The sequence below is a fragment of the Oncorhynchus mykiss genome, chromosome 21, assembly GCF_057628025.1.
Source record: "Oncorhynchus mykiss isolate SJ-2025 chromosome 21, ASM5762802v1, whole genome shotgun sequence".
Lineage (NCBI taxonomy): Eukaryota > Metazoa > Chordata > Actinopteri > Salmoniformes > Salmonidae > Oncorhynchus > Oncorhynchus mykiss.
In genome coordinates, this window is record NC_143042.1 from 29,234,687 (window position 1) to 29,306,775 (window position 72,089).

At 41.8% G+C, this 72,089-nt stretch overlaps 1 protein-coding gene across 3 annotated transcripts; it reads left to right on the top strand.

Moving 5' to 3' along the window:
• The first annotated feature begins 7,552 nt into the window (after window positions 1-7,552).
• On the top strand, window positions 7,553-52,964 carry LOC110500325 (protein phosphatase 2, regulatory subunit B', beta). 3 transcript variants are annotated; one of them, XM_021577634.3, is made up of 13 exons: window positions 7,553-9,037; window positions 30,341-30,537; window positions 30,952-31,053; window positions 31,276-31,368; window positions 31,506-31,636; window positions 31,797-31,856; window positions 38,709-38,817; window positions 46,739-46,792; window positions 47,076-47,126; window positions 47,349-47,468; window positions 48,412-48,539; window positions 48,784-48,891; window positions 50,426-52,964. In XM_021577634.3, exons 1-12 carry the CDS (start codon window positions 8,845-8,847, stop codon window positions 48,887-48,889), a joined length of 1,344 nt encoding a protein of 447 aa, XP_021433309.1. In that variant the 5' UTR covers window positions 7,553-8,844; the 3' UTR covers window positions 48,890-48,891; window positions 50,426-52,964. The 3 variants fall into 3 exon arrangements, with proteins under 3 accessions (XP_021433309.1, XP_021433308.3, XP_090070482.1); XM_021577633.3 differs by having other exon boundaries at window positions 48,784-48,885; XM_090214356.1 differs by lacking the exons at window positions 48,412-48,539; window positions 48,784-48,891; window positions 50,426-52,964 and adding an exon at window positions 47,992-48,239.
• Window positions 52,965-72,089: the final 19,125 nt, after the last annotated feature.

Below are 72,089 nucleotides of genomic sequence, written 5' to 3' on the forward strand. Positions count from 1 at the left end.
AACAAATGAGAGCACCTGGGGAGTAGGAGTGGAGCTAGGCACTGCAGGGCCTGGGTTAACCTCTACATCACCAGATGAACAGAGGAGTAGTAGGATAAGGGTAAGGCTAAAGGGGTCTGAGTGTTGTAGCCCAGGAGTGGCTGATAGGCCTCTTCAGCTATCCGGGAGAATGGGCCTAGCATGAGCTAGCTCCAGGCTAATTGGTGCTTGCTTCAGGACAGACGTTAGCCAGGAGTAGTCACTCGGATTGCAGCTAGCTAGCTGCGATGATCCAGGTGAAAAGGTTCAGAGCTTGCAGTTGGAATCCGGGGATATGGAGAGAAAATAGGTCCGGTATGCTCTGGTTTGAGTCGCATTGTGCAAACTGGCAAGAGCTTTCCGAGCTAAAGGTTAGCTGATCACCGCTAGCAGTGGTTAGCTGACTACTAGCTAGTAGCTAGTGAGCTGGCTAGCTTCTGTTGGGGGATTCCGGTTCCAAGGTAAATAAAAATATTTTAGAAGATCCACACCACATTGGGTGAGGCGGGTTACAGGAGAGTATTTTGAGGCAGCTCTGCAGAGTGTTCACCAGCTGGCACAGCCACAAAGTCAAAAAATCTGATTTTAATTTTGACTTTGCAGCTGGCCTATCTAATGGCAAATTGCCCAGTTATGCCTCCAGGACAAGACTCATGACAATAAACGTCAACCTGCTTTCTGGGAAAGACCTACTCTGAAGAGAAACTCTCCTCCTCCTACCCCTCTCCTCTGTCTCTCCCTCCCTTCAAATCTCCTCCCTCTTCCTCTCCTCCTTTCCTCTCTCCCTTCCCCTCTCTCCCTCCCCATAGGTAAAATTCCAAAGAGCTTGGACAGGAATCTCTCAGTTTGAAACAACCGTTTCTCTTGGGCTGCTTCCCAAATGGCACTTTATTCACCAAAGGGCTCTGGTCAAAAGTATTACACAACATAGGGAACCAACTTTAGTTATGACACACACATTTATAGGACCCGTTAGTTCATGCACTCACCAACTTTCACTTTCTCTCTCTTCAAACCACTTTCTCTTTGTCTTCTTTCTTTTTACAATTACTTTTGAAAATGAGTTTCTCAACCAGTGCAATTGGTGTGTGTGTGAGAGAGAAAGTATTAGTATTGATAATAATAGCAATGATTTCTCTAATTTCTCTCTCTCCCACCCACACTCTATATTTTTCTTTCTCGCTCTCTCTAGGTGCTACAGACCCTGGAGCATTCAGCACTACACAGCTACCTTCGAGCAACACCAACTTCTTTGCCCCCTCCGGCCGTGCTCTATACCCCTTACCACCCCCTTCTGCCTGCTCCTGCCCGTCTCCACGTCATCTATTTCCCCCATGACTACCCCTGGACCCTCTGTGTCCAGGCTCTCCCCCTCTGCACTCTCACCACTGTTGCTTCAGCTTCCCACGTGACCAACCCCTACCCAATGCTTCCATTCAGCCACAAGAGCATAAGTGAGGCCAGGCATTGATGTTGGGCGATTAGACCTGGCTCGCAGTCAGGGTTCCAATTAATCTCAAAGGTGTTCGATGGGGTTGAGGTCAGGGCTCTGTGCAGGCCAGTCAAGTTCTTCCACACAGATCTCGAAAAAATCATTTCTGTATGGACCTTGCTTTGTGTCATGCAGTGTCATGCTTAAAACTTCTTAGGGCTGAGATCCCGCTAACGGGATCGATATGACAACAGCCAGTGAAAGTACAGGACGGCAATTTCAAAACAACAGAAATCCCATAATTAAAATTCCTCAAACATAGAAGTATTTCACACCATTTTAAAGATACACTTCTTGTTAATCCCACCACAGTGTCCGATTTCAAAAAGGCTTTACTGCGATTATGTTACGTCAGAGCCAAGTCACAGAAAAACACAGCCATTTTTCCAGCCAAAGAGAGGAGTCAGAAAAATCAGAAATAGAGATAGAAGGAATCACTAACCTTTGATGATCTTCATCAGATGACACTCATAGGACTTCATGTTACACAATACATGTATGTTTTGTTTGATAAAGTTCATATTTATATAAGAAAATCTCAGTTATACATTGGCGCATTATGTTCAGTAGTTCCAAAAACATCTGGTGATTTTGCAGAGAGCCACATCAATTTATAGAAATTCTCATAATAAATGTTGATGAAAATACAAGTGTTATGCATGGAACTTCAGATACACTTCTCTTTAATGCAACCGCTGTATCAGATTTCAAAAAAGCTTTACGGAAAAAGCAAACCATGCAATAATCTGAGTACGGCGCTCAGAGACCAAACCAGCCAAAGAAATATCCGCCATGTTGTGTAGTCAACAGAAGTCAGAAATAACATTATAAATATTCACTTACCTTTGATGATCTTCATCAGAATGCACTCCCAGGAATCCCAGTTCCACAATAAATGTCTGTTTTGTTTGATATTGTCCATCATTTATGTCCAAATATCTACTTTTGTTAGCGCGTTTTGTAAACAAATCCAACCTCACGAAGCGCGTTCACTAGGAGCAGACGAAATGTCAAAAAGTTCCGATACAGTCCGTAGAAACATATCAAACGATGTATAGAATCAATCTTTAGGATGTGAAATCTGTAGTGTTAAGATTTTTCCTTTCACTGGATCTAAGGGCGCAGCCCAAACCATGAAAAACAGCCCCAGACCATTATTCCTCCTCCACCAAACTTTACAGAAGGCACTATGCAATCGGGCAGTGCAGCTGCTCGTCCATGGAAACCCATTTCATGTAGCTCCCGACGAACGAACAGTTCTTGAGTTGATGTTGCTTCCAGAGGCAGTTTGGAACTCGGTAGTGAGTGTTGCAACCGAGGACAGACGATTTTTACGAGCTGCTCGCTTCAGCACTCGGCAGTCCCGTTCTGTGAGCTTGTGTGGCCTACCACTTCGCGGCTTAGCCGTTGTTGTTCTTAGACTTTTCCACTTCACAATAACAGCACTTACAGTTGACCAAAGCAGCTTTAGCAGGGCAGCAATTTGACGAACTGGAAAAGTGGCATCCTATGATGGTGCCAAGTTCAAAGTCACTGAGCTCTACAGTAAGATCATTCTACTGCCAATGTTTGTCTATGGAGGCTGTGTGCTCAATTTCATAAACTTGTCAGCAACGGGTGTGGCTAATTTGAAGAGGCATCCACATACTTTTGTATATATTGCAGTGGCGGTCAGTGCCGTTTAAGATGAGGGATGACAATTTTTTTTTCTCATGAACATGGCCTTATTTCGATTACAGCATATCAGATGTCATTCATATTCCATTCAGCCAGTTCATTGTAACAGCAATGGATTTTGGCTATTACATGATACTCTAATTTCCCTATACCTATCATGAGGTTGTTACAACCTAGCCTATGAATGAAAGTTTACAGCGTAGGTGCGCGCAGGTCGAGGGAAAATTGAGGTGACAGACAGTGACACATTCAATACTGCCTTGCATACACTTACTTGCATCTAACTGATATAGGGTGTAATCATCAGTCCAGGTATGTTTATCCCCGTTTTGTTCCGTTTAAATGTTTTTCAATCATGCGTAAACACAGTTCACTTTCATAACAGCCACGTTGTATTCCTTCTTGCATCTATGTGCTCTCCTCCTCTCATCTTTCCCTTAGTTGTTTGTAGACGTCAATGTACAACACATCAGTTGTATGTGACCAGGCGAAAAAATCTTTCCAAGCCAAACCACATCATAACTGCTACACACAGCACACATCGTTGTCACCATATTAGCACAAACTAACGCATTAGTAAACCTGCTACAATCATGCAGTAACGTTACAGCGAACAGTCAGTAAGCAGTTTAGCACTTACTCCAGCGGGCCCCGGTGGCAAAGAAATTGTAAAACCAAAGCTTACCTTGACTTGGGTTGTGTTGTTCCAGTGTTGTGTTAGATAGTCATAGCGAGCTAGCTAACATAGCATTCCACTGTTTGAGCAGGGTTTTTGAGTAGGCTAAACTATCTAGCTGCATTTGCTAGCTAAGTAAGTGAAACTGTTAAAAAATGATGAAATCTCTCTCTCTCTCTTGCTTCTCCTTCATTTTGGAAGAAATGAATTTGTTCAAAACTGTTCAACTATTGTCTTTCTCTCTCTGAGTCAACTACTCACCACATTTTATGCACTGCAGTGCTAGCTAGCTGTACCTTATCAGAGCTCTTGCAGCAATCCACCCAATCAAAGGATCAGAGAATGAATCTAGTACTGAAAGCATAAGTTGGAGGACGTCCTCCGGAAATTGTCATAATTAAGGAGAGCTTGCACCATCCCGGAGCCTGTGTTGGCATGCTTCTCTGGCTCCAGTCAAGCCCTGCTCACTCCTCTCTATCCATCCTTCTCTCAGCCACTTTCTCTCTCAATCTCTTTATCGTTTCTCTCTCAAAGACAGGCAGGCAAGCAGTTCTTGTTAGTTTTTTTTGCAAACATTTCTCCCTGTTCAACTGTTTTCCTATTTTTCATTGATCTGTTTAGATTTGTTTTCTTTTCTTACATAATCCTGTATTTTCAAGAATGACCTATTCTGATGTCTTGGTTTGTGTATGGTGAAGTACATTATTGGCCAGTATTTGTCAATGTTCTTATCACTGTGTCTCTGTTTCTCTCTCTCTTTCTCACCCCTACATTCTGGAGTTGTAATGTCGCTCTTTTCAAATGTTGTTCTTTGTGGTTAAAGTGCAATTCATGTTATGAATTTGAATACATATATTTGTACACATATTGTTTTTCTTGCAATATTACATTTCAGGGAGCTGTGTTCTAAAGACAACCTGCAAGGCTGCTTAGTACTGTAAAATAATTGTCTATTACTGTAGGTATTTCCCTGTAAATTTACAGCATTATACTGGCACCACAGTTGCCTTTGTGCATTTGGAAAGTATTCAGACCCCTTGACTTTTTCCACATTTTGTTTTGTTACAGCCTTATCCTAAAATGCATTAAAATAAATATCCATCAATATGCACACAATACCCCATAATGACAACACAAAACAGGTTTTTAAAAATTATTGCTAATTTACTAAAAATAAAATACTTTAACACATTAACATAAGTATTCAGACCCTTTACTTAGTACTTTGTTGGAGCACCTTTAGCAGGGATTACAGCCTCGAAGTCTTCTTGGGTATGGCACTGCAAGCTTGGCACACCTGTATTTGGGAGTTTCTCCCATTCCTCTCTGAAGATCCTCTCAAGCTCGGTCAGTTTGGATGGGGAGCGTTGCTGCACAGTTATTTTCTGGTCTCTCCAGAGATGTTTGATTGGGTTCAAGTCCTGGCTCTGGTTGGGCCACTCAAGGACATTCAGAGACTTGTCCCGAAGCCACTCCTGCGTTGTCTTGGCTGTGTGCTTAGGGTCGTTGTCCTGTTTGAATGTGATTCCTTCGCCCCCAGTAAAAACTTCCACACATGATGCTGCCACAACCATGCTTCTCCGTAGGGATGGTGCCAGGTGTCCTCCAGACCTGACGCTTGGCATTCAGGCCAAAGAGTTCAATCTTGGTTTCATCAGACCAGGGAATCTTGTTTCTCATGGTCTGAGAGTCCTAGGTGCCTCTTGGAAAAATCCAAGCTGGCTGTCATCTGGCTTTTACTGAGGAGTGGCTTTGTCTGGCCACTGCCATAAAGGCCTGTTTGGTGGAGTGCTGCAGAGATGGTTGACCTTCTGGAAGGTTCTCCCATCTCCACAGAGGAACTCTGGAGCTCTGTCAGAGTGACCATCGGGTTTTTGGTCACCTCCTTGACGAAGGCCCTTCTCCCCCGATTACTCAGTTTGGCCGGGTGGCCAGCTCTAGGAAGAGTCTTGGTTGTTCCAAACTTCTTCCATTTAAGAATGATGGAGGCCACTGTGTTCTTGGTGACTTTCAATACTGCAGACATTTTTTGGTACCCTTCCCCAGATCTGTGCCTCGACACAATCCTGTCTCAGAGTTCTATGGACAATTCCTTCGACCTCATGGCTTCATTTTTGCTCTGACATGCACTGTCAACTGTGGAACCTTATATAGACAGGCCTTTTCAAATCATGTCCAATCAATTGAATTTACCACAGGTGGACTCCAAGTTGTAGAAACATCTCAAGGATGATCAATGGAAACAGGATGCACCTGAGCTCAATTTCGAGTCTCATAGCAATGGGTCTGATTACTTATGTAAATAAGATATTTCTGTTTATTTTTAATACATTTGCAAAAATGTCTCAACCCTGTTTTCAGTCTGCCAATATGGGGTATTGTGTGTAGATTGCTGAGGATTTTGATTTATTTAATCCATTTTAGAATGAGGCTGTAACGTAACAAAATGTGGAAAAAGTCAAGTTGTGAATACTTTCCGAAGGCATTGATTACAATCCCGTGAACATACCCATCTCGTGACCACTGTGCTCGACATCAGCACCATCTCCTGTTTACCAAACTGCTACCTGCTCACGTGTGCAAGGAGAGGTGACAACAAGAGAGAGGAGGCGAGGAAAGGAGAAGGAGGGGCCAGTGAAAGAGAGAGAGAGAGCAACCTGGTCTCAGAGCATTTCGTATTATTCTGTACCTCAATCCGAGAGACTCCATTTTGCATGTTATGTTTGGTATTGTTACATGAGATAAATGGTCAATTAATAAGGCAAAAACTCAAATGTTGCGAGTTTGAATCTCGTCATCGACAACTTTAGCATTGTAGCTAATTAGCAACTTTTCAACTACTTACTTATTTTTAGCTAATTTTCAACTAATTAGCATGTTAGCTAACCCTTCCCCTAACCTTAACCCTTTTAACTAACCCTTAGCCTAACCCTAACCTTAACCCTTTAACCTAACTCCTAAACTTAACCCTAACCTTAACCCTTACCCTCAACCCCTAACCAAGCTAACGTTAGCCACCTACTTTTTCAAATTGTTATTATATTGTACATTTTGCAATTCGTTATGTATTGTATGTTTAGAAAATGCATAACATATAAGAATTCGTAACTGTAATTCGTAACATTTAATACGAAATGGGTGATGGCAATCGACAAATGATGAATACATAGGCCTACAATACCAAATTTAACATAAATGGAGTGAGACACTGTATGCAAACCCAGAATAATATGAAATGCTCTGAGACCAGGTTGGAGAGAGAGACAGCATTACGACACCACTGGAGAGACGTGGAACAGTGATAATAAACCATAACGGCTAGGCTTACTAACTGGGTTAATACAGATGATTACATCATAAACATTGCGCGTGCAGACACCAGGCACTAGAACGCATGCAGTGACCGGTTGCGCAATTGAGAGTGAGAAACTGGGTTAGAATAAACGGAGGAGCTGAAGAAGGAAGGGATGAACAATGGTTTACCTCGTCTGTAGACACTATCAGCCTCAAACTAATGTAGACACGCACAGAGGGGAGGAAAGAAAGGGGTGAAGGAGGAAGACAGAGGGAGGAGAGAATGGCACAGTCACATAGAGACAGTGGTGAACAATCGGTGGACGAAGCCTAGCTAAAGAAACAGAAGGATAGGACAGGAGGTCGGATAAAAGGGATAAACTATGTTCTTTTTTATTTAAAGATGGGGAGTGAAAGAGGGAGTGTTCGCCCTCGGCGTCATAACGCATCCATAGATTAGCCCAAACCAAACGCTCCACCGCCCGTCCATGGCGTAAAGACTGGGGTACATAAATATATCTGAAATAATTAAATAATTCGCTGTGGCGAGAAGAGCGTCAGCCGCAGTGTGTCTCTCCTTGCACCACGTAAGCGCAGCCGAAACAGAGACGAGGACAGGGAGGACGGAGAGAGAGAACAAGCCATCCCTTTCCTAGCCGAACCAAGGAGAGAGGAAACGCGACAGGCAGACAACAATGGGAACATAGGTCTATATATACCTAAACCATCTGTGAGCAACCAGCACAGCGGAGGTTTTTGTGGTGTTTTTAGCGGTTAGCTATAAAGGAGACCGGGGATTCGGTGTTGCAGCGGCCGCGCTGAAGAACCGCACATGTCAACACGTTCAAGCTCCACATCTCCATCCCCGCCCTGCGCGGATCGCAGATCCGTCTAACGGCAACGCCAGGCAGGTTACCGAATAACGGAACCGTTAACGGAACCGGAGAACAGTGATGAGAAGGACTCGGATCAATGGTTTTATGATATGAGCCTTTATAAACGAATCAATTAATGAATTACTTATCATCGATGAGAAAGGACCAATCAAACAACTGATTTTATGGATTCATGTTGACATTTTCGGAATGATCCCTATAACCTGCTTTATCGGTGTGATGTGCTTTATCTAAGGATCTATAGGCTATGGGCTCTATTCATGACATAAATATATACATAAATACCACATTTAGGCTGATGACTTAGTAGTAGTCTTAACAACCCATGCGTTTCTTCCTATCTCTATCGATAGATACATGGACAATTAGGCCTACCCGTTAGATCTATGCGTTTGTCTTTGCATAAAAATATGTTTCGGTTAATTTAAAAACGAGTGAAGCAACCGTTTTTTCCTCCCTCTGCTGTATTGAGACGTTAGGCAGCAGGCAGGCAGGCAGTCACAAGCAACACACACACCATCCGTCCCTCTGTGGACTGCACCTCTCCATCTATATCCCTTCCTCCCCCCTCTATCCCCCCTCCTCTAATCCTCCCCATCCCTCTGTTCCATTCCCAGATTATCATTTTTTAGTAATTTGTTAACGTATTAGCTCTTTTAAGGATTAAAAACTGTTCACCCTATCTCAATCCTATACGCCTCTCCTTCACTAGCATCTCATCGGCGCATCCAGACACAGACACACAAACGTGACATACACACCGGACAGCTCGCCAATACAACACAGCAGCGATGGAGACAACTAAACTGCCCCCGACCAGCCCGTCCTCCCCGACCACCGGGTTCTCGGTACCGTCAGCGGAGAAGGTGGATGGGTTTCCCCGGCGCTCGATGCGTAGAGCCCGGCAGAGGCGCTCCCACTCCTCGTCCCAGTTCCGCTATCAGAGCTCCCAGGTCGAGCTAACGCCACTGCCGCTGCTCAAAGGTGGGTCCTCTGCTTTCTCCTCAATATCTATTCTATGTAGTAGACTTATTGTAGTACGCTACTACTTTATGTCCTATCAATGTGTATTATATGTTTATAGTAGGCCTGCCTTTGCTCAAAGATGTGTCCAGTACCTGCTTATCAAGGTCTATTCTATGTAGTATGGCCTGTAATATGATTTAGGTTGCAGCCTATTTCCTCAATAGTGTACTTTTGACCAGGGCCCAAAGGCTGTCCTACATCTCCATCAATTCGATTCTATCTTTTTTTTCAGGAATAGGCCTACAGCCTAGGCTGTATTCTATGTAATAGGACTATTGATGAAATGTAGTGCACTACATAGGGAATATGATGTCAAAGTAGTGCAATACATATGGAATAAGCAGTGCACTACAGTACATCAACAACATTTATTGATTTGATTTAGTCATTTAAAATCATAAGCCTATCAACGTGCATGGTATAGTCCATTAGGACGTACTATATGTAGGCTAATAGACCGTATATACAATTACACTACATGGCCAAAAGTATGTGGACACCCCTTCAAATTAGTGGATTTGGCTATATCAGCTACACTCGTTGCTGACAGGTGTATAAAATCGAGTTAACAGCCATGCAATCTCCACAGTCAAACATTGGTAGTAGAATGGCCCGTACTGAAGAGCTCAGTGACTTTCAACATGGCACTGTCATAGGATGCCACCTTTCCTACAAGTCAGTTTGTCAAATTTATGCCCTGCTAGAGCTGCCCTGGTCAACTGTAATTGCTGTTATTGTGAAGTGGAAACGTCTAGGCGCAACAACGGCCCAGCCGTGAAGTGGTAGGCCACACAAGCTCACAAAACGGGACCGCTGAAGTGCGTAGTGCTTAAAATTTGTCTGTCCTCGGTTGCAACATTCACTACTGAGTTCCAAATTGTCTCTGGAAGCAACATCAGCACAATAAATGTTAGTCGGGAGCTTCTTGCACACAATCCTAAGGTCACCATGCACAATACCAAGCGTCGTCTGGAGTAGTGTAAGCTCGCCGCCATTGGACTCTAGAACAGTAGAAATGCGTTCTTTGGAATGATGAATCACACTTCAACATCGGGCAGTCCGATGGACAAATCTGTGTTTGGCGTATGCATAGTGCCAACTGTAAAGTTTGGTGGAGGAGGAATAATAATCTGGGGCTGTTTTTCATGGTTCAGGTCAGGCCCCTTAGTTCCAATGAAGGAAAATCTTAATACTACAGCATACAATGCCATTCTAGACGACACTATGCTTCCAACTTTGTGGCAACAGTTTGGGGAAGGCCCTTTCCTGTTTCAGCATGACAATGCCCCCGTGTACAAAGCGAGGTCTATACAGAAATGGTTTGTTGAGATCAGTGTGGAAGAACTTGACTTGCCTGCATAGAGCCCTGACCTCAACCCCATCGAACACATTTGGGATGAATTGGAATGCTGACTGCGAGCCAGGCCTAATCGCCCAACATCAGTGCCAGAGCTCACTAATGCTCGTGACTGTATGGAAGCAAGTCCCTGCAGAAATGTTCCAACATCTAGTGGAAAGCCTTCCCAGAAAAGCACAGGCTGTTGTAGCAGCAAAGGGTGGGACCAACTCCATATTAATTCCCATATTTTTGGAAAGAGATGTTCGACGAGCAGGTGTCCACATACTTTGGGCCATGTAGTGTATGTTTGATGTAGGCTAATCAAGTAATTTCTAATCATTATCAAAGTGGATGAATCTAGAACAGAGCATCCCATAATGCAGGAGTTCCCAAACCTTTTTGGCCCATGACTCAATTTTGTTATCAACATTTATTTGTAACCCCACCATGTAAAAGGAAGTAATTTAATAAACAGCCAATGTTTACTTTTTTAATTGGGGATATGACAGTCTATTACAGATCAGTCTGACAATACTTTTGACAGTATTTCAATCTGAAGGAAGGATGATTTGTAGTGATTGAAATCAGAATCAGAAAGGTATTAAGTTAAGAAGATCATCAGGCAATAATTTTGTATCGTCTTCTGTGTGGAAAAGAACATCATCATTGTATTCATAAAGTATCTCAGAGTAGGAGTGCACAGTTTTGTCTTTTAGATCATAATGAATAAGATTACAGGGGACCTGATTCTACATAACCACCTCTGCTCCAAGAAGCTTTGTGAGTACACATGCAACAATAAAGTAAAATAAATAAGTATTTGTCCTCCAGACCTCCACATCTCCCTCAAACAGGCTGTTAGCTTGGCACTCATCCCCAGCTTTGATGTCCTCCCTTCAGGCTACAGCATCAGCTTGCCTCCCTGGTCATGGGTCTCCACGCTTTAGCTAACACGCTAACGATGCTAAGGTCACATTTTCACCCACAGGGTAGACTTCCCCCTCTCCTCTCCTCTCCTCTCCTCTCCTCTCCTCTCCTCTCCTCTCCTCTCCTCTCCTCTCCTCTCCTCTCCTCTCCTCTCCTCTCCTCTCCTCTCCTCTCCTCTCCTCTCCTCTTCACTCCTTTTCTCCCCTTTTTAGTTTTATTATGTATTATTTTACCTTTATTTGACTAGGAAGTTGAGGCAGAGAATCTGTTTATCAAGAGTCAATTCGACCCAAGAGTTATTGTGACCCAAATGGCAATATATTCCCTTTGTAGTGCATTACTTTTGACCAGAGCCCTATGGTCCATCGTAGTGCACTACATAGAAAATACTGTGCCATTTGAAACGCAGCCAGTGAACCTATAACAGAGGCCTGGTCGTGTTTCTAGAACATTATAACATTACTCATACAGATTCTTTACTGAATCCAATTCAATTCTGAATCAATTACAATCAAATTAAATACATCAGTGTTTTTTAGTCCTGGTCCTGGGAACCCAAAAGGGTTCACATTTTAGTTTTTGCCCTACTGTAGCGCTACACACCTGTTCCAACTAATCAACTCATCATCAAACCTTTGATAAGTGGAATCAGGTGTGTTAGTGCTTGGGCAAAACAAAAAAATGGACACCCCTTCGGGTCCCCAAAACCAGGATTAGGAAACACTGGAATACAACTATCAATTAAAATACAGTTGGATAAGTGATAGAAAATGCAGACGATGAAGGACACACAGTTAGAATCCAGAGGCATAAGGGGGTTCTGTCTGTGTGTCAGTGTTTTTGTGTGTGTGAGCTCTGAGCGCTGAAGCCGTTGGCAGAGCATTGCCTTGCTCCCTAAGATAAATCAAATCAAATCAAATCAAATGTTATTTGTCACATACACATGGTTAGCAGATGTTAATGCGAGTGTAGCGAAATGCTTGTGCTTCTAGTTCCGACAATGCAGTAATAACAAGTAATCTAACTAACAATTCCAAAACTACTGTCTTGTACACAGTGTAAGGGGATAAAGAATATGTACATAAGGATATATGAATGAGTGATGGTACAGAGCAGCATAGGCAAGATACAGTAGATGGTATCGAGTACAGTATGTACAAATGAGTATGTAAACAAAGTGGCATAGTTTAAAGTGGCTAGTGATACATGTATTACATAAGGATACAGTCGATGATATAGAGTACAGTATATACGTATGCATATGAGATGAATAATGTAGGGTAAGTAACATTATATAAGGTAGCATTGTTTAAAGTGGCTAGTGATATATTTACATCATTTCCCATCAATTCCCATTATTAAAGTGGCTGGAGTTGAGTCAATGTCAGTGTGTTGGCAGCAGCCACTCAGTGTTAGTGGTGGCTGTTTAACAGTCTGATGGCCTTGAGATAGAAGCTGTTTTTCAGTCTCTCGGTCCCAGCTTTGATGCACCTGTACTGACCTCGCCTTCTGGATGATAGCGGGGTGAACAGGCAGTGGCTCGGGTGGTTGATGTCCTTGATGATCTTTATGGCCTTCCTGTGACATTGGGTGGTGTAGGTGTCCTGGAGGGCAGGTAGTTTGCCCCCGGTGATGCGTTGTGCAGACCTCACTACCCTCTGGAGAGCCTTACGGTTGAGGGCGGTGCAGTTGCCATACCAGGCGGTGATACAGCCCGCCAGGATGCTCTCGATTGTGCATCTGTAGAAGTTTGTGAGTGCTTTTGGTGACAAGCCGAATTTCTTCAGCCTCCTGAGGTTGAAGAGGCGCTGTTGCGCCTTCTTCACGATGCTGTCTGTGTGAGTGGACCAATTCAGTTTGTCTGTGATGTGTATGCCGAGGAACTTAAAACTTGCTACCCTCTCCACTACTGTTCCATCGATGTGGATAGGGGGGTGTTCCCTCTGCTGTTTCCTGAAGTCCACAATCATCTCCTTAGTTTTGTTGACGTTGAGTGTGAGGTTATTTTCCTGACACCACACTCCGAGGGCCCTCACCTCCTCCCTGTAGGCCGTCTCGTCGTTGTTGGTAATCAAGCCTACCACTGTTGTGTCGTCCGCAAACTTGATGATTGAGTTGGAGGCGTGCGTGGCCACGCAGTCGTGGGTGAACAGGGAGTACAGGAGAGGGCTCAGAACGCACCCTTGTGGGGCCCCAGTGTTGAGGATCAGCGGGGAGGAGATGTTGTTGCCTACCCTCACCACCTGGGGGCGGCCCGTCAGGAAGTCCAGTACCCAGTTGCACAGGGCGGGGTCGAGACCCAGGGTCTCGAGCTTGATGACGAGCTTGGAGGGTACTATGGTGTTGAATGCCGAGCTGTAGTCGATGAACAGCATTCTCACATAGGTATTCCTCTTGTCCAGATGGGTTAGGGCAGTGTGCAGTGTGGTTGAGATTGCATCGTCTGTGGACCTATTTGGGCGGTAAGCAAATTGGAGTGGGTCTAGGGTGTCAGGTAGGGTGGAGGTGATATGGTCCTTGACTAGTCTCTCAAAGCACTTCATGATGACGGAAGTGAGTGCTACGGGGCGGTAGTCGTTTAGCTCAGTTACCTTAGCTTTCTTGGGAACAGGAACAATGGTGGCCCTCTTGAAGCATGTGGGAACAGCAGACTGGTATAGGGATTGATTGAATATGTCCGTAAACACACCGGCCAGCTGGTCTGCGCATGCTCTGAGGGCGCGGCTGGGGATGCCGTCTGGGCCTGCAGCCTTGCGAGGGTTAACACGTTTAAATGTCTTACTCACCTCGGCTGCAGTGAAGGAGAGACCGCATGTTTTCGTTGCAGGCCGTGTCAGTGGCACTGTATTGTCCTCAAAGCGGGCAAAAAAGTTATTTAGTCTGCCTGGGAGCAAGACATCCTGGTCCGTGACTGGGCTGGATTTCTTCCTGTAGTCCGTGATTGACTGTAGACCCTGCCACATGCCTCTTGTGTCTGAGCCGTTGAATTGAGATTCACCAGATAGTTTCTCGTGACCAGACACACACACACACACACACACACACACACACACACACACACACACACACACACACACACACACACACACACACACACACACACACACACACACACACACACACACACACACACACACACACACACACACACACACACACACACACACACACACACACACACACACACACACACACACACACACACAATTATACCCTTGCCAATCGTACTTTAAACGAGCCAATTGTGTACTTTTAGGGGACAAAATAGTATATTTCTTACATATAGTCTACAGGTACAAAAGTGTAACTTTAGAAAAGGTGTGCCTTTTCAGGGTATCACCATAGTGACAAAACCGTTTTTTCCTTTTACGTGACAAAAACATACCTGTTCTCTATACCAAGTCCTCAAATGTACACACCACTCTGTCATTCAACTTCTGACACCAGTGTAGCAAGTTCAAGGGTATCCCTGACTGGGACTTGAACCTGGATCCAGCAACTATAAGGTCAAAACCTTAACCATTATGCCACAAAGTCCATACCTCATGGCAGTGTTGTGTTAAGGTCACTATGTTATCCATTACAGCCCTTTAGTGTGAAATGCTCTTATGTAAGCCTGTATGAAGACTTCAGAAGTGGCAGCAGACATACTCAAACTTTAACTAACTTAACTATAGACTTTTTAAACTGGCACAACACTTCCACTCATGGGTGGCGAAAAATAACTAACTGAAAGCCACACACCCACTAAGCCACGCCTTCAATATAAGCCTGGCACAGGTGTATTCATCATTGTGCCTTATGTTGGGTACAAATATGTACCTTTCTTCAATACATTGTCAATTTGTAGCTTTTCTGCTAAGCAAAGGTACAGATTAGTGCCAACAATAATTGTTTTTAATATGTATTTTTGCATGTACTGTACATTGAGTAATTTATTGTTTGATAAATACAAGAAATGCTAACTAATCCAATAATTTTTTTGCACCTGTTACTGAAATGGTTGTTCCAGTTTAAAATACTTAGGTGGTCTCCTCACACTGTTTCTAATGCTGGCAGCCATTATACATGCAAGTTGCGGGTGAATACACATTTCAACTGTTGGATGGACTAACACTGGCTGGATTCCTTTAGGAATTACTAAACACTTTGCAAGCCAGCATAATGTGACTTGCAGGAAGTGTTGCAAAATGCTGGTAAATGTCCCTTGTTTTCAAGAAATCCCAGTGTGAAGATTCCTGGAAATCCTTCAAACAGGTTTTAAATTTAGGATTTTTGGAGACTTGCCAGAATTTTGCAAACTTACTTGCAGGCCCGATGTGGCCTGTAAACCATGAGTTTCAGGCCACTGTATTAGGATAAAGCTAGGTCTCAAAATAAGGCCTTATGAGATATGTAATGTATTGTGATAAAGACTTTAATTATAATAATAACATTCACCTAAGAACTCATTTGATGATTGCCACAGGACTGAAAATGAATTAATTCAACAACCACGTCTCTTTCACTAAAGGTCATGAACAGTCAAAATCATGTTTCTCATGAAATTGGATGATATATGAAACCAGCACAAAGTATGATGACCAAAGTATGAACAACTATTGTTGCTTCTGCATAAATAAAGTTTGATCATAAAGTTACTGGTCCCCTCCCCCATGTCAAACTCTTGGATTCAGGACGCGGGATTATTAAAGGGAATGGCTGATATCACCCTAATTCACTTTTTAATACACCAATGGTAACATGATATTCTCTTACCTAATAAAAAAAACAGTGCCTTGTAACCAACATCGGAGAAGGCATGTTTGCAGAGTTGCGTGGTTTATAGCCAGATAGCTACTCTACTGGTGCCAATATTTGACTGTAGGGTGTCAGGAAATATAATTAAAAGTGTACACTATTCATCTATGGCAAAGATATTTATATGATTCCTTTTCATCTGTGTCTGGTGTTAGCTGGTTACTTCAGCCAGCATGGAACAAAAGGGGGGGAAGGGTTGTTCAAAACTATGACGCAGTTGTCACATCCGTCTGTGCTACTGTGAACCACATCACAAGAGACATGCCAATTCGGAGATATGTAAAATAGAGTTGAAGTCGGAAGTTTACATATACCTCAGCCAAATACATTTAAACTCAGTTTTTCACAATTCCTGACATTTAATCCTAGTAAAAATTCCCTGTCTTAGGTCAGTTAGGATCACCACTTTATTTTAAGAATGTGAAATGTCAGAATAATAGTAGAGAAAATGATTTATTTCAGCTTTCATCACATGCCCAGTGGTTCAGAAGTTTGCATACACTCAATTAGTATTTGGTAGCATTGCCTTTAAATTGTTTAACTTGGGTCAAACGTTACATGTAGCCTTTCACAAGCTTCCCACAATCAGTTGGGTGAATTTTGGCCCATTCCTCCTGACAGAGCTGGTGTAACTGAGTCAGGTTTGTAGGCCTCCTTGCTCGCGTACACTTTTTCTATGGGATTGAGATCAGGGCTTTGTGATGGCCACTCCAATACCTTGACTTTGTTGTCCTTAAGCCATTTTGCCACAACTTTGGAAGTATACTTGGGGTCATTGTCCATTTGCGACCAAGCTTTAACTGATGTCTTGAGATGTTGCTTCAATATATCCACAGAATTTTCCTGACATCTATTTTGTGAAGTGCACCAGTCCCTCCTGCAGCAAAGCACCCCCACAAGATGATGCTGCCTCCCCCGTGCTTCACGGTTGGGATGGTGTTCTTTGACCCCCGCCATAAAAAAGCCTCCCCTTTTTCCTCCAAACATAATGATGGTCATTATGGCCAAACAGTTCTATTTTTCTTTCATCAGACCAGAGGACATTTCTCCAAAAAGTATGATCTTTGTCCCCATGTGCAGTTGCAAACCGTAGTCTTTTTTATGGTGGTTTTGGAGCAGTGGCTTCTTCCTTGCTGAGCGGCCTTTAAGGTTATGTCCATATAGGACTCGTTTTACTGTGGATATAGATACTTTTGTACCTGTTTCCTCCAGCATCTTCACAAAGGTCCTTTGCTGTTGTTCTGGGGTTGATTTGCACTTTTCACACCAAAGTACATTCATCTCTTGGAGACAGAATGCGTCTCCTTCCTGAGCTGTATGACGGCTGCGTGGTCCCATGGTGTTTATACTTGCGTACTATTGTTTGTACAGATGAACGTGGTACCTGCAGGCATTTGGAAATTGCTCCCAAGGATGAACCTGACTTGTGGAGGTCTACAATTTTGGCTCATTTCTTTTGATTGTCCCATGATGTCAAGCAAAGAGGCACTGAGTTTGAAGGTAGGCCTTGAAATACACCTCCAATTGACTCAAATTATGTCAATTAGCCTACCAGGAGCTTCTAAAGCCATGACATAATTTTCTGGAATTTTCCAAGCTGTTTAAAGGCACAGTCATTGATGAAATGTCAATGTAATTTGAGCTTTGTGTGTCAGCAAATTTGCTTGAGATGATTTTACTCTAACTCGTTGTGTGAAGTACTTAAGTAAAACTACTATAAAGTACTAATTGAGTAATTTTTTGGGGTATATTTTTGACAACCTTTACTGTAGTGACATTCCTAAAGAAAATAATGTGCTTTTTACTCCATACATTTTCTCTGACACCCAAACATACTCGTTAAATTTTGAATACTTAGCAGGGCAGGAATTTCTTCAATTCCCTCACAAGAGAACATCCCTGGTCATCCCTACTGCCTTTAATCTGGTGGACTCACTAAACAAATCTAATTTATTTATATAGCTGAGACAGGAGGGGTCAGGAGACACTGTGGCCCCATCCGATGATACTCCCGGACAGGGCCAAACAGGAAGGATATAACCTCACCCACTTTACCAAAGCACAGCCCCCACACCACTAGAGGGATATCTTCAACCACCAACTTACCATCCTGAGACAAGGCTGAGTATAGCCCACAAAGATCTCCGCCAAGGCACAACCCAGACAGGAAGATCACATCAGTGACTCAACCCACTCAAGTGACGCACCCCTCCTAGGGACGGCATGAAAGAGCACCAGTAAGCCAATGACTCAGCCCCTGTAATAGGGTTAGAGACAGAGAATCACAGTGGAAAGAGGGGAACCGGCCAGGCAGAGACAGCAAGGGCGGTTTGTTGCTCCAGAGCCTTTCCGTTCACCTTCACACTCCTGGGCCAGACTATACTCAATCATTTGACTGACTGAAGAGATGAGTCTTCAGTAAAGACTTAAAGGTTGAGACCGAGTTTGCGTCTCTCACATGGGTAGGCAGACCATTCCATAAAAATGGAGCTCTATAGGAGAAAGCTCTGCCTCCAGCTTTTTGCTTAGAAATTCTAGGGACAATTAGGAGGCCTGCGTCTTGTGACCGTAGCGTACGTGTAGGTATGTACGGCAGGACCAAATTAGAGAGATAGGTAGGAGCAAGCCCATGTAATGCTTTGTAGGTTAGCAGTAAAACCTTGCCTTGACAGGAAGCCAGTGTAGCGAGGCTAGCACTGGAGTAATATGATCACATTTTTTGGTTCTAGTCAGGATTCTAGCAGCCGTATTTAACATTAACTGAAGTTTCTTTAGTGCTTTATCCGGGTAGCCGGAAAGTAGAGCATTGCAGTAGTCTAACCTAGAAGTAACAAAAGCATGGATACATTTTTCTGCATCATTTTTGGACAGAACATTTCTGATTTTTGCAATGTTACGTAGATGGAAAAAACCTGTCCTTGAAACAGTCTTGATATGTTCGTCAAAAGTGAGATCAGGGTCCAGAGTAACGCCGCGGTCCTTCACAGTTTTATTTGAGAAGACTGTACAACCATTAAGATTAGTTGTCAGATTCAACAGAAGATCTCTTTGTATCTTGAGACCTAGAACAAGCATCTCTGTTTTGTCTGAGTTTAAAAGTAGAACGTTTGCAGCCATCCACTTCCTTATGTCTGAAACACAGGCTTCTAGCGAGGGCAATTTTGGGGCTTCACCATGTTTCATTGAAATGTACAGCTGTGTGTCATCCGCATAGCAGTGAAAGTTAACATTATGTTTTCGAATGACATCCCCAAGAGGTAAAATATATAGTGAAAACAATAGTGGTCCTAAAACAGAACCTTGAGGAACACCGAAATATACAGTTGATTTATCAGAGGACAAACCATTCACAGAGACAAACTGATATCTTTCCGACAGATAAGATCTAAACCAGGCCAGAACTTGTCCATGTAGACCAATTTGGGTTTCCAATCTCTCCAAAAGAATGTGGTGATCGATGGTATCAAAAGCAGCACTAAGGTCTAGGAGCAAGAGGACAGATGCAGGGCCTCGGTCTGATGCCATTAAAAGGTAATTTACCACCTTCACAAGTGCAGTCCCAGTGCTATGATGGGGTCTAAAACCAGACTGAAGCATTTCGCATACATTGTTTTTCTTCAGGAAGGCAGTGAGTTGCTGCGCAACAGCCTTTTCTAAAATTTTTGAGAGGAATGGAAGATTCGATATAGGCCGATATATTTTCTGGGTCAAGGTTTGGCTTTTTCAAGAGAGGCTTTATTACTGCCACTTTTAGTGAGTTTGGTACACATCCGGTGGATAGAGAGCCGTTTATTATGTTCAACATAGGAGGGCCAAGCACAGGAAGCAGTTTAGTTTAGTTGGAATAGGGTCCAGTATGCAGCTTGAAGGTTTAGAGCCCATGATTATTTTCATCAAAACACAAATGCTTTGTTTGCAAATTATGTCTTGAGTGTTGCAGTGTGCCCCTGGCTATCTGTAAATAAAATTGTTTTTTCCACCTCATCAATCTACACACAGTACCCCATAATGACAAAGCAAATACAGGGTTTTAGAAATGCAAGTGTATTAGAAATAAACATTTGATATCACATTTACATAAGTATTCAGACCCTTAACATCTATGGCAGGGGTGGGCAACACCAGTCCTCGAGGGCCATCACTAGCAAACACCAGCTGATTAATCAAATTGCATTCTAAACTGAAGATCATGAGTAGGTGATTATTGGATTCATTTGTGTTAGCTGGGCCTGGGGAATAACTGTGACACCAATCAGGCCCTCGAGGACTGGAATTGCCCACCCCTGCTATATGGGATCGGTGTCCCTATACCGGGAAGGTTGATAGTAATGTACGCTAACGTGCGCTAATGTGACAAGAATAACTTTGTAAGTAACAGCAAACCTTCCAGGACATAGACATGTCTTATATGGGCAGAAAGCTTATATTCTTGTTAATCTAACTGCACTGTCCAATTTACAGTAGCTATTACAATGAAAAAATGCCATGCTATTGTTTGAGGAGAGTGCACAACAACAAAAAACGTTTATCACGTCAACTGGTTTGATACCTTCAGTTCAAGGTAAATAATGTACTTACATTCAGTAATATTGCTCTGATTTGACATCCTGGGGGTCCCAGAGATACAATGTAGCATAGTTTTGTTTGATAAAATACATGTTATATTAAAATGTAGGAACTGGGTTCTACAGTTTGAACTGGGTTCTACAGTTTGAACCCCTGCTGTCTCTGGCTCCACGTCCACCCTGCCTGGCCATCTTGATGTGTGAAAGTTAGTGTATAAGCTAATGATCCATCATCTATGACATTCCTGGGAGTGTGTAAACTTAAATTTTGCATTACCATAACATTTTTCTAGGTTTTCTGTAGTTAGGTACTTGAAAATGTATCAATTGACCAATTCAGCACATTTGGGGAGACTTGATACAAAGTACTGTGCAGTATTTCAATGCTTCACTGGATCAATCTGGAACTTTGCACACACACTGCTGCTATCTTGTGGCCAAAATCAAACTAGCGCCTAAACTGCAATATTATATTATGGCCTTTCTCTTTCATTTCAAAGACGATGATGAAAAAAATTAAATAACGCATCTTTTTTTTTTTTTGTATTATCTTTTACCAGATCTAATGTGTTATATTCTCCTACATTAATTTCACATTTCCACAAACCTCTCAGTATTTCCTTTCAATTGTATGAAGAATATACATATCCTTGCTTCAGGTCCTGAGCTACAGGCAGTTTGATTTGGGTATGTCATTTTAGGCGAAAATTGAAAAAAAAGGTCCTTAAATGAACTCAGTACTTTGTTGAAGCACCTTTGGCAGTGATTACAACCTTGAGTCTTCTCGGGTATGACGCAACACACATGTATTTGGGGAGTTTCTCCCATTCTTCTCTGCAGATCCTTTCAAGCTCTGTCAGGTTGGACAGGGAGCGTCGCTGCACAGCTATTTTCAGGTCTCTCCAGAGATGTATGATCAGGTTCAAGTCCGAGCTCTGGTTGGGCCACTCAAGGATATTCAGAGACTTGTCCCGAAGCCACTCCTGCCTTTCCTTGACTGTGTGCTTATGGTCGTTGTCCTGTTGGAAGATGACATTTCGCAACAGGCGGAGGTCCTGAGCGCTCTGGAGTAGGTTTTCATCAAGGATCTCTCAGTACTTTTCTCCGTTCATCTTTCCTTAGATCCTAACTAGTCTTGCAGTCCCTGCCGCTGAAAAACATCCCAATAGCATGATGCTGTCACCACCCTGCTTCACCGTAGGGATGGTGCTACGTTTCCTCCAGATGTGACGCCTGGCATTCAGCCCAAAGAGTTCAATCTTGGTTTTCATCAGACCAGAGAATCTTGTCCTTTAGGTGCCTTTTGGCAAACTCCAAGTGGGCTGTCATGTGACTTTTACTGAGGAGTGGCTTCCGTCTGGCCGCTTTATAATAAAGACCTGATTGGTGGAGTGCTGCAGAGGTGGTTGTCATTCTGGAACATGCAACCTTTCAAACCAGAGGCAGATGATGGCACCCATCTGCCATTCCCGTCCACAACACACTAGCAAAACCAAAACCTACTTGAAGGTAACAGTGCTCACTGTTGCCCCTAGTGGCCGGTTTCCACACCATCTTCCTTCATCTTCAGACATGGATGGATGTTGAATACTGACTTGTATCACGGGTGACCTGCCTGAATATTGATATAATAACCATCATATAGAAGTAAACTTGTAGTCACATAATGATATGGTGTGTGATTCTCCCACTACGACTCGGGAAATCATGCAGTTAATGTCAGTGTTAAATAACGTATGATGAACTTCACAGGGTGGTGAAAGTGCACGGTGATCTTTTAATGCTCATTTCCAATAAATATTGAGTGTCTGATTCTGGTGACGTGATGGTAGATGCTTGACTGCTTGGATGCCATAATAATGTCAACATGTAGACTAGCCTACCAGCACAGCCTACCCGCACTGTATCTGCGAGCTGTTGGCAGGAGCGCACGTGCCATGACCAGAGTAGACACATTTGCTATTTAACGCAAAGTCTTTGTGACAAAACTATCAGTAGAGCTGAAAATGTGATGTAAACACACCGAACTTCAGATTTTTATTCGGTACATGAAAACTTAAGAGAAAAATTACATTTTGTGTGCTCTATGTTATCACATGGTGTTTTTTAGTCTGTTTGGTGGAAACACCATTGGTGGGAAAATACGCATATTTTCTTTATGTGGATTTTTAAATATTCACATGAAAATCTTTTGCCAATTGAATGGAAGCCTAACTTATGTCAATCTCGATAAACAGAAAATACTTATTCAGTATCGAAGGCTTTGTTTGACAATCTCAGAATGTCATTAAACCTTTCGGTGTTGTGTAACAGATGTTTCTTTCCATTTATCAGATGGCTGCTGTACAGTTTTTAATGCTATAATTATTTTTTGGAAGAACGTGCGTAGATAGCCTACAGGAGACTTTTGAAGTAGCCTAATCAGATTAAAACATTGTGACTGGTTGTGTTTATGCCACATATAAAAGGTAATACATTGTAAAATATAAATTACAAATCTTTGTGTTAAATAACTCCTACATTAAACACAAATCTCAAAGGCTATATTAAATAGTTAGGTTCTAGGTGCGCGAGGAGTAGTCGTACGGATTGGAGAGGAGGCAGAGCACCATTAAGCTTTCCTTAATAACTGGGCCTGCTGGGAGGATATGTCTTTGTTTACACAGGCAGCCCAATTATGGTATTCTTCTCCCTAATTGGTCTTTTGACCATTCAGATCAGCTCTGAAAAACATCTGATGTGAACATTTATGATGTGATTGGTCAAAAGACCAATTAGTGGAAAAAATATCAGAATTGGGCTGCCTGTGTAAACGCAGCTTATGTGGTCACATAGGACGACTTGGGAGAATGATGATCCGCAACAGACAGCATATCTCAGTATGAGAATTGAAAATACAGCCAGACTGGCCTGTTACTGTCCCTTTCCAGACCTTGTACATTATCGAGTGTAGAACTGATTCAAATTGAATGAAACATTCAAATCACAGGGCTTTTGCACCATTATTCAAATTACATTTTCACTGCAGCCTAGAGTAGAATGTTGAAAATTGGTGCAGCTTTGAATGATTTTTTGTGTTGTATGAATGCTAGTCAGTCTATTGCAGATCTGGACATATACGATCCACCTACTACCATTGTCACTATGAATGGTGGGTGAGGGCAGGATATACAGTTAGACTGGTAGACCATATTGACCTGGTGGTATAGTAATAGTTAGCGCACGGAAAAGCGTAGTGCATAATAAGGGAAGTACCAAAACACCTTGACATACAGTGGGAAGAAAAAGTATGTGAACCCTTCAGAATTACCTGGATTTCTGCATAAATTGGTCATAAATTGGTTCTGATCTTCATCTAAGTCACAACAATAGACAAACACAGTCTGCTTAAACTAATAACAGACAAACAATTATAAATGTTCATGTCTTTATTGAACACATCGTGTAAACATTCACAATGCAGGTTGGAAAAAGTATGTGGATTTAAAAACAGGTTGACCCTGCTTTGGCAGCAATAACATCAACCAAACATTTTCTGTAGTTATGGATCAGACCTGCACGATGGTCAGGAGGAATTTTGGACCATTCCTCTTTACAAAACTGTTTCAGTTCCACAATATTCTTGGGCTGTCTGGTGTGAACCGCTCTGTTGAGGTCATGCCATAGCATTTCAATCGGGTTGAGGTCAGGACTGACTGGGCCACTCCAGAAGGTGTATTTCTTCTGTTCAAGCCATTCTATTATTGATTTACTTCTGTCTTTTTGGTTGTTGTCCTGTTGCTTCACTTAACTTCTGTTGAGCTTCAATTGGCGGACAGATACATTCTTCTACAAAATGTCTTGATAAACTTGAGAATTCATTTTTCCATCGATGATAGCAAGCTGTCCTGCCTTGAGGTAGCAAAGCAGTCCCAAACCATGATGCCCCATAAGAAGAGACTTGCTTTGGCCAAGAAACACAAGCAATGGACATTAGAATGGTGAAATCTGTCATTTGGTCTGATGAGTGCAAATTTGAGATTTTTGGTTCCAACCACCATTTCTTTGTGAGATGCAGAGTAGGTGAATGAATGATCTCTGCATGATTTATTCAGAATTTAAGGCACATTTAACCAGCATGGCTACCACAGAATTATGCTCTGCAGCGATGCGCCATCCCATCTGGTTTGCGCTTAGTGGGACTATCATTTGTTTTTCAACAGGACAATGACCCAACACATCTCCAGGCTGTGTAAGGGCTATTTGACCAAGAAGGAGATTGATGGAGTGCTGCATCAGGTGACCTGGCCTCCACAATCACCCAACCTCAACCCAATTGAGATGGTTTGGGATGAGTTGGATCGCAGAGTGAAGGAAAAGCAGCCAACAAGTGTTCAGCATATCTGGGAACTCCTTCAAGACTGATGGAAAATCATTCCAGGTGAAGCTTGTAAAGAGAATGCCAAGAGTGTGCAAATCTGTCATCAAGGCAAAGGCTGGCTACTTTGAAAAATCAAAAATATTTGGTTACTACATGATTCCATATATGTTATTTCATAGCTTTCATGTCTTCACTATTATTCTACAATGTAGAACATTTGAGAAATAAAGAAAACCCCTTGAATGAGTAGGTGTGTCAAAACTTGGTACTGTAGGTGAGGTGCATGCAAGCAGGTGAGGAAATTTGACTAGGATGGAATAAATTATGCAGCAAAACCTGCAAAAGGGTAATGTTGACCCTCTTCTGTGCCCAATAAAAAAACACACAACCCTCCCCAAAGCAAAAAACAAGTTAGACAACCCTGCCTTATTCTGTACCCACCCCAGCCCAGTACATTTTGGATTGTCCCTTATGTGGTGATGCTGTGTTGTGTTTTCTGATATGTAAGACACACTTCCTGAAAGGGACATAATAAAGAAATAGTTATTCTATGTCCTCTCTCTCTCTCTCTCTCTCACTCTCTCACTCTCTCACTCACTCTCACTCTGTCTCTGTCTGTCTTTTTTTCTTTCTTTCTTTCTTTCTCTCTCTCTCTCTCTCTCTCTCTCCCCCTGTCTCTCTCCCTTTCTCTTTCTCTCTCTCTCTCACTGCGTCACAATGTGGGTGAGGTTAGACAATGAGAGAGAGACGGAGGAGGGCTGCTGCTATAATAGTGGCTCTTCGTCTCACACACACACGCACGCATGCACACACACACACAGCCAAAACAGAAAAAGTGTTTTTTAAAGACGAGAGTAGTAGTTGCTCATCTCATTTAGAAAGCCACAGAGCCAAGGAGGGAGGGAGGGAGGAGAGGTACCCAGGGATATGGAGGGAGGAAGGGGAAGAGAGTAAGACAGAAGAGCAACATAGATGATGTCATCCTTTAATCCTTTCTCTCTCCCTCTCTCTCTCTCTCTCTCTCTCTTTCGACCTTTCCCCATCTCTCTCCTCTCCTTCTCCCTCTCTCTCTTTCTCTTTCCGTTTCCCTGTATCTCTCCCTCTGTCTCTCCATTTCCCCCATCTCTGTCCTGTCTCTCTCTCTCTTCTCCCTCTCTCTGTGGTAGTACTATATTTAGCTCTGGCTGTGTGTGTGTGTTGCCGGGTGTCTGAATCAGTGATGCTTCTTCATGTCTGCCCCTTAAAGATGTCTGCACACCTTTAAACTCCCTGTTTATTTCACATTCTTTCTCTCTCCTACCCTTTCGCTCTCTAGCTCTCTCTTTCTCTCTTTTCCTCTCTCTCCATCCCTGTTTCCACAAACTCACTGTCTCCAATTTAATTTGTATTTTTCTGCCACTGTGCTCCGGAAGCTACAATATGTACACTTAGAAAAAAGGGTACCGAAAGGGTTCTTCAACTGTCCCAGTAGGATAACCCTTTTTGGTTCCATGTAAAATTATTTTTAGTTCCAGGTAGAACTCTTTTCGGTTCTACCTGTGTAAAGGGTTTTACAATGAACTTAAAAGGGTTCTACCTGGAACCAAAAAGGGTTCTTCAATGGGTTCTCCTATGGGGACAGCCGACGAACCCTTTTAGGTTCTAGATAGCTACAATCTTAAAAAAAAGGTGCTATCTCTCTCTCTCTCTCTCTCTCTGTCTCTCTTATTCAAGTTCGCTCCCCCTCTCTCCATTTCTTTCCCTACCACCCCCTCCTCCTGTATCGCTAATCTTCCCTACCAAGCATAAAGGTATCTTTAAATGATACCCTATTCCCTATATAGTTTACTACTTTTGAACAGAGCCCCATGGGTCTATTGGGGACACACACTCTATTCCCAGCACAATTCCTTTCCTTGATACTGTAGCCCAGGGATGGTCAACTTTGATGGGGATTGGGGCCACAAAAAATTGGAACTCATCATGAGACGACGCAGTGGCTTGCGGGTCTGCGTACCCACATCCATACCCACACATGCAGTCTAGTGATTTATACAATCAATATATTTGTGCAGTTAAACTACTTAAATATCTTAACTAAACCCCCTGTATATAGCCTCACTATGTTATTTTAATTATTTTAAACTTCTATTTTTTATTTAAAACTGTATTGTTGGTTAAGGGCTTGTAAGTAAGCATTTCAGTGTAAGGTCTACTACACCTGTTGTAAACGGCATGTGTGACAAATAACATTTGATTTGATTGAAATGCAGGACCGGCCTTAACCTTTTTAACATTTACCGCGTCATGATGGCACAGAGAAATATTTCATACAATTCTACAAATTTTGCCATGACTTATGCCATGTTAATATGATATCTGATTGCGAGTGACTTACAAAATCAATGGGGCCCCATTGGAGGTCAGGGCCCCTGGGCATGTGCCTTGTGTGCCCTGTCGATATTTGGCCATGATTACTCGTTGGCCATGATAACTAGTTTAGATAACTGGCTAGACTAAATTACCAAGCACCCGAGTGGCGCAGCAGTCTAGGGCACTGCATCTCAGTAATAGAGGTGCCACTACAGACACCCTGGTTCAAATCCAGGTTGTATCACAACCAGCTGTGATTGGGAGTCCCATAGGGCAGTGCACAATTGGCCCAGAGTTGTCTGGGTTTGGCCAGTGTAGTCTGTCATTTAAAATAAGAATTTGTTCTTAATTGACTTGCCTGGTTAAATGAAAAAAACATTTACTGACATGGCTATTTGAGTAACTGTCAGTGACTTACATACTGTAACAAAACCACATTTTTAAATTGCATCTTGTGTATTCTACTATTCTAATTCTCAACAGTACGTTGAGACCCCAAAAATGTAAACCTTTTGCGGGAGGGCCGGCCCCCCGTTTTTGGAAATCGATCCGCGGCCCTCCCCCCCGTTTTTGGAAATCGATCCGCGGGCCTCCGTGAGCCGTCTGTTGCCCATCCCTACTATAGGAATACTCCTTTGCTCTCTCTTTCTCTCTATTTTCCCTCCCTTTCTCGATCTGATCTTTCTGGTTCCTAGTTCGGCTCTTCTTCATACAATTACTCTCTATTAAAAACTGATTCGATTTCTCCTTCATAGTTGGACTATGGAGGGAGAGAGAGAAAGAGGAATGAATGGAGGGAGGAGAAAAGAATGGAGGGGTGAGACAGAGCTCTACAGTTCGACCATTTTACTCGCATATGCACCTAAATGTTTTGCTGTGCTACCTGGAAGTTTTATTTAGGAGCACCAGTGAGCCTAACATTTTTGGGGATTATATATATATATATACAGTGCCTTGCGAAAGTATTCGGCCCCCTTGAACTTTGCGACCTTTTGCCACATTTCAGGCTTCAAACATAAAGATATAAAACTGTATTTTTTTGTGAAGAATCAACAACAAGTGGGACACAATCATGAAGTGGAACGACATTTATTGGATATTTCAAACTTTTTTAACAAATCAAAAACTGAAAAATTGGGCGTGCAAAATTATTCAGCCCCTTTACTTTCAGTGCAGCAAACTCTCTCCAGAAGTTCAGTGAGGATCTCTGAATGATCCAATGTTGACCTAAATGACTAATGATGATAAATACAATCCACCTGTGTGTAATCAAGTCTCCGTATAAATGCACCTGCACTGTGATAGTCTCAGAGGTCCGTTAAAAGCGCAGAGAGCATCATGAAGAACAAGGAACACACCAGGCAGGTCCGAGATACTGTTGTGAAGAAGTTTAAAGCCGGATTTGGATACAAAAAGATTTCCCAAGCTTTAAACATCCCAAGGAGCACTGTGCAAGCGATAATATTGAAATGGAAGGAGTATCAGACCACTGCAAATCTACCATGACCTGGCCGTCCCTCTAAACTTTCAGCTCATACAAGGAGAAGACTGATCAGAGATGCAGCCAAGAGGCCCATGATCACTCTGGATGAACTGCAGAGATCTACAGCTGAGGTGGGAGACTCTGTCCATAGGACAACAATCAGTCGCACAAATCTGGCCTTTATGGAAGAGTGGCAAGAAGAAAGCCATTTCTTAAAGATATCCATAAAAAGTGTTGTTTAAAGTTTGCCACAAGCCACCTGGGAGACACACCAAACATGTGGAAGAAGGTGCTCTGGTCAGATGAAACCAAAATTGAACTTTTTAGCAACAATGCAAAACGTTATGTTTGGCGTAAAAGCAACACAGCTCATCACCCTGAACACACCATCCCCACTGTCAAACATTGTGGTGGCAGCATCATGGTTTGGGCCTGCTTTTCTTCAGCAGGGACAGGGAAGATGGTTAAAATTGATGGGAAGATGGATGGAGCCAAATACAGGACCATTCTGGAAGAAAACCTGATGGAGTCTGCAAAAGACCTGAGACTGGGATGGAGATTTGTCTTCCAACAAGACAATGATCCAAAACATAAAGCAAAATCTACAATGGAATGGTTCAAAAATAAACATATCCAGGTGTTAGAATGGCCAAGTCAAAGTCCAGACCTGAATCCAATCGAGAATCTGTGGAAAGAACTGAAAACTGCTGTTCACAAATGCTCTCCATCCAACCTCACTGAGCTCAAGCTGTTTTGCAAGGAGGAATGGGAAAAAATTTCAGTCTCTCGATGTGCAAAACTGATAGAGACATACCCCAAGCGACTTACAGCTGTAATCGCAGCAAAAGGTGGCGCTACAAAGTATTAACTTAAGGGGGCTGAATAATTTTGCACGCCCAATTTTTTAGTTTTTGATTTGTTAAAAAAGTTTGAAATATCCAATAAATGTTGTTCCACTTCATGATTGTGTCCCACTTGTTGTTGATTCTTCACAAAAAAATACAGTTTTATATCTTTATGTTTGAAGCCTAAAATGTGGCAAAAGGTCGCAAAGTTCAAGGGGGCCGAATACTTTCGCAAGGCACTGTATATAAAATATTTTTCATTGTGTTACAATTTTTTTGTGTGTGCGCCTACATTTTTCAACTTAAGTGCACATGTGCTCCTTATAAAATAGGTCAGCGTAGAGCCCTGTGAGAGGGAAGGAGGGATGGGGGAAAAGGTTGGAGTGGTGAGAAGAGGGGAGGGATGGATGTACATTTTTAACAGAGACTTTGAACATTTAGTTCTCACAAATTTACTGTTTGGTGTTACCTTGATGTGATCAAAAAGTGCAGTCTGTTGGTTTAACGGTTTTGACTGTTTGTGGGAGTGTTGTGTTTAACTTCTCCGTCTCTCCATCCCTCTCACTCTCCCTCTCTCCATACCTCCCCAGATGCCCCTGTGGCAGAGCTCCATGACCTGTTCTGTAAGAAGCTGCAGCAGTGCTGCGTCCTCTTTGACTTCCTGGACTGTGTGGCTGACCTGAAGGGGAAAGAGATCAAACGAGCTGCGCTCAACGAACTGGTGGAGTCTGTTGCTACAAGCAGAGGAGTTCTGATAGAGCCACTCTACCCAGAGGCTATTAAGATGGTGAGAGAGGAGGAGTGAGGGAGGGAGGAGGAGGCAGGAGGAAGAAGAAAACGTGAGAGGAGAGAGGGAGGGAGAGGGGGGAAAGTAGTAGCAGAAAGGGGGTGGAGAGTGGATCGAGAAGAGTAGAAGAGTGGAGAAAGGGAGAGACGAGAGAAGGTGGAAAGATGTAAAGAACTCTTCAACCGGAGTGTAGAAGAAAATAAAGGATTGGTTGAAGGAGAGAGAAAGAGGGAGGAGAGGAAGAGAAGGACAAGACGAAGGAAAGAGATAGATAGCATTGGAGAAAAGAGAAAGGGTTATGAAGTTCAGAGAAGCCTAGGTTCATTTATTTTCTATTCTCTTATTTTCATCCTTTTCCTTTCCTCCTGCCTCCACCTCTCCTCTCCTCTCCTCCAACCCTCCAACCTCTTTTAGATCTCAGTGAATATCTTCAGGACATTACCTCCCAGTGAGAACCCAGAGTTTGACCCGGAGGAGGATGAACCCACTCTAGAGGCCTCCTGGCCACACCTGCAGGTGTATACACACACACACACACACACACACACACACACACACACACACACACACACACACACACACACACACATACATACATATATGGGCAGTCACACGATTAGAAACAGATTTGAAATCTATGTTTGTGAAGATGATTCCATCTATCACCTTCTGTCTTTTTTATTTTTATTTAACTCTGTCTCAACTGTGTGTGTGTACTCTGTGTGTATGTTTTCTCAGCTGGTGTATGAATTCTTTCTGCGTTTCCTGGAGAGCCCAGACTTCCAGCCCTCCATGGCCAAACGCTACGTTGACCAGAAGTTTGTTCTTCAGGTAGAAATCCATTTCTTACATGTCTGCCTCTTACAATATGTATTTCAATATGTCTGTCTCTGTTTGTGTATTACTCAGACTCTCTGGGTTCTGCATTTTGATCATTTATCTCTCTTTCTCTGTGTGCGTGCGTGTAGCTGTTGGAATTGTTTGACAGTGAGGATCCGAGGGAGAGAGAGTACCTAAAGACCATCCTGCATCGTGTCTACGGCAAATTGCTCGGCCTGCGGGCATACATACGCAAACAGATCAACAATATCTTCCTCAGGTACCACGCACACACACACGCTCAGGTATACACACATGCATGTACATGTACACACTCACATACTCACTCACTAACATGCAAACACACACAGACACACATTAACATTGCAAATTATGCGTTTGTGTGACAGTGTCTGTGTGACCTGTCGCTGTTCTTCCAGGTTTATCTATGAGACCGAGCACTTCAACGGTGTGGCAGAGCTACTGGAGATCCTGGGCAGGTGTGTATCTTCTTTGTATCACACACTCTTTACCCTCTATGGGGTGCAGGTGCTCAAGTTCTGTTAGATCAATACATGTCACTGAAAGGTCCATTTTCCATTTTATGAAAACCAGCCAACATTGCTGTCCTTGAGGACTGAAGCTGTGTATCTCCTCTACACTCTACACCAAGAATGTGCAACTTTGATGGGGTTGGGGGCCACAAAAAATCTGAACTTGTGGGTCTGTGCACCCACATCCATACTCACACATGCAGACAAATGATTTATGCAATCAATCAATTTGTGCAATTAAACTATACTACTCTGTTAACTAAATGCATTATACCCTCCTAGCCTTTTGGGGGACCTAGGCAAGATTTGGCCCCCCTACCCCCTACTAATTCTTTTTACTGGCCAATGTCTTGAATTATGGAGAGAAAATGTTTAGTTTTAAAGGGATAGTTCGCCCAAATTACAAAATTGGTTTCCTTACCTTGTCAAAGTTTTAGCATTTGATGCCATTCGTCATGGCACAAATGCCATTCGTCATGGGACAGATAATAGCATTTTTCAAACATCATGTTCAAAACCTCTATAAGTGACCTTTATGAGCTTCCCAATCAATTGTAAATACTTTCGGATGATTTGTAATTTGGGTGAACTATCCCTTTCAAGCCAAAGTGCAGTCAAAAAGGTGATTTCCCTGTGTTTTATATATATTTACACATGAGGTTGGAACAATACTGTGACATTTTTTACATGATGATGCCCTTTTAATGTTTAGCTGTTTGAAAAGACTGCCCGAAATTTCAGCCTGCTTGGGTGGTTTGGAGTTTTGGACTGCATGGTGTAATTAGCTAATAGACAAATAACAGCTAGTTTTCAGTTTTCCCTTCACACTCAGACCACTCCCAGACAGTCCTAGCAAAATTCTTACTTGAGAAATTACTTTTTGCTACAAAGCTATTTTTGTTTATTTTTTACCATTTTATTTTAAAACAATCACTGTAAATTGTAACCCAGAAAGGATTTGATATTGAGATAAAAGCAGCCGCATTGGACTTTTAAAGTTCATTTTCTGCAATTCTACACATTTTGCCATGGCGTGGAGAGAACATTTTGCAATTTTATAACAAACTTCATGCAATTCTCCTAATTTTGCCATAGGGCAGAGAGAAGAAAATAGCACATTTCCTGCAATTCTATCCGTTTTGACGTGGGGTGGAGATACATTCTTGCAGTTTTAAAATTAATTTCCTACAATTCTACACATTTTGCCATGACTTAGCCATGTTAATATGATATCTGGGTGAGAGTGACTAATAAAATCATTGGGGGCCTACTGGAGGTCAGGGCCCTGGTCGGTATTTGGCCAGGATTACTACAAGTTTAGATAGCTGGCTACACTAACTTACCAATCTAAAAATGTTTAGCTGACATTACTAATTGAGTGACTGTCAGTGACTGACATAACCAAATTTCGATGCACAGCCAAATTTCGAAATTGCACCTTGTGTATTCTACTATTGCAATTCTCAACTGTAAGTTGAGACCCCGACTGAGTAGAAAAAAACATAGGTCTGATTGTTTTTGGAAATTGTTCCGCAGGCTGCCAGTTGCCCCTCCCTGCTCTACACAGTTTCTCTTTCTCCCTTACTACAAGTGACACACACTGTTTATCTTTCTCCCAAGTCAACAAAACATACCTTTGATTTTAGGTTTCTTCATGCTGGGACTGAGAAGATTGAGAGATAGAGAAATGGAGGGAGGGAGGGAGGGTGAGGGAGTGAGTCAATGTTTTGGGGGAAGGAGGGGGTGTGGGCTTCAGGTTGATGCTGACTGAGTATTTATAGACCCACCCACAAACTCACTGATAGATAGAAGAAAGGGAGAGAGAGAGTGGAGAGAAAGAGACGGGAGGGGAGGGAGAATGAAATAGAGGGGTATATAGGGGTGCCGTAGACAGAAGAGAGAGGATGAGAAACGGAGGATTAGAGAGGGATGCGATAGAGAGAGAGGCAATAGAGAGAGGCAGATATAGAAAAGGAATGGAAGAGAAAAACATTTGTTCTATTTTATCCTCCATAGCTATTTCTCTCTCTTTCATTCCTCAAATAGGAAGAGAGAAAACAAGGGAAGAAAAAGGTTGATTAAAGGATAAAAAAGATGATGATAAACAGAAGACAGACACAAATAACAACTATGAGAGAGAGAGAGAGAGAGAGAGAGAGAACTATACATACCTCTGCCTAAACATCAGTGCCACAGGCAGGGGTGCAACTTTGGTTTTAGAAGTGTGGGGAGATGACATAATAGTATATATTTTTTAATCAGATAAACTCTCCAAACAGCCTACCCAGCCGCTCGGAGGCGTCCGCAAGGATCTGGCAAAAAATACTTGAATCAGTAGAGAACCCATTGCTCTTTATGGTTGTGAGGCTTTGGTCACCAACCAATAATTCACAAAATGGGACAAACACCAAATTGAGACTCTGCAGAGCAAAATTAGGCTAATTATCAAAATCCAGAAAAGACCCGTCAAATTCTACAACCACCTAAAAGGAGGCGATTCCCAAACCTTCCATAACAAAGCCATCACCTACAGAGAGATGAACTTGGAGAAGAGTCCCCTAAGCAAGCTGGTCCTGGGGCTCTGTTCACAAACACAAACAGACCCCACAGAGCCCCAGGAGAGCAACACAATTAAACCCAAACAAATCATGAGAAAACAAAAAGATAAGTACTTGACACATTGGAAAGAATTAACAAAAAAACAGAGCAAACTAGAATGCTATTTGGCCCTAAACAGAAAGTACACAGTGGCAGAATACCTGACCACTGTGACTGACTCAAAGTGAAGGAAAACTTTGGCTATGTACAGACTCAGTGAGCATAGCCTTGCTATTGAGAAAGACCGCCGTAAGCAGACCTGGCTCTCAAGAGAAGACAGGCTATGTGCACACTGCCCACAAAATGAGGTGGAAACTAAGCTGCACTTCCTAACCTCCTGCCAAATGTATGACCATATTAGAGACACATATTCTCCTCAGAACTCCCTCACACCCCAGACCTCACAACCATAAAGGACAATGGGTATTTTTAGTCAGATTCTAATTGTATGTCGAATTTTATGTTCCTTTTGATGGCGTAGAACGCCCTTCTTGCCTTGTCTCTCAGATCATTCACAGCTTTGTGGAAGTTACCTGTGGCACTGATGTTTAGGCCGAGATATGTATAGCTTTTTGTGTGCTCTAGGGCAACGGTGTCTAGATGGAATTTATATTTGTGGTCCTAGCAAACTGGACCTTTTTTGGAACACCATTATTTTGTCTTACTGAGATTTACTGTCAGGGCCAGGTCAGACAGAATCAGTGCAGAAGATCTGGGTGCTGCTGTAGGCCCTCATTGGAAAGAAGCACCAGATCATCAGCAAACAGTAGACATTTGACTTCAGATTCTAGTAGGGCGAGGTCGGGTGCTGCAGACTGTTCTAGTGCCCTCGCCAATTCGTTAATATAGATGTTGAAGAGGGTGGGGCTCAAACTGCATCGCTGTCTCACTGCAGGTCCCTGTGGAAAGAGATGTGTGTGTTGTTAGCCAATTTTAAACTCACACTTGTGTACATGGATTTTATAATGTTGTATGTTTTTCCCTCAACACTGCTTCCATCAATATAGCAGACCCTCATGCCAAATTGAGTCAACATATTTTTTTGAAATCAACAAAGCATGAGAAGACTTTGCCTTTGTTTTGGTTTGTTTGGGTGTGCAGGATGAGTTTGTGGTCTGACATATGGGAATTTGGTGAAAAGCTAATTCGATATTTGCTCACTACATCGTTTTCACTGAGGAAATGTAGGAATCTGCTGTTAATGATAATGCAGAGGATTTCCCCAAGGTTGCTGTTGACGCATATCCCATGGTAGTTATCGGGGTCCAATTTGTCTCCACTTTTTGGTTCCACATTTTGGGGAAGATGCCAGAGCTGAAGGTGATGTTAAAGAGTTTAAGTATAGCCAATTGGAATTGGTGGTCTGTGTATTTTATCATTTCAATTAGGATACCGACAACACCACAGGCCTTTTTGGGTTGGAGGGTTTGTATTTTGTCCTGTAGTTCATTCAATGTAACTGGAGAATCCAGTGGGTTCTGGTAGTCTTTAATAGTTGATTCTAAGATTTGTATTTGATCATGTAGAGCGCATTCGTAAAGTATTCTGACCCCTTCACTTTTCCACATTTTGTTACATTACAGCCTTATTCTAAAATGTATCAAATAAAAAAAAGTCCTCATCAATCTACACACAATACCCCATAATGACAAAATAAAAACAGGTTTTGTAGTCATTTGAACATTAAAAAAATTAAATACCTTATTTACTTAAGTATTCAGAACCTTTGCTATGAGTCTCGAAATTGAGCTCAGGTGTTTCCTTTGATCATCCTTGAGATGTTTCCACAACTTGATTGGAGTCCACCTGTGGTCAATTCAATTGATTGGACACGATTTAGAAAGGCACAATCCTATCTATATAAGGTCCAGCAGTTGACAGTACATGTCAGAGCAAAAAACCTTCCAGATGGACAACCATCTCTACAGCACTCCACCAATCAGGCCTTTATGGTAGAGTGGCCAGACGGAAGCCACTCCTCAGTAAAAGGCACATGAGAGCCTGCATGGAGTTTGTCCAAAAAGCACCTAAAGAACTCTTAGACCATGAGAAACAAGATTCTCTGGTCTGATGAAACCAAGATTGAACACTTTGGCCTATGCCAAGCGTCACGTCAGGAGGAAACCTGGCACCATCCCTACGGTGAAGCATGGTGGTTTGGCAGCATCATGCTGTGGGGATGTTTTTCAGTGGCAAGGACTGGGAGACTAGTCAGGATCGAGGGAAAAATGAATGGATTAAAGTACATAAAGATCCTTGATTAAAACCTGCTCCAGAGCTCTCAGACTGGGGCAAAGGTTCACTTTCCACTCAAACAATTATTTACCTATATTTAACCAGGCAAGTCAGTTAAGAACAAATTCTTTTTTTCAATGACAGCCTAGGATCAGTGGGTTTAACTGCCTGCTTAGGGGCAGAATGACAGATTTGTACCTTGTCAGCTCGGGGATTTGAACTTGCAACCTTTCAGTTACTAGTCCAATGCTCTAACCACTAGGCTACCCTGCCACCCCAATGACCTTAAGCACACAGCCGAAACAATGCTGGACTGGCTTCGGGACAAGTCTGAATATCCTTGAGTGGCCCAGCCAGAGCCTGGACTTGAAACCATTTGAATATCTCTGGAGAGACCTGAAAATAGCTTTGCAACAATGTACCCCATCACAGAGCTTGAAAGGATCTGCAGAGAAGAATGGGAGAAACTCCCCAAATACAGCCGTGCCAAGCTTGTAGCATCATACCCAAGAAGACTCAAGGCTATAATCGCTGCCAAAGTTGCTTCAATAAAGTACTGAGTAACGGGTCTGAATACTTATGTAAATGTGATATTATATATTTTTAAAACTTCTTAGATTGCCCCCTTTATTTAAATTGTCTCCTAAATGACATACCCAAATCTAACTGCCTGTAGCTCAGTCCCTGAAGCAAGTATATGCATATTCTTGGTACCATTTGAAAGGAAACACTTTGAAGTTTGTGGAAATGTGAATTGATTGTAGGGGAATATAACTCAATAGATCTGGTAAAAGAAAATACATAGAAAAAAACAACCGTTTTTTTCCCACCACCATCTTTGAAATGCAACAGAATGGTCCCAGTTCTATCCATCACTCTGGTTGTAATTCCGATGGCAGTAGTGTATGTGCAAAGTTTCAGATGGATAACTTGAAGTATGAGCAAACTTCATGACATTCAGTGTGAAGTCACCTAGGTACATTTGGGCAAATTATGAAGGAGGCATTTGCATTCATATTACATTTTTCTGAAAGAATATCGTCAAATCTGTATACTTGGACTTTGAATTAGCTTTTCCAGTATTAGCCATATTATAAGTTCAACATTTGCAAAACAACCAGTTTTCATAACTTCACAACTATTCTTATAATTTTTGGCCAAAAGTAAAAGGCATGCTGTCGAACAAGATTATTAGCTACATTCTCCCGTAAATCCCAGCTCATTGGCTATCTAGCTAGCTTTGTTTGATCCCGATTGGTGCTTATTTGACCAAGTTAGAGTTGTTCAAGTGAAAACCGCCCGCGTCATCGGCGTGCCATGAAGGTGTCGCTATCTCACCAAATATGGTGTCCTATATGACATACTACACCCCTAATTATATGGTGAAGTCTGGTTACGTTCTAGGATCTCTGAGGAATACAAACAAACGTGATTTGACTGGTTGAAACAACGTTTAGGGTTAGATTTTCAGGTTCCTTTCTTTGCAAATTGAACAAGTGGAAATACAAAATCGATCATGCATGCTATATGGACCATTTTAGGATATGAAAAAGGATTGTATCTAGCAGAATTTAAGTACACATTTCACCTTCAGAGGTGAATTTATCAAACCTATCGTGGTGAAAAAAGTGTTTTGTTGTTAGGAGCTCTCCTCAAGCAATAGCATGGCATTTTTTCGCAGTAATAGGTACTGTAAATTGTACAGTGCAGTTATATTAACAAGAATTTAAGCTTTCAGCCGATATAAGATATAATGTTTCGACATTTGTTGTTTCTCTAACATCTGCGATCGTGACAAGGCTCTGCATGATTTACAACTGTCCCGTTGACCGGACACCTTTACTACATTTGCACAAACCTGTTTTTGCATTCTTTATCAAACAATTTGTCATTGTTGTAAATTTCCTTAGGCTGTCTACTTGAATTTTTTTGATTTCATAGGTAAGCTTCTCTCTCTGTCTACAGCATTATAAACGGGTTTGCTCTGCCCTTGAAGTCGGAACACAAGCAGTTCCTGGTTCGAGTCCTGATACCTCTACACACAGCCAAGTCTCTGTCCATTTTCCATGCACAGGTCAGTCATTCTCTCTGTCTCTCTCTGACTCTCTCTGTCTGTCTCTGTCTGTGATTGCCTGTCTCTCTGTCTGTCTCTCTGTCTCTGTATGTCTGTCTATCTCTGTCTGTGTTTGCCTGTCTGTCTCTCTGTCTCTGTGTGTCTGTCTCTCTCTGTGTCTGTCTGTCTGTATGTCTGTCTGTCTCTGTGTGTGTTCCCCAGTGCTAAGAGTTAAAGGTGCGCTATGAAGAAATAATTTTCTGGATGCTAAAATTCGAATACTTCAGGTTCTGTGACAAAACAAGGAATTATAGTGTAGAAAATCATTCTATAATCTAAACCGCTGTGAAATATATTTTCCATAACCAAAATAAGTCACATTTCTATGTGCATTTGGTTGGGTTGCCAAAAAAGTTACACATTGCAGCTTTAAATATTAAATGAGACTACATTGTGCACCCATGACCACTAGAGACCGGCCTGGAGTCACACTACAGACTGACTGCACATCCAGCTGTGATCACAACTCACACTATCCTCTTACAGACACACACAACCAGTATCTGTGAATGTGTGTGTCTGTGTCAATGTGTAGGTTTCTATATATGTTTGTGTGCTCTATTCAATCTGTATGTACTTGTATCTTTGCATCTCAGCATTGGTGTGTGTGTGTGCATATATATGTGTTTGTGAATGTGTCAGTGTTTGTGTGTGTATTCTGAGTATAAATGTCAGCTTGCCCTACATTTCCCTCTTCAGGCTCCATGTATTATTTATTAACACACACAGCACGGCCTGCCAAACACACATGCTCTCTCGCTCACTCGCTCTGTTTCCCAGTACTAAGAGTTAAAGGTGTATTATGGTGAAATCATTTCCTGGTTGCTAAAACTCTACTACTTTGCCTAATTTCAGGTTATGTGACAAAACAAGCAAGTATAGTGTAGAGAATAGTGGTACAATCTAAACTGCTGTGAAATAAATGTTCAATAACCAAAAATATAGTTTGAAGCAAAAATGAAGCTTAAGAACGGGAAGCATAGAAATAGCGCACACAGAACAGATCTACCGCTTCTTTGACTTGCTTTCAGAAGGACAGATCTATAACTCACATTTCCATGTGAAATTTGTTAGGTTGCCCAAAAAGTTAAATATTGCCCCTTTAAATATTATATGAGACTGTAATGTGCACCCATGACCACTAGAGATCGGCGTCGAGTCACACTACAGACTGTGATCACAACCCACACCATCCTCTTATACACACACACAACCAGTATCTGTGAATGTGTGTCTACGTGTAGGTTTCTATATGCGAATGTGTGCTCTATTAAATCTGTATGTACTTGTATGTGTGCATCTCCGCCTTGGTGTGTGTGCACATATGTGTGTGTGTTAATGTGCATGTATTCTGAGTCTAAACGTTGGCTTGCCTTGCATTTCTCTCTTCTGACTCCATGTATTATTTATTAACACACACAGCATGGCCTGCCAACCACACAAACACACAGTTCCCTCAGGGAAAGAGCATGGTTAGCAAACCCCATTCAATCCAGCTAGATCAGCTCAAACTGCCCAAATAAAAACCATTAGCAGTGCAGGTCGGTTTGGTTTATCTCAAGGGTATTCAACTCTTACCATAAGGGGTCCAGAGCATGCTGGTTTTCTGTTCTACCTGATGATTAACTGCATCCACCTGGTATCCCAGGTGTAAATCCGTCCCTGAGCAGAGGGGAACAATGAAAAACGCAGTGGAACTGACTTTGACTTCCAGAGTTGAGTTTGAGGGGTCTAGCTGGTCTGACCAGCATGGTCTAGCTCATTGTTTCCCTAAGTAGGGGTAGCAACCCCATGTAGGGTCCTGATTTTAAAAATGTGGTTGCGAGAAGCAGTCGTAATAAACAGAACGGTTTCTGTTTTCTTACTACAAATGTGCCTCTATCTTTTTAAAGGGATACTTCGGGATTTTTGCAATGAAGCCCTTTATCCACTTCCCCAGAGTCAGATGAACTCATGGATACCATTTTTGTGTCTCTGCATCCAGTATGAAGGAAGTTTGAGGTAAGTTTTGTGAGCCAATGCTAACTAGCTTTAGCACAATTACTGGAAGTCTATGGTATCTACTAGTATGCTAGCAGTTACCATAGACTTCCAGGCATTGCGCTAACGCTAGTTAGCAATTGAGCTAACTGTTGTTAGCAAATTCCTTCAATCTGCACGCAGAGACATAAATGGTATCCATCTTCTGGCAAAGTAGATAAAAATACTTCATTTTTAAAATCCTGAAGTATACTACATTATTATTATTATTATTATGACCTCATCACTGAAAGATAAGATGTTTCCCTCTACAATACCCACTAGCCACACAGGACTAATGAGAAAAGAGTGGACAAGACTAGGCACTAAATCAGACTGAGGGAAAAAGAACATCATCAATGATGTACTTTTTTTATGCAGAAGATCATACAAAATGATTGCCTGATGATCTTCTTAACTTCCCAATACCATTCTAATTTCAGTCACTTCAAATCATACTTCCTTCAGATTGAAAAACGATCACAATTACTGCCAGACTGATTTGTAATTGACTGTCATAGCCCCAATATCAATAATATTTTGATATCAAAATGGGGTTGTGGGCCAAAAAAGTTTGGAACCCATTATCTAGATGGTTCTGCTGGCTGACCAGCATAGTCTAGCTGGTTCTGTTGGCAGACCAGTGTGGTCCAGCTCAGGGGTATTCAACTCTTACCCCACGAGGGCCAGAGCCTGCTAGTTGTCTGTTCTACCTGATAATGCATTGCATCCACCTGGTGTCCCAGGTCTAAATCAGTCCCTGATTAGAGGTGAACAATGAAAAAAAGCAGTGGAACTCAGAGTTGAGTTTAAGGGGTTTAGCTGGTCTGACTAGCATGGTCTAGCTGGTTATGCAAAAATACAGCGAAGGCTGGTCACGAGCAAAAACACAATGAAGGCTGGTTACCAGCCTATGCTGGTCTATGCTGTTTTATTTCAGCAAGGTGGGAGGGAACAATGGCCTGTTTCTCAAATAGTACCCTAATTCCCTATATATTGCACCACTTTTGACCAAAGCCTTTGGGACCTGGTCAAAAGTAGCGTACTACTGATAATAGGGTGGGGACTCTGGTTAAAAGTAGCCATGGTTTAGGCCAGTGTTTCCCAACTCCAGTCCTCGAGTACCCCTAACAGCATACATTTTTCTATTACTCCCTGACAAGCATACTTGATTCAACTTGTCAACTAATCGTCAAGCCCTCCATGAGTTGAATCAGGTGAGTTTGTCTGGGGCTCCAAAACATGTGTGTGTGTGTGTGTGTGTGTGTGTGTGTGTGTGTGTGTGTGTGTGTGTGTGTGTGTGTGTGTGTGTGTGTGTGTGTGGTTCGGGGGACTCGAGGACTGGAGTTGGCAAACACTGGTTTAGGCTGCTGTATTTACATTTTTAAAGTCACCAGTTGTCACCTCTTATTAGCCTGGAACTACAAACACCATAAACTCTATCCTAACAGACTACAATACCGATAATCCCTCACCTAACAACAGAAAACAATTCTGTATTTACCCTAGGCTTGTCACTAATCTGACTTTAATCCTTTAAACGCTTCAACTCCTGTCTTATTTTATTCACTGGTTCTTTCCTGCTTTTCTCATTCATCCCTCCCTCCATTCACCCCCACGCTCCAACCCTCTGTTGATCTTTCCATATAATGTGCATAGGGAGAAAGGGATGGAGAAAGTCAGGGATGAAGAGTGAAAAAAAGAAAAGTGGAAAAAAAAGAAAAGTGAAAAAGATGAGCGAGAGTGGAAAAGGTGAATGGGAGGCAGAGGTAGAAAGTAAATGAATTATAGAGAAAAAGAAAGTGATACAGATAGTTAGGAAGAGAGAGAGAAAGATCGAGAGAAATATACAGAGAGAGAGAGAGAGAGAGAGAGAGAGAAAGGAGCGGTATAAGCTCTATGTCATATCCCCTCAGGGCAGGCTGTGACATCACTCCTTCCGAAGTAAACACACACACTCCGTCGCCACGGTGCCCACTCGCCATGGCAACGCACCTAGGGAGGGGCAATCGCGAAACACACACACATGCAGTCACCAACTTGGAAAACGTATCTTTCCGATCCTTAGAGCAGTAATCCGGTGGGATCAGGGTTTTACATCCCATTGTATTCCCACTCTAGGGAAGGGTTTCCCAAACTCGGTCCTGGCCCCCCTAGGTGCACGTTTTGTTTTTTGCCCTAGCACTACACAACTGATTCAAATAACCAACTAATCATCAAGCTTGGATTATTTGAATCAGCTGTGTAGTGCTAGGGCAAAAAAACTAAACTTCCACCCAGGGGGTGGGCCCCAGGACCGAGTTTGGGAAACCCTACTCTAGGGAACATGTGGGTGGGTGTGTGTGGGTGTGTATTCTGACTCTAGGGAATGCTGCAACAAGAAAAAACTACAGATTACTGCAATACCACTGCTCATAACACAACACATGGGGTGTGAGTGTGTGCAGTGTTTGTGTGTGTGTGTATACACACACACACAGTATTTGAATGTGTGTGCGTGCATGTGTAAAATACAATATTTTAGTGCGTACACAGTATACAGTACTCCCAGCTAGCCCATTTGATTCCTTGGAAGTTGTTGGAACGTACGTTTTTGGTTTCCCATTGGTTCTGGGAACTGTCAAACTTTTAGCTTTTTGCCATTCTCAGTGCAGGTGGCACATAAAGCCCTGAAATCCTTAGATCAGAGAAAGCCTGCAGGTCCTGATCTTTTGGATCCCTGCTTTTTAAATCTGGCAGCTGATTTCATAGCTGAACCACTTACATCTCTGTTCAATCTAACCCTGGACTGTAATGAAATTCCAAAGATCTGGAAATCAGCATTTGTCCTACCACTTTTAAAAGGGGGAGATCCAACTCTTTTAAATAATTATAGGCCAATCTCAAAGCTGTCACTCCTGGTGAAAATACTTGAAACCCTTGTAAGTGAACAGCTAAAAGAGTTTTTATTTACTAACTCTATTTTACCAGTGTACCAATCGCACAATTACAGCAGCCATGAAGGTTTTAAATGATATCGCTGAAGCCATTGACTAAAACAGCACTGTGTCTCACTTTTTATTGATCTCTCTAAGGCTTTTGATACAGTTGCTCATGTTATACTAAGGCAGAGATTGTCGAGTGTAGGTCTTTCGGAGCATGCAGTTGCATGGTTTGCTAACTATCTGTCTGATAGAACTCCGTGCACTCAATTTGATGGGCTTATGTCTGTTAAATTGTCTGTCTTGAATGGTGTGCCCCAAGGCTCTGTACTTGGTCCTCTCTTATTCACTATTTATACAAATGATTTAGACAAAAAAGTCCAAAATGCACAACTTCATTTTTACGCTGATGATACTGTTATTTACTGTTGTGCCTCATCTCTCACAAAAGCTTTCCAGAACATGCTAACTGCTTTTTATACTGTTTTATACCTTGTGTCAATTGAAGCTTATCCTCAATACTGACAAAACTAAACTAATGGTGGTTTCTTATACAAGAAATAGACCTCTGAACCTTTCACCTATTACTACCTGTCAGGGCAAGGAGATTGAGTTTGTAACCTCATATAAATATCTTGGAATTTTAATTGATGACGGCCTCTCTTTTAAATTGCAACAACTTACAAAAAAATTGAAGCTGAAATTGGGATTTTATTTTAGGAATAAGGCCTGTTTTTCTTTTGAAGCCAGAAGGAGGCTAGTATCAGCTACATTTATGCCTTTACTAGACTATGGGTATATTTTATATATGAATGCTTCCGGTCAGTGTTTGAGATCAATTGACAGTCTTTACCATGGTACTTTGAGATTTATTTTAAACTGCAAAACCCTTATGCACCACTGCACTTTGTATACCAGGGTTGGCTGGCCTTCTCTAGTCACTCGTAGGCTCAGTCACTGGTATACTTTTATTTACAAAGCCATTTTGGGTTTACTACCTTTTTATTTGTGCATTTTTATTGTTCAGAAATGTGGTGGGTACTCTTCGTTCGTTGGACTTTATCCTGCTAACTGTTTCAAATGTCCGAACTGAATTTGGTAAAAGGGCTTTTATGTACTCTGCGCCATTGTCTTGGAACACCTTTCAAAATACTTTTAAACTGGAAGAACTTGTCCCGATTGGTGTTTTTAAATCACTGATGAAGGATTTTGAGGCTGATTCCCTGACCTGTCAATGTTTTTAATTTTCAGTTTTATACTCTTGTGAATTCAATGGTTATTACTAGATTACTTGTAGTTTTTCCATGTTGTCTGTCTGTAATTTTTTTGTAATGACTTGGTGCTGCCTATCTTGGCCAGGGCGCTCTTGAAAAATAGATTTTAATCTCAATGAGCCCTTCCTGGTTAAATAAAGGTTAAATAAAAAAATACAAAAAATAAAAGTCTGCTGACTGTTAAAACGGAATGTTTTTAAATGTTCTGGGAACTTACATTTTTAGTTTGCAGGGAGGTTCTGAGAGCATTTTACTATGGTTCCTTGAAAGTTCTCCTGATAGTTTTTATTAAAGTTCTGAGAACCGAAATTCTAGGTTATTTTGAGGTTTTTTAATAATTTCCTTTAAACTTTCACTGAATGTTTCAATAAGACTTTTAATAGCACTGCTAGCCCAGCTAGCACATAATGTTCTGAAAACCATATGTTTCTCAGAGCTTGGTGAGAGCATGGTTTTCGAATGGTTATTTTGCATACAACCTTCCCACAACATTCTGGGAATGGTGCAGGATACCCAGCTAGCACATAACTTTCTAAGAACCAGTACTTCATCATACATTTTTTAAAGGTTTCCTCATATTCCTATTTAAAGTCATGTTCTCTGAATGTTCAGAGAATGGTAAGATACCACGATCTTCTGTGGGAATTTCAGTAGTTCATCATAAAGTTTTTTGCAGGTTTCCTCATGGTTCTATTTAAAGTCATGTTCTCAGAACATTAAGAAAACGTTCCATAAAAACCACAATAAAACATTAAGAATGTTATTTAAAAAAATAAACATTATTTTCAGCGTCAGCACAACTCTGTCTATCCTCTATCTTGTTAAGTGTGTTCAGGTGTGTTAGCTGCGCCCACTAATTGCCCACACCTGATCTTAATGAATGCTCGTTTCCTTTGAAATGGTGTCTGATTGAATATACTAAAATGAACAGCTTTGTATAAGTTAAAAAACATGGGATCCTAACTCCATCCTGGTGGCACAGTGGACACATTCCATGGATAGAGAACAGAAGACCATTGGTTAAAATCTCACTGATGCCGTGCCACAAGAAAATTATATGTTTTTGCATGATTAATGCCTAACAGATGAAATTCCATGTGTTATATCTGTGCTTGGAGTTCAACACAGTTAAGCTAGCAGTGTTTTTAAAAGTCTTATTGAAACGTTTTCTCAGAACATTATTTAATTACTTTCAAATAACCTAGAATTTCCATTCTCAGAATGTTAATAAGACCTCACAGGAAAACTTTCAGGGAACTATAGTAAAATGTTCTCAGAAAACATTATGCGGAAGTACTGTACTTCCCACAGAAGAACGGTTTTTCTTAACGTTATTTCTTAACTATTTGAGAACATTCCCAATGTCAAACCAGTTGGAGAATATTCCTAGAACATTATCAAACTGAAATTAAATATAACCATGTTTGAACTTTTAGGAAACGTTCTCTTAATGTAATAAAACATTTTTTTTATGTTAAGTTCCTTAAATGTGCTGAGCAACTATATGGCGCCATTCCCAGAAAGTTATGGGAAGGTTGAATGCAAAATAACCATAGGACAACCATGCTCTCACCAAGTTCTAAGAAACATATGGTTCTCAGAACATTATGTGCTAGCTGGGCTGTGTGTGTGTGTGTTTACCTGCTGTATGTATCTACCACTCTACAGCTGGCGTACTGTGTGGTCCAGTTTATGGAGAAAGATTCTACTGTCACAGAATACGTAAGGAACACCTTTTCTGTCATTTAAGGTTGTAAAATCACAGTAACTTTCCTAAAAATCCCAGGCCTTCCAGAAATCCTGATTGCAGGATTTCCTGCATATTCCCTACTGATTCCAGGAATACTCCAACTGGGATTTTGGGAAAACCTGGGAATTTTGGATTATCGTTTACTGGAATTTTGCAACCTTACTGTTGTTAGTCACTGCTCACACTGGAACTTCCAGTATACATAAAACACTGTAACACCGTGCTGGACTTTGCCTCTGTTTGTTTTCTGTTCAGATCATACGAGGGCTCCTCAAATACTGGCCCAAAACCTGCACCCAGAAAGAGGTGAGATATCTTTGTGTGTTTTTTTATAAACCCATGGTGTGCTTCTCTCATATGTGTGTGAGCCTGTGTGTGTGCATCTGTGTGTGTGTGTGTGTCCACCCGTGTGTGTTGTGTGTATATTTGTGTGCATCTGTCTCTTCATCTGTGTGCGTGTTTTTCTTTGTGTGTGTGTGTGTGTGTGTGTGTGTGTGTGTGTGTTTGTGTGTGTGTGTGCATCTGTAGGTGATGTTCCTAGGGGAGATAGAGGAGATACTGGATGTGATCGAGCCATCTCAGTTTATCCGTGTTCAGGAGCCTCTCTTCAAACAGATTGCTGCCTGCATCTCCAGCCCACACTTCCAGGTACACGCACACACACACATTAAAATTAAAGCTCACACATGCACGCACACACATACACACACACAGATCTCTGCCTGCATCTCCAGCCCACACTCCCAGGTTAGGCCATGCCCACCACATCTGGACAGCCAATCCCCTGTCCTCTCGCATTGATCTAACAAACTGCAAAGGACAAATTCTCTGGACAATAAAGATTTGTTCTACTGTTATACACTGAGTGTACAAAACATTAAGAACACCTGCTCTTTCCATTACTGACTTACCAGGTGAATCCAGGTGAAAGCTATTATTCTTTATTCATGTCACTTGTTAAATCCACTTCAATCAGCGTAGAAAAAGGGGAGCAGACCGGTTATAGAAGGATTTTTAAGCCTTGAGACAATTAAGACATGGATTGTGTATGTGTGCCATTCAGAGGGTAAATGGGGAGAGAAAATATTTAACTGCCTTTGAACGGGGTATGGTAGTAGGTGCCATTTTGTATCAAGAACTGCAACACTGCTGGGTTTTTCACGCTCAACAGTTTCCCGTGTGTATCAAGAATGGCCCACCACCCAAAGGACATCCAGCCAACATGACACAACTATGGGAAGCATTAGAGTCAACATGGGCCAGCATCCCTGTGGAACACTTCCAACACCTTGAAGAGTCCATACCCTGACGAATTGAGGCTGTTCTGAGGGCAAAAGGGGGGTGCAACTCAATAGTCGGAAGATATTCCTAATGTTTTGTACAGTCAGTGTATATAATCTAAGCTTTCTCGTTCTTCCTCCCTCTATTCCCCTTCTGTACTCCCTCCATCCATCCCTTCCTCCCTCTTCCTTCCTTCTCCCTCACTACTTCTCTCTCTCTCCATCCCTTTCTCTCTCTATCTCCCTCCATCCCTTTCTCTCCCTCTCCTTCTCCCTCCCTCTCTCCATCTCTCTCTCCCTCCCTGCTGTAGGTAGCAGAGAGGGCCTTGTACTTCTGGAACAACGAGTACATCCTGTCTCTGATAGAGGAGAACTGTCAGGTGATTCTACCGCTGGTCTTCGCCACACTCTACAGAGTGTCCAAGGAGCACTGGAACCAGTGAGTGACCTCTACCCCTTAACCTCTAACCCCTAACCTATAACCTTTGCTCTTTAAGTCTGTATGAACTGTGAATCTCTGCAGATATACCTCTCTAACCCCACCTTCACTCGTTTTCTGTCCTTCTCTCTTTCTCACCTCTCCATCTCTCTCTCTTTCTCTCTCCCTCCATTTCACTCTCCCTCCATTTCTCTCTCCCTCCATCCCCCTCTCCCTCTCTCTATCTCTCTCTCTCTCTCTGCAGGACTATAGTCTCTCTGATCTACAACGTTCTGAAGACCTTTATGGAGATGAACAGCAAGCTGTTTGATGACCTCACTGCCTCTTACAAAGTGGAAAAACAGAAGTGAGCGTGCGTGTACTAATATGTGTGTATAACACCCCTGTTTCTCATCCTCCCCTCTTTCTTTCTCCTTTTCTCTTTGTATTCACTTGCATTCAATTCAAGGATCTTTATTGACACCAATGTTCCCTCTAAGCTACATGCATGCGCAGGGGCGCAGCTCCCCGGGACTGCCCCGCAGAAGAAATATCAGCCAGCGCAGAGAAACACGAGATTGAACTTCACTCAACTTGTGTTCCTCATTAGTTAACACTATTAACTTTTCCCTTTCCTGTGGGAATTGTGATCGAATCAACGCAACATTAGCCACTTTCAATGCAACTTACCGAAACAAAATGAACTATGCTAAGTTAGTATGCAAAACTAACTTAGTATGCAAAACTAACTATGCAAGAGATTTTGTTGTAGGCAGAACGTTTCAGAGTAAGATTCTATTGCATTGACACGCACGACTTAGCCCGTACTCTACACAGACTGGTGCGTCATAACCAATCAGAGCTGCAGTAGGCCTATATGCAAATAGGCCGTTGCTGTATATGGATCTGTGCCATTCACTTTGAACTGGACTGTGTTTACAGCATGAGTGGTCATGTGCAGATACGCTTGTTTTAAGATCAAAGCGAGAGCCACATGTGCACATTTGTTCATATCCTTTAATAATTAGTGAATTATTAGCCCAGTTATTGATAATTTGTAGTCAGCAATGGTGGAGTTATTACTTCCTACAAGAGCACAAAACATGTATCTTTGAAAAACGAGTTGGGTAAAGAGCATTTTTGTCTTCATTTTGTAAATTGAAACAGTCTTGAATTAGCTAAATTGCCAATAGGCAAAGGGTAGAATAATTTGTAATAATCTGTAATAATATTATGGAAATAATAATGCATTTTATTTTGTAAATTGGTTTCTTGCATCAAACAACAAGACAACATTTTCAGTCACCTCCTTGTCTGAAGGATAAGTGGATAAATAGGTTAATGTCAAGCCCTGCATGTTTTTTTTTTAATCTCATGGAATGTAGGCCTATGTACATTGAACACCACACATTGGCTTCTACTGTTAGAACAGATATTTCCATGTTAAAATGTTATGGGATGCATTTTCTCATTTGGAAGTTGCATTGATTGACACCACACGTCATTATCTTCAATCAATCAATCAAAGGTATTTTATAAAGCCCTTTTTCCATCAGCAGTTATAACGAAGTGCTGTACAGATTATCTTACATTTCTCTGACTCAATTTAACCCCCCGCCCTCACAACTTGACACAACTGTGGGTAGCATTGAAGTCAACATGGGCGAGTATCCCTGAGGAACGCTTTCGACACCATGCCCCGACGAATTGAAGCTGTTCTGAGGGCAAAATGGGGGTGCAGCTCAATAGTAGGAAGGTGTTCCTAATGTTTTGTACACTCAGTGTGTATATAACCTAAACTGTCTCTCTCTTCCTTCCTCTTCCCCTTCTGCTCTCCCTTCCTCCCTCCATCCATCTCTTCCTCCTCTCACTCTCTCCCTCCACCCTTCCTCACCTTTCCCCTCAAGGGAGTTGAAGAGGGAGTGTGAGCGTGCAGAGCTGTGGCGGGGGCTGGATGAGCAGCAGGAGAGGAGACTGCAGATCCTGGGGGAGGCCAGTCGCAATCAGAAGAACCTCCAGGAGAGAGGGGAGCCTCCTCAGCCCACCTCCACACTGACGGCATTCCCTGAGCAGCCAAACCCCGAGCTCAGCGGAGCCTCTTCTAATACCTAGAACCAGACAGCGGAGGATCAGTACCAGGATACATAGAGTACTTAGAGGACATACAGAGACAGTATGCACATAGCCAAACACACACATGTACACACAAAGGAGCAGACGCACACGCTCAAACACACACACACACACACACACACACACACACACACACTGACAACGTACACATAAACACATACAGAGTCGCACACAGGCATATACTGTTTACACACACACACACACACTCATGCAGAATGTAAACAAAAGTTGAATCAACTCAAACACATAGACTACATTGAAGTGCAAACACAGCCCTCTACATACTCACTGGAAGACTACCCACACAAACTGCCCATCTTGAACAAGACATATTTCTCTCTCTCTCTCACACTCACTCACACACACACACACACACACACACACACACACACACACACACACACACACACACACACACACACACACACACACACACACACACACACACACTCACTCACACAGGTACTGGTTCTAGCTGTCTAGGTTTTGACGTGGAACCGTTTTCCCGGTTCTCCGACAAAGGACTTTATACCGTCCCAAAAGATACAGAGGAATGATGACGTGAATGCTACATAATATTGTTGCTTCTTCTTCTATTCTTCTCTACTGTACTACTACTACTACTACTACTGATGTTTTTATATATATATATATATATATATGTCTGAATATTATGATTATTATAGTGTTGGTGGGAGAATCTTTAGTGTAGAACTCCTAAAACTTTAGCATAACTTGAGCATGGTCCAAATCACACCCTATTCGCTACAGAGCGAGTGCACTATTGGCCAAATGTAGTACACTATATGGGGCCTAATCCCCATATTGTAGTGCAATACTACTGACCAAACGCAGTGCACTATAATGGGGAAAGGGGTCACTTCCCAAATGGCACCCTATTCCCTACATAGTGCACTACTTTTGACAAGCGCCCTATGGACCCTGGTCAAAAGTAGTGCACTATTTAGGGAACAGGGTGCCATTTGGGACGTACAAAGTGTATGATTTTGGGTGACCCCTAATCTCCTAAACTAAAACAATGTTCTGATATGTTATTATTCTTGTCCATTCATAATTGGGCATAGAGAGAAGGAAGAGAGTCAGAAAACCACGTTTTTCTAGTAATATTCTAATTTGTTTTGGATAATGTTTGTATTGGGCGTGTCCTAAATGGCACCATTTTCCCTATGAAGTGCACTACTTAGCACTACTTACTACAGTAGTACACTATATAGGGAATAGGGTGCCATTTGGGATGTGACCTCAGTCTACCATCTGTGGGATCAGTCTACTAGTCCTTGATATCACACTGTCTTAATGTTCTTCTGTGCATCTTATCTTCATTCGTTTGATGAAATTATTTTGAATTTGTTTTAATATTTTTATGTTTTTGTGTGTTCATTTTGGCAATATCTGATATTTATGATATTTTTTTATTTGATCTCTGGAATTGTGACCTTATTGCAGGAAGTTGGCAAAGATGAGACGTGTTTGTGTGTGTGTGTGTGTGTGTGAGAGAGAGATGGAGAGGTCATGGAAGTGTATGCGTGTATGCGTGTGTGTAAGATGCAGAGGTGATGGAAGTGTTTGTGTGAGAGAATTCAGTATGAGTGTAACAGTGACAGGAGATGTGTAGGGACAGAGTGATAGAGGGAGAGAGGTGGCATCGATCCCTCTTTCTCTCTTCTCTCCCATTCTCTCCTTTCGTAGGAACAGGATTTGAATCAGAATGTAACACTTTTGATTGATTGTGAATCTGGAGGTTTTTCTTGCGTCTTGTTACCAAGACAACCAGACCAGCAGCCTTCAACACTCCTTTAACAGTTTTTAGTTTCAACAAAACAAAAAAGGACATAAAGAAACAAACCTCACTATCGTTAAAACACTTCCTGAATTTTGCAAGTTACCCATAATTCCCCCATTTGTCAGTCAGTCAGTTCGCTGGGAAAATAATCTTCCCTTCCACTATTCTGTTCTAGAACAAGAAGAATCCTTCCGGAAATCGGGAATGCTGGAATTGGAACGCAATTTATCAACTGAAAGAAGAGGTTCCCGTCAGTAGAATTATAGAACAGCAATAATAATGGAATTGAATATGTACGCATAAGTAGCATTGCTAAACTACAATTGCAGTGTCCTCCTGGTCTGGTTTGTAGGCTATCCGTGCTCAGAAACATAGAAACGATTGAGGATGACCATGTATTTTTTTTTCTGGGGACCAACAGCTGGGTAGATGAATGTACAGTCAAGTTAAACCGGGATTGTAGAAAGGAAAAGATGATGTGTTAAATTAACTTCACTTTGAGAAAACAATGGAGTGTGTTTGTGTCGTTTTTTTAATGGTCTCTTGTGTATTCTCTCTCTCTCTCTCTCTCTCTCTCTTTTGTCCCTATCACTCCATCCATCTAATGGGGCATAGATGTTAAGTCCCCTATTTAGGGTTCTGGACCGGTTCCAACTGATATATTGCTGTACAGAGCACTCTGTGAATTTCACAGGGTTCAGTGCTTTATAGTGCCAGAAAGCCCCATCTGTCTGCTTTCCGTTACCACTCTTGTCAGTGGTGCTGACTTGAAGTGTCAGGTTTCACACCATACATTTGCATAGGGAATGAGTGTAACATTTTCTGTTCTATCCAGACAAAGAAAATCCGGTAATCATCGTTTCATCTCGCTGTGATATTCTCAGACTAATTTATAGCTGTCAACATAAAAAAAAACATGAAATATCATAATTTTTCATATTTTAATAATATTTGTACTATGTATTTGAGCTTGTGTTCTCAAAAGTGAGTACACCTCAGCAAGTTATAACTATTTTTACTAAAAAGGTGAACTCATTACTAGTTATTATTAGGCGGAAATCTACATTTTGCAATAAAATTCATTATTAAACACACACACACACATTATCTACCTTTCTCTCTCTGCCTCTCACTCGCTCCCTCTCATCCTTCACTAATTTCTCCATCTCTCAAATCAAATTTTATTTGTCACATACACATGGTTAGCAGATGTTAATGCGAGTGTAGCGAAATGCTTGTGCTTCTAGTTCCGACAATGCAGTAATAATCAACCAGTAATCTAACCTAACAATTCCACAACTACTACCTTATACACACAAGTGTAAAGGGATAAAGAATATGTACATAAAGACATATGAATGAGTGATGGTACAGAAAGGCATAGGCAAGATGCAGTAGATGGTATCAAGTACAGTATATACATATGAGATGAGTAATGTAGGGTACGTAAACATAAAAGTGGCATAGTTTAAAGTGGCTATTGATACATGTATTACAGATGACAAGATGCAGTAGATGATATAGAGTACAGTACATACATATACATATGAGATGAGTACTGTACGGTATGTAAACATTATATTAAGTGGCATTGTTTAAAGTGGCTAGCGATACATTTTTTGCATAAATTTCCATAAATTTCCATTATTAAAGTGGCTGGAGTTGAGTCAGTATGTTGGCAGCAGCCACTCAATGTTAGTGGTGGCTGTTTAACAGTCTGATGGCCTTGAGATAGAAGCTGTTTTTCCATCTCTCGGTCCCTGCTTTGATGCACCTGTACTGACCTCGCCTTCTGGATGATAGCGGGTTGAACAGGCAGTGGCTCGGGTGGTTGTTGTCCTTGATGATCTTTATGGCCTTCCTGTGACATCGGGTGGTGTAGGTGTCCTGAAGGGCAGGTAGTTTGCCCCCGGTGATGCGGTGATACAGCCCGGCAGGATGCTCTCGATTGTGCATCTGTAGATGTTTGTGCCGCGCCTTCTTCACAACGCTGTCTGTGTGGGTGGACCAATTCAGTTTGTCCGTGATGTGTACGCCGAGGAACTTAAAACTTACTACCCTCTCCACTACTGTCCCATCGATGTGGATAGGGGGGTGCTCCCTCTGCTCTTTCCTGAAGTACACAATTATCTCTTTTGTTTTGTTGACGTTAAGTGTGAGGTTATTTTCCTGACACCACACTCCGAGGGCCCTCACCTCCTCCCTGTAGGCCGTCTCGTCGTTGTTGGTAATCAAGCCTATCACTGTAGTGCCGTCCGCAAACTTGATGATTGAGTTGGAGGCATGCATGGCCACGCAGTCGTGGGTGAACAGGGAGTACAGGAGAGGGCTCAGTATGTACCCTTGTGGGGCCCCAGTGTTGAGGATCAGCGGGGTGGAGATGTTGTTACCTACCCTCACCAACTGGGGGCGGCCCATCAAGAAGTCCAGACCTACCCTCACTCTCTTTCTCACAAACAGACACACACACATGGATGACCCCCCCCCCCCCCCCAGAGGAGTCGCCAAGTTTAAGGGCATTTCGTTATAATTGCTATGATGTCAGAGTGTACAATTTAACTGGACTAAAAGCAAAATCAAAACATTTGTTCTGAGATAGGGCATATTCAGACAGTGGAGAAGATGCCCAACTGTTGTTTTTATAATTAAACTAGTCTTTACGTAGCCTACCAAACAGATTTGTATAGTCTACTTTCGTTGTTGGTGGTTCTTTATTTTGACAATATTTGTGAAATGTTAAATTATTTGTTGCTCCTTTAAAATAGTTTAATCCTTTTCTTTTTGTGTAGTTGTAGGTAATTTGAGCGCATGAGGACCATCAGCCTTGCTGTTGCCATTAGTAATGTTTTCAGGTACATTTCTGTACGTGAACAAAACAGACCTTTAATTCTGTTGATAAGACAACGATAGGAACCAGTAGATTGTAGAATGCAGCATAACTCTAATAACACATCTACATCATTGATGTAAATGTTTAGAAATCAGTTTAGCTTACAATTTGAATAAAATAAAAATGTTGTATAACTGATGGACATTTTATTTCCTTTATCATGACAAGAACGTATCACTCACTGTACTTGTCTAGTTGCTCAGGCCCAGCACAGAGATCTCTTGATTGGCCGTGCAGGAATCATGACGTACGCTTGGGGAGATTCTATATGTTTGTAGTGTAAGAACAGAAGAGACTTCAATAGTTTGACTTACCTGTCTTATATGAAGGAAAGTTAAACTGATAGTAACTTATGTGAAAGTTACCATAAATTATTACAAAAATGTTGTGGACCAGATGTAGACCAGATGCAAATTTGATGTATGAGTTTAAAATGTATTGAGCCATCAGACCATTCTCATCATCACTTCTCTCTCTATTCATCTCTCTCTGTCTCTGTCTCTGTCTCAGGATTTTGTTGCCCCGCTAACTCTCTCTGGCTACATTTACACAGGCAGCCCAATTCTGTTTTTTCTTTGCTAATTGGCATTTTGACTGCTGCAACACCTGGGAGATAGGTAAACAGGACAACAAACACATGCACACACCTGGACACTTCCTTGAACAAAGATAGGGCTTTTTTAAGCTGCTGTAGAACTCCTCCTCGCTTGGCCTGCCTCCAAGCCGCCGATTGTGCATGTGTTTATTCTCGCTTGCTCTATAAGTCATCCTACGTCTTGCCATCTCATCATATCATCTTGCCATATCTCACCTTATAAAACAACAATGATGTACCATTGGCAGTGTTAATGGGGTTGTTATGTTGTTTCTGTTGCCCTATAGAAGTCGTTCCCGGAGCCCCCCTACATCCAGCGGCACCACCATGTGTGTTCCTACGGGTGTACCCGCTATCTGATGGCCCACCTTCCAGGCTGCCAGCTTCACGTCTCCCCCTTTACACCTAGAGCTGTGTGGGGAGTGTATGTGTGTGTGAAATAAAGGTCTCACCCCTCTACCCCATCCTCTCACCCAGCAGTGCCACTACTGTCTGCTTCACACAGGACACTGAGGGAAAGGAGTATGTGTATTGGTTGGGGTGGCGGGGAGCAGGGATTGTATGTCTGGGGAGGGGGACCAGGATGTGTGTTTGTGTGAGAGAGAGCGATTGAGGAGATGAGAGGTGTGTGTGTGTGTGTGTGTGTGTGTGTGTGTGTGTGTGTGTGTGTGTGTGTGTGTGTGTGTGTGTGTGTGTGTGTGTGTGTGTGTGTGTGTGTGTGTGTGTGTGTGTGTGTGTGTGTGTGTGTGTGTGTGTGTGTGTGTGACCAAGAGGGTTTCATATTGCTGTATGTACACCACTGTAGTGTTGTCACACAGAAAACTTTCCTCAACACTTCCAACATTCTTTCTTGTCACTTATTTACAAAACATCAGTTGTTCAAGCTCATTAAAATAAATAAAGTTTAATGTACATTCTTTTGTCTCTTAATGTCTGGCTGTGTAGTGGCCTTAAAATTAATAGAACAGAATTGGAACTTCTGACCATGGCAACTTGATTGGTAAACACTCAAATTGGCTGCCAGTCCACCCATTGATTTGAAAGTTGGATTCTAGTTCTACTCATTCTAGTTCTGTGATAGGGGCTGTATAGCAGATCTATGTAGAGTTAATTATTGTATTATCTATAGTGGTTTGACTGGCTGCCTGTGCCTACGAATGCATCCCAAATGGCACCCTATTCCCTATTAAAGTGCAGTACTTCTGACCAGAGCGCTATGAACCCTGGTCAAAAGTAGTGCACCACAAAGGAAATAGGGTGTCAACTCATACAGGGTCACAAACGGTCTTCTTCTGTCTTAAACCAATGTTTAAACCAACAATTCTTAAATAAAGCAACGTTATAAAAAGTGTTTCTCAAGTCTTTTTTCCCTGCTTCACCATTCCATTCTAGGCATGCACAAACCTCTCTCTCTCAATATACAGTACATTTGATTGACAGATTGCTCTCCTTGGGACTCCTTCTTATCCCAGTCCTCATGATACAGTTTGTGCATGTTCCCGCGGCGACAGTGGCATCTCAGTAGTGTGACTTGCGACACGTCGCAGTGGCAGGCCCGCGCCGTCAGAATCTCAATGTCGTTGTGATGACGAGCACGAGGGCAGTTCAGACGAACTTTGATCTTAGGAAAATTAATTACAATTTAAATATTTTATATCACGTTTTACATTTTCAGACATGTCAAGTGACAATGTTCCAACCAAATAGGTCATCAGGATGACATACCCTTACCCTACGTGTGTGTGTGTGTGTGTGTGTGTGTGTGTGTGTGTGTGTGTGTGTGTGTGTGTGTGTGTGTGTGTGTGTGTTGCGTCTTTGCTGATAGTGTAGTATTTCAAGGCTGAGATAATGTTGTGTGTGTCTCTGTCTCTGTCTCCATACTCTACCTTTGCATCCTTGCTGATGGTACAACATCTTGACGCTGAGGTGATGTGAGTGAAGTTAGATGCCACCAGGACAGAGTAGCGTGAGGGAAAGGCACTGGACTCACAGTATCCAACACAGGCATACACAACATGGGTTCCCTTACATGTCCCACGCCGGTCACTACGGATGGTCACGTTAAATGCTGCAGGAGTGGAGAGGAAAGAGGAGAACAATTAATTTAAACATGTAATTGACCGACATAATTTGAATTATTTGAATTAAATTTTGTATGTTTTTTTTCTGTGAGCTCAATGCGCACATCGCAGATTCTCTAGAGATAAATTAGATCCAGCCAGAACTGTGACGATGTAGTAGGGAGTTGTTGTTTCCAACAGGCCAATATTCAACATAATTATCACAGTTTATGTGCGAAACTAACTACAATGACCATAATCCATTGCGCATCTACTTGTCCAGTCTGTGTTTCTTTTATGTGTGCAATGGGAAGAGACAGAAGAATGCACAATAGTGAGGGGATAAAGACATCAGCTGTTGCTTGGTGAGGTGTCCCTACCTGAAACTACAGTTGAAGTCAGAAGTTTACATACACCTTAGCCAAATACCTTTAAACTTAGTTTTTCCACAATTCCTGACATTTAAACTTATTTTTTCCACAACTTAGCCAAATACATTTACACTTAGTTTTTCCACAATTCCTGACATTTAATCCTAGAATGTGAAATGTCAGAATAATAGTAGAGAGAATGATTTATTTCAGCTTTATTTCTTTAATCAAATTCCCAGTGGGTCAGAATTTTAAATACACTCAACAAGTATTTGATAGCATTGCATTTAAATTGTTTAACTTGGCCTTCCACAACTTAGCCTTCCACAGGCTTCCCACAATAAGTTGGGTGAATTTTGGCCCATTCCTCCTGACAGAGTCACGTTTGTAGGCCTCCTTGCTCGCACACACCTTTTAAGTTCTGCCCACAAATGTTCTATAGGATTGAGGTCAGGGATTTGTGATGGCCACACCAATACCTTGACTTTGTTGTCCTGAAGCCATTTTCCCACAACTTTGGAAGTATGCTTGGGGTCAATGTTCATTTGGAAGACCCATTTGCGACCACGTCCTGACAGATGTCTTGAGATGTTGCTTCAATATATCCACATAATTATCCTGCCTCTTGATGCCATCTATTTTGTGAAGTGCACCAGTCCCTCTTGCAGAAAAGCACCCCCACAACATGATACTGCCACCCCCGTGCTTCACGGTTGGGATGGCGTTCTTCGGCTTGCAAGCCTCCCCCTTTTTCCTCCAAACATAACGATGGTCATTATGACCAAACAGTCCTATTTTTGTTTCATCAGACCAGAGGACATTTCTCCAAAAAGTACGCTCTTTGTCCCCATATGAAGTTGCAAACCGTAGTCTGACTTTTTTTATGGCGGTTTTGGAGCAGTGGCTTCTTCCTTGTTGAGCGGCCTTTCAGGTTATGTCAATATAGGACTCATTTTACAGTGGAAAAAGATACTTTTCCTCCAGCATTTTCACAAGATTCTTTGCTGTTGTTCTGGGATTGATTTGCACTTTTCACACCAAAGTAAGTTTATCTCTAGGAGACAGAGCGCATCTCCTTCCTGAGCAGTATGACGGCTGCGTGGTCCCATGGTGTTGATTCTTGCGTACAATTGTTTGTACAGATGAATGTGGTACCTTCAGGCGTTTGGAAATTACTCCCAAGGAGGAACCAGACTTGTGGAGGTACAATTTTTTTTCTGAGGTCTTGGGTGATTTCTTTTAATTTTCCCATGATGTCAAGCAAAGAGGCACTGAGTTTGAAGGTAGGCCTTGAAATACATCCACAGGTACACCTCCAATTGACTTAAATGATGTCAATTAGCCTATCAGAAGCTTCTAAAGCCATGACATAATTTTCTGGAATTTTCCAGAAGTAATGGGCAGCCACAACCATCACAACCACTTTAATGAATTGTTTTTTTTTTCTGTGTTGTTACAGCATTCAACTCTGATTGTTTTTTATTAAATGAACCAAAACCACCTCAAAAAGCAATAATCACTCAGCACGAGTGTATTTATCTGTAAAGAGTGTGTGTGTAATAGTACATTATGTGTGTTTGCGTGTATCTGAACATCGTGTGTGTGTGTGTGTGTGTGTGTGTGTGTGTGTGTGTGTGTGTGTGTGTGTGTGTGTGTGTGTGTGTGTGTGTGTGTGTGTGTGTGTGTGTGTGTGACCAACAGTGTTTCAAAATGCTGCATGTACACCACTGTAGTTTTATGACACAGCAAACCTTGGGGATAGCCCCCTTATATTACATTTTCACCTAAAATGACATACCCAAATCTAACTGCCTGTAGCTCAGGAACTGAAGCAAGGATATGCATATTCTTGGTACCATTTGAAAGGAAACACTTTGAAGCTTGTGGAAATGTGAATTGAATGTAGGAGAATATAACACGATAGATCTGGTAAAAGAAAATACAAAGGGAAAAAAAACGCTTTTTTCTACCACAGAACGATCCCAGTCCTAGCCATCACTCTGGTTGCAATTCCGATGGTGTCTACAAGATGGAAGCAGTGTATGTGGATAACTAAGTATGAGAAAACTGCATGACATTTAGTGTGAAGTAACCCAGGTACATTTGGGCAAATCGTGAAGGAGGCATTTGCATTCATACTACATTTTTCTGCAAGAATATCATCAAATCTGTATACTTGGACATTGATATAGCTTTACCAGTATTAGTAGCCATATTATAAGTTCAACATTTGCAAAACAACCAGATGTCATAACTTCATAAATCTCCATATTCTTGTAATTTTTGTCCCAAAGTAAAAGGTTAGCTGTCGCACAAGGTTAGCAGCTACATTTTGTGACAGATACGGGGTTTCCGGAAATTCTCGTAAAACCCAGGTCATTGGTTATCTGGCTAGCTTTGTTTGACAAAGTTACAGTCAATCAATTGAAGACCGTCATCGGTGTGCCATGAAGGCGTCGCTATCTGACCAAATTTGGTGTCCTATATGATATACTACACCCCTAATGATATAGTGAAGTCTGGTTACGTTCTAGGATCTCTGAGGAATACATACAAACGGGATTTGACTGGTTGGAAACAATGTTTAGGGTTAGATTTTCACAGATAACTTTCTTTGCAAATTGAACGAGTGGAAATACAAAATTACAAAACAAGGATTTTATCTTTCATTTTTTATTTTTTATTTCACCTTTATTTAACCACGTATGCAAGTTGAGAACACGTTCTCATTTACAACTGCAACCTGGCCAAGATAAAGCAAAGCAGTATGACACATATAACAACACAGAGTTACACATGGAGTAAAACAAACATACAGTCAATAATACAGTAGAAAAATAATTCTATATACAATGTGAAAAAATGAGGTGAGATAAGGGAGGTAAAGGCAATAAATAGGCCATGGTGGTGAAGTAAATACAATATAGCAATTAAAACACTGGCATGGTAGATTTGACAGTAGATGTGTCACACCCTGACCATAGTTTGCTTTGTATGTTTCTATGTTTTGTTTGGTCAGGGTGTGATCTGAGTGGGCATTCTATGTTGTGTGTCTAGTTTGTCTATTTCTATGTCTGGCCTGATATGGTTCTCAATCAGAGGCAGGTGTTAGTCATTGCCTCTGATTGGGAACCATATTTAGGTAGCCTGTTTTGTGTTGGGTTTTGTGGGTGGTTGTTTCCTGTGTTAGTGCCACACGGGACTGTTTTCGAGTTTTCACTTTGTTGTTTTGGTTATGTGTTCATGTTCAGTTTTCTAATTAAAAAACCATGGACAACTCCGCGCTGCATTTTGGTCCTCCTCTCCTTCCCAGGAAGAAAACCGTGACAAGATTGTGCAAAGTAGAAATCCTGGGGTGAAAAGGAGCAAATAAATAAATAAATACAGTAGGGGAAGAGGTAGCTGTTTGGGCTATTTATAGAGGGGCTATGTACAGGTGCAGTGATCTGTGAGCTGCTCTGACAGCTGGTGCTTAAAGCTAATGAGGGAGATAAGTGTTTCCAGTTTCAGATATTTTTGTAGTTCGTTCCAGTCATTGGCAGCAGAGAACTGGAAGGAGAGGAGGCCAAAGGAGAAATTGGCTTTGGGGGTGACAAGTGGTACATACCTGCTGGAACACGTGCTACAGGTGGGTGCAGCTATGGTGACCAGCGAGCAGAGATAAGGCGGGACTTTACCTAGCAGGGTCTTGTAGATGACCTGGAGCCAGTGGGTCTGGCGACGAGTATGAAGTGAGGGCCAGCCAACAAGAGCATACAGGTCGCAGTGGTGGGTAGAATATGGGGCTTTGGTGACAAAATGGATGGCACTGTGATAGACTGCATCCAACTTGTTGAGTAGGGTATTGGAAGCTATTTTGTAAATGACATCGCCAAAGTTGAGGATCGGTAAGATGGTCAGTTTTATGAGGGTATGTTTGGCAGCATGAGTGAAGGATGCTTTGTTGTGAAATAGGAAGCCAATTCTAGATAAAACTTTGGATTGGAGATGTTTTATGTGAGTCTGGAAGGAGAGTTTACAGTCTAACCAGACACCTAGGTATTTGTAGTTGTCCACATATTCTAAGTCAGAACCGTCCAGAGTGGTGATGCTGGACAGGCGGGCATGTGCAGGCAGCGATCGGTTGAAGAGCATACATTTGGTTTTACTTGTATTTAAGAGCAGTTGGAGGCCACGGAAGGAGAGTTGTATCGCATTGAAGCTCGTCTGGAGGGTTGTTAACACAGTGTCCAAAGAAGGGCCAGAAGTATACAGAATGGTGTCGTCTGCATAGATGTGGATCAGAGACTCACCAGCAGCAAGAGCGACATCATTGATATATACAGAGAAGAGAGTCGGCCCAAGAATTGAACCCTGTGGCACCCCCATAGAGACTGCCAGAGGCCCGGACAACAGGCCCTCAACAGGCGAGGCAATCATTTGAGTCTGCCGATGAGGATGTGGTGATTGACAGAGTTGAAAGCCTTGGCCAGGTTAATGAATATGGCTGCTCAGTATTGTTTCTTATCGATGGCGGTTAAGATATCGTTTAGGACCTTGAGCGTGGCTGAGGTGCACCCATGACCAGCTCTAAAACCAGACTGCATAGCGGAGAAGGTACGGTGGGATTCGAAATGGTCGATGATCTGATTGTTAACTTGGCTTTCGAAGACCTTCTAAGGCAGGGTAGGATAGATATAGGTCTGTTGCAGTTTGGGTCAAGAATGTCCCCCCCTTTGAAGAGGGGTATGACCGCAGCTGCTTTCCAATCTTTGGGAATCTCAGACGACACGAAAGAGAGGTTGAACAGGCTTGTAATAGGGGTTGCAACAATTTTGGCAGATCATTTTTAGAAAGAAAGGGTCCAGATTGTCTAACCCAGCTGATTTGTAGGGGTTCAGATTTTGCAGCTCTTTCAGAACATCAGCTGACTGGATTTGGGGGAAGGAGAAAAGGGGAAGGCTTGGGTGAGTTGCTGTGATGGTTGCAGGGCTGTTGACCGGGGTAGGGGTGGCCAGGTGGAAAGCATGGCCAGCCGTGGAAAAATGCTTATTGAAATTCTCAATTATAGTGGATTTATCGGTGGTGACAGAGTTTCCTATCCTCAGTGCAGTGGGCAGCTGGGAGGAGGTGCTCTTATTCTCCATGGACTTTACAATGTCCAATAACTTTTTTGAGTTTGTGTTACAGGAATCAAATTTCTGCTTGAAAAAGCTAGCCTTGGCTTTTCTTACTGCCTGTGCATATTGGTTTCTAACTTCCATAAAAAGTTGCATTTCATGGGGGCTGTTTGATGCTAATGCAGAACGCCACAGGATGTTTTTGTATTGGTTAAGGGCAGTCATGTCTGGAGAGAACCAAGGGCTATATCTGTTCCTGGTTCTAAATTTCTTGAATGGTGCATGGTGAGGAAGGCATTTAGAAAAAATAACCAGGCATCCTCTACTGACGGGATGAGGTCGATATTCTTCCAGGATACCCGGGCCAGGTTGATTAAGAAAGGCCTGCTCGCTGAAGTGTTTCAGGGAGCGTTTGATAGTGATGAGAGGAGGTCGTTTGACCGCTGAAACATTACGGATGCAGGCAATGAGGCAGTGATCGCTGAGATCTTGGTTGAAAACAGCAGAGGTGTATTTAGAGGACAGGTTGGTTAGGATGATATCTTCTCATGCGGAACCCCTTGACAACATTCATACATTCACAATAATGATATAAAATCAAACATTCATTAAATCACACATGTAAGATACTCAATTAAAGCTACACTCGTTGTGAATCCAGCCAACATGTCAGATTTTAAAAAGCTTTTCGGCGAAAGCATAAGGAGATATTATCTGACGATAGCACAATGACAACAAAGAGGGTAGCATATTTCATCCCTGCAGGCGCTACACAAAACGCTGAAATAAAAAACAAAACAAGCATTACCTTTGACGAGCTTCTTTTGTTGGCACTCCAATATATCCCATAAACATCACAATTGGTCCTTGTTAGATTAATTCCGTCCATATATATCCAATTGTCCATTTATTTGACGTGTTTGATCCAGAAAAAACAGATGCCAAAAATCTCAACGTCACTACAAAACATGTCAAAGTTGCCTATAAACTTTGCCAAAACTTTAGGTACTTTAGGTAAACTTTAGGTATTTGTAAACGTTAATAATCGATCAAATTGTAGACGGGGCAATCTGTGTTCAATACAGCAAGTAAACAAACCATGCTCCTTTTTACATCTTGTGCAACTCTCAATAGTGTGACGTTGTTCCAGGATGTGCTTCTTCTTCGTTGCACAAATGAATAACCTAAACCAAATTCCAAAGACTGGTGATATCCAGTGGAAACAGGATTCAATTAAATATCCCTTGGCAAAGACAAGTCAGGGAACAGTCAGAGGCAAAAAAATAATAATAATCTGAACAGTTAGTCCTCAGGGTTTTGCCTGCTACATAAGTTTTGTTATACTCACAGACATGATTCAAACAGTTTTAGAAACTTCAGAGTGTTGTCCATCCACATTTACTAATAATATGCATATATTATATTCCTGGCATGAGTAGCAGGAAGTTGAAATTGGGCATGCTATTTATCCAAAAGTGAAAATGTTGCCCCCTATACCTTAAGAGGTTTGAATCTACCCATTGTGTCAGATTTCAAAAAGGCTTTACAGTGAAAGCACAACATATGATTATGTTAGGTCAGAGCCTAGTCACAAAAAATACAGTCATTTTCCAGCCAAAGAGATGAGTCACAAAAAGTAGATATAGATATAAAATTAATCACTAACCTTTGATGATCTTCATCAGATGACACTCATAGGACTTCATGGTACACAATACATGTATGTTTTGTTCGATAAAGTTCATATTTATATCCAAAAATTGCAATTTACATTGGCGCGTAACTGAACGTAACGTTCAGTAATGTTTTGCTTCCAAAACATCCAGTGATTTTGCAGAGAGCCACATCATTAAAGAAATAGTCATCATAAACTTTAATATAAGATACAAGTGTTATACATAGAATTAGAGATATACTTCTCCTTATTATTAATGCAACCAACCGCCGTGTCAGATTTTTTTTTTTACTTTACGGAAAAAGCAAACAATTCAATAATCTAAGTACGGCGCTCAGACAACAAATCAAGCCATACAGATATCCGCCATGTTGGAGTCAACGGAAGTCAGAAATAGCGTTATAAATATTCACTTACCTTTGATGATCTTCATCAGAATGCACTCCCAGGAATAACCGTTCCACAATAAATGTTTGATTTGTTCGATAAAGTCCATAATTTATGTCCAAATACCTCCTTTTGTTAGTGCGTTCAGTTCACAAATCCAAACTCAGGATGCGTGGGCAGGTCCAGGCGAATGTCATATTACAGTTCGTAGAAACATGTCAAACGATGTATAGAATCAATCTTTAGGATGTTTTTATCATAAATCTTAAATAATGTTCCAACCGGAGAATTCCTTTGTCTTCAGAAATGCAATGGAACGCAAGCTAACTCTCACATGAACACGCGTGACCATCTCATGCCACTCTGAAAGACTACTGACTCATTCAGCTCCCATTCCCCCCTCCTTCACAGTAGAAGCATCAAACAAGGTTCTAAAGACGGTTTACATCTAGTGGAAGCCTTAGGAAGTGCAATTTGACCCCGTAGACACTGTATATTCGATAGGTAAAGAGTTGAAAAACTACAAACCTCAGATTTCCCACTTCCTGGTTGGATTTTTCTCAAGTTTTCGCCTGCCATATGAGTTCTGTTAAACTCACAGACATCATTCAAACAGTTTTAGAAACTTCAGAGTGTTTTCTATCCAAATCTACTAATAATGTGCATATATTATCAACTGGGCCTGAGTAGCAGGCAGTTTACACTGGGCACGCTTTTCATCGAAATGTGAAAATGCTGCCCCCTATCCCAAACAGGATCTATGAGGGTGCCCGTGTTTACGGCTTTGGGGTTGTACCTGGTAGGTTCATTGATCATTTGTGTGAGATTGAGGGCATCAATCTTAGATTGTAGGATGGCCGGGGTGTTAAGCATGTCACAGTTTAGGTCACCTAGCAGCACGAGCTCTGAAGATAGATGGGGGGCAATCAGTTCACATATGGTATCCAGAGCACAGCTGGGGGCAGAGGTTGGTCAATAGCAGGCGGCAACGGTGAGAGACTTGTTTTTAGAGAGGTGGATTTTTAAAAATAGAAGTTCAAATTGTTTGGGTACAGACCTGGATAGAAGGACAGAACTCTGCAGGCTACCTCTGCTGTAGATTTCAATACCGCCCCCTTTGGCCGTTCTATCTTGTCTGAAAATGTTGTAGTTAGGGATGGAGATTTCAGAGTTACTGGTGGTCTTTCTAAGCCAGGATTCAGACATGGCTAACACATCTGGGTTGGCAGAGTGTGCTAAAGCAGTGAATAAAACAAACTTAGGGAGGAGGCTTCTAATGTTAACATGCATGAAACCAAGGCTTTTACGGTTACAGAAGTCATCAAAAGAGAGCGCCTGGGGAATAGGAGTGGAGCTAGGCACTGCAGGGCCTGGATTCACCTCTAATTCGCCAGAGGAACAGAGAAGGAGTAGGATAAGGGTATGGCTAAAAGCCATGAGAATTGGACGTCTAGGACGTCCGGAACAGAGAGTAAAAGGAGCAGGTTTCTGGGGTGATAAAATAGATTCAAGGTATAGTGTACAGACAAAGGTATGGTCGGATGTGAAGACAGTGAAGTCACTTATTTACAGAACATCAGTTGTTCAAGCTCAAAAAGTTTGGACACACCTACTCATTCAAGGGTTTTTATTTATTATTGTGTTGTCTACATAATCATGTAGTGACCAAAAAATTGTAAAACAAATCAAAATATATTTTAGATTTTAGATTCTTTAAAGTATCCACCCTCTGCCTTGATGAAAGCTTTGCAAACGCTTGACATTCTCTAAACCAGCTTCATGAGGCATGCTTTTCCATCAGTCTTGAAGGAGTTCCCACATATGCTGAGCACCTGTTGATTACTTTTCCTTCACCCTGCGGTCCAAATCATCCCAAACCATTTCATTTGGGTTGAGGTGGGGTGATTGTAGAGGCCAGGTCATCTGATGCAGCACTCCATCACTCTCCTTCTTGATCAAATAGCTCTTTGAATAGCTCTTCGAAAAACAAATGATAGTCCCACTAAGAGCAAACCTGATGGGATGGCATATCGCTGCAGAATGCTGTGGTAGCCATGCAACTTCTTAAGGATCGGTGTCTTGCTAGTGGGACAATGCTATTGTTTGAGGACGGCGCCCCACATCAAAATAGTTTTCCACCGCCACAGGTTTAATATATTCACATATAAAGATTAAATATTCACTTACTTATTGAAAATCTTCCTCTGATTTGTCATCGAAAGGGTCCCTGCTATAACATGTAGTGTCGTTTTGTTAGATTAAATCCTTTTTCATTTACCAAAAAGTCTGTTTAGTTGGCGCCATCGATTTGAGTAGTCCACTCGTTCAACTTGCAGAGAAAGGAACCCAAAAATCTACCCCTAAACTTTGTTTCAACAAGTCAAAATATGTTTCTATTTACTCCTCAGATACCCTAAAATATAATCAAACTATAATATTTATTTCGGAAAGAAGATTGTTCAATGGGAAACCGATTTTAGCAGGACCCAACTTCATCATGGCGTGCAAAAACACAGATTTCCAAGACTGTGTCCTCTTACAAAAACAGTTATTTCTTATTCGTTTTTGAAGTTACAAGTCTGAAACCTTGAACGTAGACTGCTGACACCCTGTGGAACCCACCCAGGCATCTATTTTACATCTATTTTACAATATGACCTTTCTCTTGCATTTCTAATGGAGAAAAAAAGGGCCTAGCCCTAAGAAGTTTTTAATTAAGTGATCCTTGAATTCTAAACAAATCACAGACGGTGTAACCAGCTAAGCACCCCCACACCATAACACCTCCTCTTTACATGCTTTACGGTGGGAAATGCACATGTGGAGATCATCCGTTCACCTAAAATCTCCAATTTGGACTTTAGATCAAACGACAGATTTCCACCGGTTAATGTCCATTGCTCGTGTTTCTTGGCCCAAGCAAGTCTCTTTTTCTTATTGGTGTCCTTTAGTAGTGGTTTCTTTGCAGCAATTCAACCATGAAGGCCTGATTCATGCAGTCTCCTTTGAACAGTTGATGTTGAGATGTGTCTGTTACTTGAACTCTGTGAAGCATTTATTTGGGGTGCAATCTGAGGAGCAGTTAACTCTAATAAACGTATACTCTGCAGCAGAGGTAAATCTGGGTCTTCCTTTTCCTGTGGCGGTCCTCATGAGAGCTAATTTCATCATAGCAATTTCAGTTTTTTGCGACTGCACTTGAAGAACCCTTCAAAGTTCTTGAAATTTTGCGGATTGACTGACCTTCATGTCTTAAAGTAATGATGGACTGTCTTTTCTCTTTGCTTATTTGAGCTGTTCTTGATGTAATATGGACTTGGTCATTCCACAAATTATCTCTAAACAAGGCACACCTGTTAATTGAAATGCATTCCAGGTGACTACCTCATGAAGCTGGGTGAGAGGATGCCAAGAGTGTGCAAAGCTGTCATCAAGTCAAAGGGTAGCTACTTTAAAGAATCTGAAATATAAAATAGATTTTGATTTGTTTAACATTTTTTGGGATACTACATGATGTGTATGTGATGATGATGTGTATGTATGTATGTGTTATTTTATAGTTTTGATGTCTTCACTACTATTCTATAGTAAAAATGTATGTATATATAAAAATGTGAATGTAGAGTCATTTGGAAAGTATTCAGATCCCTTCACTTTTCCACATTTTCTTACGTTACAGCCTTTCTCAAAAAAATATTCAACAAAAACATTTATTTAACAATCTACACACAACAACACGAGATGACTAAGCAAAAACAGGTTTTAGATTTTTTTTGTAAATTTATAAAACAACAAAAACAGAAATTTACATAAGTATTCAGACCCTTTGCTATGAGACTCTAAATTGAGCTCAGGGGCATCCGGTTTCCATTGATAATCCTTGAGATGTTTCTAAAACTTCATTGGAGTCCACCTGTTGTAAATTCAATTGATTGGGCATGATTTGGAAAGGCACACACCTATCTATATATATTCTCACAGTTGACAGTGCATGTCAGAGCAGAAAGGCACAGATCTGGGGATGGGTACCAAAAATGTCTGCAGCATTGAAGGTCCCCAAGAACACAGTGGCCATCATTCTTAAATTGAAGAATTTTGGAACCACCAAGACTCTTCCTAGAGCTGGCCGCTCAGCCAAACTGAGCAATCAGGGAAGAAGGGCCTTGGTCAGAGAAGTGACCAAGAACCCGATGGTCACTCTGACAGAGCTCCAGAGTTCCTTTGTTGAGGCTGGAGAACATTCCGGAAGAGCAACCATCTCTGCAGCTCCACCAATCAGGCCTTTATGGTGGAGTGGCCAGACGGAAGCCACTCCTCAGTAAACGGCTCATGACAGCCCACTTGGACAGCCCACTTGGAGTTTGCCAAAAGGCACCCAAAGGCACCCAAAGAAACAAGATTCCCTGGTCTGATGAAACCAGCATTTACCTCTTTGGGCTGAATGCCAAGTTCACGTATGAAGGAAACCTGCACCATCCCTACGGTGAAGCATGGGGGTGGTAGCATTGTGCTGTGGGGATGTTTTTCAGTGGCAGGGACTTGGAGACTAGTTAGGTTTGAGGGAAAAATGAACAGAACGAAGTACAGAGAGATCCTTGATGAAACCCTGCTCCAGAGCACTCAGGACCAAAGAATGGGACAAAGCCAAGACAATGCAGGAGTAACTTCGAGACAAGTCTCTGAATATTTGTATGTATTTGTATATATATCAATATTTACACAAATATATATGGGGTATTGGAAATGATGCAGACAATTACATTGAAGGAAGCTACAATCTATCTGCAATATTAAAGCTGATCTCCCTCCTAGAAATATTCAATAATAATAATAATAAATATTCTATGTTGCAATGTTCAGTTGACTCCTCTTTCCTACATCAAATGAATAGAAACATTATAATGCTTACTTCATTGAGAATGTATGTGCAGTTAAACTTTGGCCATAGAATATATTATGAAAAAAATAAGTATTTTCAATGTCTGTATATTACATCATTCCAACTTTCATTCAGAACTTCAAATTAACCTGATATTTCTATTCAACAGCCAGAAAATACATGTTTTCAAATTTCATTCAGAACCGAAAATTAATCTGATTTCCACATCCGAAAATACAAATTTTCAACGTCCCAAAAATCAGAATTTTCAATGCCCGGGAAATACGTATTTTCAACGTCCGTAAAATACCAATTTTAAACATCCGTAAAATTTGTATTTTCACCTTTCATTCAGAACCTGAAATAGACCTTTCTTCAACATCTGGAAAATATGTATTTTCAACATCCTTTTGCTTATTGAGATGGTTGATCTTGGGAGAGGGTTTAAAATTAAATCTGTCCATGAAAATAAGATCACGAAATTAGGAAGTTTTGTACTGGTCAATCAGAGTATCAAATTTGGTCATTTGAGCCATCTAATAGAAGTTGTCTTATAGTTAGGTTGTAATGATTGCAATGAGTGGACTCGTGGTATTTCAGCAACTTTGAAAAATATGCTTCATATCGGAGTTGTGCCAGTTGTTCACACGCGTATCTGCATTCTCAATGGTTAGAATGGTCCCATCTGATCTCGCCTTCTCCCCCTGCCTCCCATCTTTGAAGACATGTATTCCCATTATTAGAGCAGTCACTCAACTATCTTGTCTAGATAATCTTCGGTGGTAGAGAGGGGTACGGGGTCAGAGGTCAGGGGTAAGAGGTCATGGGTGAACTTGAACCAGAATCTGGGCTTCTAGGAGATGTTGAATATGGCTATTCTCCTTTAAAAACCTCTTAAATATAATTGGAAAATGTAGATTTCCACCTAAATAGACATACCCAAAAGTAACTGCTATTCATGTGTAATTGCCTTAACTTGGTGTATTTGGAATGAAGACATCTGTGAGATTATGAGGAAATGATCTGGAGATAGATAGGAGTTACATAGGTCAGAATACACAAGATCAAGCACACACACAAAAAAACATATTTTTATACATTTTTAAGCCATCTTTCATTGACAAGCTATAAGTGAATTATTGATTCCCAGAGCTGGAAACATATCAGATGGCTTCCACAACATGTGAACAATATCAGAAAAAACTCGAAATGCGCAGACGTCTTAGTAAGTGGTGTCAGGTGTTTCCTTGCCTCTGCGCCAGTTAGCAAAAATTTGCAGTAGCCATTAAAAGGTTCTAGGCCTTGCTTTGTCCCACCCAGGTCAACTGCATATCCCTGGAAAGCTTATCTCATTGGCTACAAGACTGCCAAGGTGCCATGGTAGCCCATCCCCTGTGTAATGGATGCCTACAGCGCGTAAGCAGGCAACATCATATTTTTGATGCGCAAAGATACAGTCTAGGGGCTGGTGATCAAAAACAGTTGGTCACAGGCAGACAAATAAGATATCCTCATGATCTGTGGAGTCCCAGCATTCGGAGTGTATCAACGTACTCCGTGTTTATTTTGTTTATGCATCACAACGCTAACCGGAATGTAGGTAGCAGCCATCTTGAAATGAGGTCATCGGCTTGGCCTGCCCTTATACATGTATATGCCCATATATGGTAGTAAATCA

Bases quoted from the DNA above. Each gene is read 5' to 3' on its own strand.
- LOC110500325 (XM_021577633.3), top strand. From the start codon at position 8,845: ATGGAGACAACTAAACTGCCCCCGACCAGCCCGTCCTCCCCGACCACC. The intron at 30,538-30,951 runs GTGAGAGAGGAG...AACCTCTTTTAG, and splicing joins ACCCAGAGGCTATTAAGATG to ATCTCAGTGAATATCTTCAG. The intron at 48,886-50,425 runs GTGAGCGTGCGT...TTTCCCCTCAAG, and splicing joins TACAAAGTGGAAAAACAGAA to GGAGTTGAAGAGGGAGTGTG.